The 72,089-nt window shown below is 43.2% G+C and overlaps 1 protein-coding gene and 1 pseudogene across 1 annotated transcript; both read left to right on the top strand.

Annotated features, from left to right (window-relative positions):
• Positions 1-40,535: 40,535 nt before the first annotated feature.
• LOC139535812 (ATP-dependent 6-phosphofructokinase, muscle type-like) lies at positions 40,536-58,668 on the top strand. The gene is made up of 23 exons (XM_071335631.1): positions 40,536-40,612; positions 40,719-40,823; positions 44,022-44,095; positions 44,819-44,896; positions 45,795-45,984; positions 48,224-48,389; positions 48,474-48,518; positions 48,767-48,875; positions 49,033-49,128; positions 49,595-49,687; positions 49,915-50,040; positions 50,202-50,266; positions 50,359-50,422; positions 50,587-50,733; positions 52,518-52,588; positions 52,786-52,873; positions 53,097-53,249; positions 53,781-53,945; positions 54,074-54,135; positions 54,270-54,381; positions 57,151-57,250; positions 57,566-57,671; positions 58,055-58,668. The coding sequence occupies exons 2-23, from the start codon at positions 40,733-40,735 to the stop codon at positions 58,206-58,208; spliced, it is 2,355 nt and encodes a 784-aa protein (XP_071191732.1). The 5' UTR covers positions 40,536-40,612; positions 40,719-40,732; the 3' UTR covers positions 58,209-58,668.
• Positions 58,669-62,080: 3,412 nt separating this feature from the next.
• On the top strand, positions 62,081-67,615 carry LOC139535272 (integrin beta-7-like; annotated as a pseudogene).
• The last annotated feature ends 4,474 nt before the right edge of the window (positions 67,616-72,089 follow it).

Here is a 72,089-nt window from a genome sequence, read left to right as displayed (position 1 = left end):
ACATATTACATTTAAAACATTTCTTACTAAGGAGTTGTTTAACCTAACTGCTTAACTATTTATCTGTAAATGGAATTGTATTTTATTTTATTTTTTAAAGAATTCTTCTTCTAATCTTTACAGGAAAATGCCACGGGCACTATCTGATGTGTGGAGACATTTCACTGCAGCTAATATAGAAATAAAAGCTGTGTACATTTGCAAATACTGTACCAAATCATATGTGAAGAATGCAACAAAGATGCATAATCATCTGGCCAAGTGCATAAAGTTCCCTCAGCGCTCACAACAAGCATCCTCTGACAAAAGTCCTACTTCTATTCAAGGTGAAAATGAAGAGTCAGACACCTTATCGATAGCAACAGCTCATGGTCCTCCTGGAATCATAAATGTTTTTGACTCAATGGAGGAACGTAATCAGAGACATGCTGATGAATGTCTTGCTCGAGCTGTGTATGCAACTGGTACACTGCTGATGCTCACAGGCAATGTGTATTGGTAGAGATTTCTGAATGTTTTTCGCCCAGCATACACCCCTCCAACCAGACATGCTTTATCTACTAATTTGCTGGATGCGGAGTTCAACCGAGTTCAAGTGAAGGTCAAGCAAATCATAGAGAAAGCAGACTGTATTGAAATCATCTCTGATGGTGGTCGATTGTTCGTGGGCAAGGAATAATTAGCTACATCATCTCCACCCCTCAACCAGTATTCTACAAGAGCACAGACACAAGGGACAACAGACACACCAGTCTCTACATTACAGATGAGCTGAAGGCAGTCATCAATGACCTTGGACCACAGAAGGTACAGTTGAAGTCGGAAGTTTACATACACCTTAGCCAAATACATTTAAACTCAGTTTTTCACAATTTCTGACATTTAATCCTAGTAAAAATTCCCTGTCTTAGGTCAGTTAGGATCACCACTTTTTTAAAGAATGTGAAATGTCAGAATAATAGTATAGAGAATGATTTATTTCAGCTTTTATTACTTTCATCACATTCCCAGTGGGTCAGAAGTTTACATATACTCAGTTAGTATTTGGTAGCATTGCCTTTAAATTGTTTAACTTGGGTCAAACGTGTCGGGTAGCCTTCCACAACCTTCCCACAATAAGTTGGGTGAATTTTGACCCATTCCTCCTGACAGAGCTGGTGTATCGGAGTCAGGTTTGTCGGCCTCCTTGCTCGCACACGCTTTTTCAGTTCTGCCCACAAATGTTCTATAGGATTAAGGTCAGGGCTTTGTGATGGATGCGATGAAAGAAATAAAAGCTGAATTAAATCATTCTCTCTACTATTATTCTGACATTTCACATTCTTAAAATAAAGTCGTGATCCTAACTGACCTAAGACAGGGAATTTTTACTTGGATTAAATGTCAGGAATTGTGAAAAACTGAGTTTAAATGTATTTGGCTGAGGTGTATGTAAACTTCCGACTTCAACTGTATATTCTTAATTCCATTCCTTTACTTAGATTTGTGTGTATTGGGTATAAGTTGTGAAATTGTTATATATTACTTGTTAAATATTACTGCACTGTCGGAGCTAGAAACACAAGCATTTCGCTACATCTGCAATAACATCTGCTCAACACGTGTATGTGACCAATACATTTTGATTTGATTTGAACATTTCATCTCCTCCCCTTCTTCTAACCTCCTCCCCTTTCTCCTCTTCCTGGTAGGCTATGTCATCTTAAAAGGCACTATTTTCTCCTGTGGGTTGAAGCTCAGTGTATCTAAGAAGGGTTTGAATGAAAACTATGAAGACGAGACACAGGATTTAAAAGATATATTGAATGCGCTTAGCAGATGACTTATCATTCCCTGCATTCACAGGCATGACAGTAAATCTCCAACAACACAAATTGCTTTCTCTCTCTCTCCTTTCTTTCTTTCTTTTAAATGTTTTTGTTTCTTTTTTTCTTTCCATCTATCTTTCCTGTGACATCCTTTCTCCATTCCTCCTAGTCTGCTAGCGTAACTCTTTTTGCAGAATAATGAGTTTGGTGTCACAGTAACTTTATTTTAGGATACCGCCGATGTCATCAACTGTTTTGACGTATTTACCTCTCTCTCACTCTCACACACACTCACACCACAGTATTTTTCTATCCTGATATACTGATCTGTGCATCTATCCTTGTATCTTTTTGCATATTCATTTGACCTAATCTCCATGTCAGATCTTTCTGAAGCTGCATTCCCCTTTTAGCATGTCAAGTAAACCCATACAACATATAGCAGCATTTCCCCTCAACTCTGTGTTCACCAGTATGTCACTAACTGTGCTAACAACTGTGAGGGAATATCCCATTTCGAGTGTAAAAAGAGTGAATAAATAATGCACACCTGGTCTGGCTATCCATATCCATGTCTATATGAGGCTGTTTTAAATACCTGACTGGCTTTAGACTTGGAGGCTATGAATCATTCATTGACTTTGATTAAAGTTTGCTTATAATTAACCCTCACCCTCTCACAGTAGTGGGAAGAAGGTCACCGACTACCTCACCCCATCACACCCTCATGTCTCTCCTCTTGTCCCAGTAATTATATTTTGATACACTCAATGATACACTGTGTGTGTGTGTGTGTGTGTGTGTGTGTGTGTGTACGTGTACGTGTACGTGATTGTGTGTGTTCAGTCAAACTGGATGTGTGTGTTCAGTCAAACATCTATGGAAAATATCCAGTTACATGTAACATGTATATTTTCATTCTAGTTCTCTAATCTCTTCAGAATTCTCTTCATATGTATGTAACTATACTGTACAATTGTATCTATTTGACGTGTGTGTGTGTGTAATTGGCGTGACGAGACAAGATGTTGAGGGCTCACTAGTGCATGGCGTTGGAGCGCTTGAACGCTCCACGGACGGCCCGGAGAGAGGAGGAACTAAGGAGAGACAGAAGGAGGGAGAGAAGATGAGAGAGGAGGATAAGGAAAAATTATGTTTAAACAAACAAAAAACAATAGGAAAGATCTAGAGCAAAGATGTGTATCGAGTGATGTGTGTTGTCCATATTGATTGGTTGTCTGTCTGGGTTTGGGAGAGCATGGGGTCCGCTTGGTACAGGGATCACAGGGTGGGATTGATTGTGTGTGTGTAGAAGTGACTAGAAGTCCCCACAAGAATAGTAAACAAACCAAAAATTTGACTAACTGGGGACATTTTGTTTGACCCCACATGGTCAAATGCTATTTCAAGGGTTTTTTTAGGGTTAAGGTTTGAATTAGGGTTAGGAGCTAGGGTTAGGGTTAGAGGTTAGGGTTAAGTTAAGGTTTTTGGGTTAAGGTTATGTTTAGAGTAAGAGTACGGGTTAGGAAAAATTTGATTTTGAATGGGACTGAAAGGTTAACTGTACAAGACTGTGTGTACAGTCGTGGCCAAAAGTTTTGAGAATGACACAAATATTAATTTTCACAAAGTTTGCTGCTTCAATGTCTTTAGATATTTTTGTCAGATTCTTACTATGGAATACTGAAGTATAATTACAAGCATTTCATAAGTGTCAAAGGCATTTATTGACAATTACATGAAGTTGATGCAAAGAGTCAATATTTGCAGTGCTGACCCTTCTTTTTCAAGACCTCTGCAATCTGCCCTGGCATGCTGTCAATTAACTTCTGGGCCACATCCTGATTGATGGCAGCCCATTCTTGCATAATCAATGCTTGGAGTTTGTCAGAATTTGGAGGGGGGGGTTCTTGAGGATTGACCACACATTCTCAATGAGATTAAGGTCTGGGGAATTTCCTGGCCATGGACCCAAAATATCGATGTTTTGTTCCCCGAGCCACTTAGTTATCACTTTTGCCTTATGGCAAGGTGCTCCATCATGCTGGAAAAGGCATTGTTCGTCACCAAACTGTTCCTGGATGGCTGGAAGAAGTTGCTCTCGGAGGATGTGTTGGTACCATTCTTTATTCATGGCTGTGTTCTTAGGCAAAATTGTGAGTGAGCCCAGTCCCTTGGCTGAGAAGCAACACCACACATGAATGGTCTCAGGATGCTTTACTGTTGGTATGACACAGGACTGATGGTAGCACTTACCTTGTCTTCTCCAGACAAGCTTTTTTCTGGATGCCCCAAACAATCGGAAAGGGGATTCATCAGAGAAAATGACTTTACCCCAGTCCGCAGCAGTCCAATCCCTGTACCTTTTGCAGAATATCAGTCTGTCCCTGATGTTTTTCCTGGAGAGAAGTGGCTTCTTTGCTGCCCTTCTTGACACCAGGCCATCCTCAAAAAGTCTTCGCCTCACTGTGCGTGCAGATGCACTCACACCTGCCTGCTTCCATTCCTGAGCAAGCTCTGCCCTGGTGGTGCCCCGATCCTGCAGCTGAATCAACTTTAGGAGACGGTCCAGGCGCTTGCTGGACTTTCTTGGGCGCCCTGAAGCCTTCTTCACAACAATTGAACCGCTCTCCTTGAAGTTCTTGATGATCCGATAAATAGTTGATTTAGGTGCAATCTTACTGGCAGCAATATCCTTGCCTGTGAAGCCCTTTTTGTGCAAAGCAATGATGACGGCACGTATTTCCTTGCAGGTAACCATGATTGACAGAGGAAGAACAATGATTCCAAGCGCCACCCTCCTTTTGAAGCTTCCAGTCTGTTATTCAAACTCAATCAGCATGACAGAGTGATCTCCAGCCTTGTTCTCGTCAACACTCACACCTGTGTTAACGAGAGAATCACTGATATGATGTCAGCTGGTCCCTTTGTGGCAGGGCTGAAATGCGTTGGAATTTAGTTCATTTGCATGGCAAGGAGGGACTTTGCAATTATTTGCAATTCATCTGATCACTCTTCATAACATTCTGGAGTATATTCAAATTGCCCACATAAAACTGAGGCAGCAGACTTTGTGAAAATTAATATTTGTATCATTCTCAAAACTTTTGGCTACGACTGTACAGTATACAGTGTTTTGACTGTGAATGGTAAAATGATCATATGTGCAGACTGAGCTTGTGTATGTAATATACACTGAGTGTACAAAACATTAAGGACACCTTCCTAACATTGAAGGTGGATTCACCTGGTCAATCTGTGTCATGGAATGAGCAGGTGTCCTTAATGTTTTGTCCACTCAGTGTATATGCATGCCTGTGCGTGCGTGTTTACTGTTGCACTATTATGTGTGCATGCATGTTTGTGTACGTTGCTGTGAGAGCCTTTAAAATGGGCCTGGGCCTCTAGTGGTTTTGTCTCATTCATTAGCCAGATAATATTCTCACAGTGAGCCCATGCTCTCATTGATTTTTGCCCTTTAACTGCTCTGCCCCCAATCAATTTATACACACTTTATATGGCCTAATTGAACTGAATCAGAGAGAGCGAGAGAGAGAGAACAGGAAATGGTCATTGGGGAAATGGGCAATAACATGTTGTTTTAGCTGAAGATACAGTGGAGAAATGGATATGTAGTAAAAAAAAAAATGTTTTGAGGAACTATTGATGCAAGGAGAGGGGAGATGGAGAGAGAGAGAGAGGAGAAGGAAGTGTAAAAAGGAGGGAGAGAGGAGAGAGTAAAGAATAACAATAGTGTAAACAATAAAAGGAGCATCCATTACTAAATACAAATCCTAACATAAAAACATGGTAGTAAAAAATAGGTTTACGAAATATGATAAGTGGATGCTAGAGAGGGAGAAGAAGATAAATAATCGTAAAAGAGAAGAAGTGTAGCGAGAAGCGTAAAAGAAGAGAGAGAGAGAGAGGAGGAGAATGAAGCGTAAAAGAGGAGAATCTCTGAGGCCTTCCCTGGTGTCTTGTCAAGTGAAACGCTTTTTATTCCATGTGCCGCTGCCAGAAAGAGCAAGACACCAATCCTCTGCAGTGATGGACACACACACACACACACGTATACACACGCACACACCCACATCCTAGCATGAAAACCTGATCCACAGACCTAGGCCCTGACTTGACCTGTATTCTTCTGACACTCCACCTACTGTAACACATGTATTTAACACTTAGCTATTACCTTAAACCCATTCTTCTCTCTCACTTCATTTCTCTCTCTTTTCTATCCCATTCTCCCCTCCACTCACTCTTCTCCTCTAACCTTCAAAGTTCAGTGGAGGAAGAGGAAAAAGAGGAAGCAGAGGCGAGAGGAGGATAAGGAGGTAGGCAGGGTACTACAGGGTCACAGTGGTGATTTGAGGTCAGGGGTATGAGATGGGCTGACAGGGGCCAGGGCTTGTTGAGGGAGGGAGGGAGGGCACACAGCGTAACCTTTAGACTGGAGCCACAGGAGCATGATGGCTAGACTCCAAGGTAACAGAGAGGTAGAAGGAAGGAGGGCGGGAGAGAGAGAGAAAGAGAGAGGGGGGATGTTACTGTGGGGGTACGCCTCCACACGCTTGTGTCACCTCTCTGTTTGTGTCCCTAGTGTGTTAACTAGCCAGAAAGCACAATATGGAGAGGAGGAGGAGGGATATACACTGAGTGTAAAAAACATTAGGAACATATTGAGTTGCCCCCCTCCCTTCCCCCCACCCCCGTTCTGCACTGAGAACAGCCTCAATTCGTTGGGGCATAGACTCTACAAGGTGTCAAAAGCATTCCACAGGGATGCTGGCCCATGTTGGCTCTAATGCTTCCCACCGTTATGTCAAGTTGGCTGGATGTCCTTTGGGTGGTGGACCATTCTTGATACAAACGGGGAAATGTTGAGCGTTAAAAAAAACAGCAGCGTTGCAATTCTTGACACACTCAAACCGGTGCGCCTGGCACCTACTACCATAGCCCGTTCAAAGGCACTTAAATATTTTGTCTAGCCCATTCACCCTCTGAATGTCACACATACATAATCTGTCTCAAATGGCTCAAGGCTTAAAAATACTTATTTAACCTGTCTACTCCCCTTCATCTGCACAGATTTGAAGTGGATTTAACAAGTGACATAAATAAGGGATCATACTGTAGCGTTCAACTGGTCAGTCTATGTCATGGAAAGAGCAAGTATTCGTAATGTTTTGTATACTCAGTGTATATATATAATGGTGTGTATGGACAGTATACTGTATATAGGATGAGCCATGACTAGAACAGTATATACATATAAAGAGGGTAAAATGTTTTGTACACTCCGTGTAGACTGTTCGTGCTGTCGCTCTCTGTCTAAATGAGAGCATTTATCTACAGAGCTGACATTTGTGTACATTTATTGCGTGTGTGTGTGTGTGTGTGTGTAATCAGTCCATCAGTGTAATATATGGCTGTAGTATCAGTGTCTGTGTGTCTTTTAACATCTCCATGGCTTAATTAATTAGGCAGAGTCTTAATGATTCCTCTTGTCCAGCGGCGCTGCTTGTAATTACAGTCTCTGTAGAAAAAACATGTGTCTGACATATCACACACACACACGTATAATTACTTTTAGCAACTATTTCCTAATTAGGATTTCCAGCCTGTCAGTCAAAGTTGTGTGAATAATTCATAGTTATTGGAGAAAAGCTGGACTGGGAGGAGGGTGTGTCCAGCTCAAGTCCCTGGTGTGAGTTTTTAAGCTTACAGAAGCCACAGAGGTCTCTCTGTCAATACTGTCAGCCTAACATCTCCTGTCCATTCTCATTGACAAAGCAAACACACTCACACACAGAGACGCACACACACATGCATGCACACAGACACACATGCATACAGATACCACACACACAAATGCCTGCTCACGCATGGGTGGTTTGGCCGTCTGCCAATTCTGGCAAATACCAGAAGGGCCACATCATATTTTATTGGGAAGCACTGGTGGAAATTGACAAAAAAATATTTGTAAAATATTTTTGTTATTTAAATGTAACTTTTTATTTCACTAGACAAGTTCAGTTAAGAACAAATTCTTATTGACAATGACGGCTCACCCCGGCCAAACCCTAACCCGGACGACGCTGGGCCAATTGTGCGCCGCCCTATGGGACTCCTAATTACAGCCGGTTGTGATACAGCTGGAATCGAACCAAGGTCTGTAGTGACACCTCTAGCACTGAGATGCAGTGCCTTAGACCTCTGCGCCACTCGGGAGCCCATGATTATATACAGTGCATTCGGAAAGTATTCAGACCCCTTGACTTTTTCCAAATTTTGTTATGTTTCCATGTCAATCTACACACAATACCCCATAACACACAATACCCCATAACATTTTTATTTTATTTTGGCACATTTATTAAAAATAAGAAACAGAAATACATTATTTACATAAGTATATAGACCCTTTGCTATGAGACTCGAAATTGAACTCAGGTCTATCCTGTTTCCATTGATCATCCTTGAGATGTTTCTACAACTTGATTGGAGTCCATCTGTGGTAAATTCAATTGATTGGGCATGATTTGGAAAGGCACACACCTGTCTATATAAGGTCCCACAGTTGACGGTGCATGTCAGAGCAAAAACCAAGCCATGAGGTCGAAGGAATTGTCCATAGAGCTCCGAGACAGGATTGTGTCGAGGCACAGATCTGGGGAAGGGTACCAAAACATTTATGCAGCATTGAAGGTCCCCAAGAACACAGTGGACTCCATCATTCTTAAATGGAAGAAGTTTAGGATCACTAAGACTCTTCCTAGAGCTGGCTGCCTGGCCAAACTGAGCAATCGGGGGAGAAAGGCCTTGGTAAGGGAGGTGACCAAGAACCCAATGGTCACTCTGACAGAGCGCCAGTGTTCCTCTGTGGAGATGGGAGAACCTTCCAGAAGGACAACCAGCTCTGCAGCACTCCAGCAATCAGGCCTTGATGATAGAGAGTACTTCCGTGTTGGAGCGAGTAGTCGCATTTCGCTTCGCTCCACAGGTAGTATTACATTTCATTTCATTACAGTACAACGGTTTGATTTGTTTGATCTTAGCAATTTTTTCTTAGCTAGCTACATAGCCGTCTTTGTATCAAAGATAATTGTGTAGTTTAGAGTAATTATCGAGGTTAGCTAGCCAGCTATTTTCGTCCTTCTAACGTAGTCAACACTGCTAGCTAGCCTACTTCACCAGCCAGCAGTACTGTATCATTTTAGTCAATAAGATTTTTTGCAACGTAAGCTTAACTTGCTGAACATTCGAGACGTGTAGTCCACTTGTCATTCCAATCTCCTTTGCATTAGCGTAGCCTCTTCTGTAGCCTGTCAACTATGTGTCTGTCTATCCCTCTTCTCTCCTCTCTGCACAGACCATACAAACGCTTCACACCGCGTGGCCGCTGCCACTCTAACCTGGTGGTCCCAGCGCGCACGACCCACGTGGAGTTCCAGGTCTCCGGCAGCCTCTGGAACTGCCGATCTGCGGCCAACAAGGCAGAGTTCATCTCAGCCTATGCTTCCCTCCAGTCCCTCGACTTCTTGGCACTGACGGAAACATGGATTACCACAGATATCACTGCTACTCCTACTGCTCTCTCCTCGTCTGCCCACGTGTTCTCGCACACCCCGAGAGCTTCTGGTCAGTGGGGTGGTGGCACTGGGATCCTCATCTCTCCCAAGTGGACATTCTCTCTTTCTCACCTGACCCATCTGTCTATCGCCTCCTTTGAATTCCATGCTGTCACAGTTACCAGCCCTTTCAAGCTTAACATCCTTATCATTTAACGCCCTCCAGGTTCCCTTGGAGAGTTCATCAATGAGCTTGACGCCTTGATAAGTTCCTTTCCTGAGGATGGCTCACCTCTCACAGTTCTGGGTGACTTTAACCTCCCCACGTCTACCTTTGACTCATTCCACTCCTCTCCTCTTTTGACCTCACCCTCTCACCTTCCCCCCCTACTCACAAGGCAGGCAATACGCTTGACCTCATCTTTACTAGATGCTGTTCTTCCACTAATCTCATTGCAACTCCCCTCCAAGTCTCCGACCACTACCTTGTATCCTTTTCCCTCTCGCTCTCATCCAACACTTCCCACACTGCTCCTACTCAAATGGTATCGCGCCGTCCCAACCTTCGCTCTCTCTCCCCCGCTACTCTCTCCTCTTCCATCCTATCATCTCTTCCCTCTGCTCAAACCTTCTCCAACCTATCTCCTGATTCTGCCTCCTCAACCCTCCTCTCCTCCCTTTCTGCATCCTTTGACTCTCTATGTCCCCTATCCTCCAGGCCGGCTCGGTCCTCCCCTCCTGCTCCGTGGCTCGACGACTCATTGCGAGCTCACAGAACAGGGCTCCGGGCAGCCGAGCGGAAATGGAGGAAAACTCGCCTCCCTGCGGACCTGGCATCCTTTCACTCCCTCCTCTCTACATTCTCCTCTTCTGTCTCTGCTGCTAAAGCCACTTTCTGCCACTCTAAATTCCAAGCATCTGCCTCTAACCCTAGGAAGCTCTTTGCCACCTTCTCCTCCCTCCTGAATCCTCCTCCCCCTCCTCCCCCCTCCTCCCTCTCTGCGGATGACTTCGTCAACCATTTTGGAAAGAAGGTCGACGACATCCGATCCTCGTTTGCTAAGTCAAACGACACCGCTGGTTCTGCTCACACTGCCCTACCCTGTGCTTTGACCTCTTTCTCCCCTCTCTCTCCAGATGAAATCTCGCGTCTTGTGACGGCCGGCCGCCCAACAACCTGCCCGCTTGACCCTATCCCCTCCTCTCTTCTCCAGACCATTTCCGGAGACCTTCTCCCTTACCTCACCTCGCTCATCAACTCATCCTTGACCGCTGGCTACGTCCCTTCCGTCTTCAAGAGAGCGAGAGTTGCACCCCTTCTGAAAAAACCTACACTCGATCCCTCCGATGTCAACAACTACAGACCAGTATCCCTTCTTTCTTTTCTCTCCAAAACTCTTGAACGTGCCGTCCTTGGCCAGCTCTCCTGCTATCTCTCTCAGAATGACCTTCTTGATCCAAATCAGTCAGGTTTCAAGACTAGTCATTCAACTGAGACTGCTCTTCTCTGTGTCACGGAGGCGCTCCGCACTGCTAAAGCTAACTCTCTCTCCTCTGCTCTCATCCTTCTAGACCTATCGGCTGCCTTTGATACTGTGAACCATCAGATCCTCCTCTCCACCCTCTCCGAGTTGGGCATCTCCGGCGCGGCCCACGCTTGGATTGCGTTCTACCTGACAGGTCGCTCCTACCAGGTGGCGTGGCGAGAATCTGTCTCCGCACCACGTGCTCTCACCACTGGTGTCCCCCAGGGCTCTGTTCTAGGCCCTCTCCTATTCTCGCTATACACCAAGTCACTTGGCTCTGTCATATCCTCACATGGTCTCTCCTATCATTGCTATGCAGACGACACACAATTAATCTTCTCCTTTCCCCCTTCTGATAACCAGGTGGCGAATCGCATCTCTGCATGTCTGGCAGACATATCAGTGTGGATGACGGATCACCACCTCAAGCTGAACCTCGGCAAGACGGAGCTGCTCTTCCTCCCGGGGAAGGACTGCCCGTTCCATGATCTCGCCATCACGGTTGACAACTCCATTGTGTCCTCCTCCCAGAGTGCTAAGAACCTTGGCGTGATCCTGGACAACACCCTGTCGTTCTCAACTAACATCAAGGCGGTGACCCGTTCCTGTAGGTTCATGCTCTACAACATTCGCAGAGTACGACCCTGCCTCACACAGGAAGCGGCGCAGGTCCTAATCCAGGCACTTGTCATCTCCCGTCTGGATTACTGCAACTCGCTGTTGGCTGGGCTCCCTGCCTGTGCCATTAAACCCCTACAACTCATCCAGAACGCCGCAGCCCGTCTGGTGTTCAACCTTCCCAAGTTCTCTCACGTCACCCCGCTCCTCCGCTCTCTCCACTGGCTTCCAGTTGAAGCTCGCATCCGCTACAAGACCATGGTGCTTGCCTACGGAGCTGTGAGGGGAACGGCACCTCCGTACCTTCAGGCTCTGATCAGGCCCTACACCCAAACAAGGGCACTGCGTTCATCCACCTCTGGCCTGCTCGCCTCCCTACCTCTGAGGAAGTACAGTTCCCGCTCAGCCCAGTCAAAACTGTTCGCTGCTCTGGCACCCCAATGGTGGAACAAACTCCCTCACGACGCCAGGTCAGCGGAGTCAATCACCACCTTCCGGAGACACCTGAAACCCCACCTCTTTAAGGAATACCTAGGATAGGATAAAGTAATCCTTCTAACCCCCCCCCCCCCCCCTTAAAAGAGTTAGATGCACTATTGTAAAGTGGTTGTTCCACTGGATATCATAAGGTGAATGCACCAATTTGTAAGTCGCTCTGGATAAGAGTGTCTGCTAAATGACTTAAATGTAAATGTAAAATAGTGGCCAGACGGAACCCACTCAGTTTTTTATGACTTTTGCGCAATTTCTCTGTTGTCATATTAATCCATATTGATCATGTGGCTGACCAGTGTGCAATGACCCGGCCCCCATACCAAAATGGGCCAGATATTAAATGTTTTTATGTGCTGAGCTGAGATGGCCAAATTTACATTCAAAGTCAAACCTGTATCATCAAGAGTGTGAGACCCACTGACTCTCTGTCAGTCAGAACAGAAACACGGAAAGGTGGTGCTGGAAAAGGCCAACGCTGCTAAATGTGTGAAAGTAACCGACTTTGCTAAAAGTTCTGGTTCTGCTGGTCCGAGTGCTGTGTCTGTGCGAAATGAGGACAGTGGTGCTATCAAGGTATGAAGAAAACAGACACACTCCCACACACTAATGAGGTCTTGTCTAGACTTGACAGTTCAGCTTTAGTATTCTGATTAAAGAGTTCTGATCATGGAATTCCGAGCACGTCATGCGTCTACACCTACATTTAAATGTGTCCATTGTGTCTGGATTCCCTTTTCCCACGCTGTATTCAAATGCCAGTATTTATTCTACAAATGGTGGAATAGGCTAAATATGATAGCACGACATCTGATGGCAGTAGCTAACTACTGTAGCTAACTAGCCAACTAGCCTCTGTAGCTAGCCGGCAAGCTAGCAAGCAACGCTAAAAGGATTGCAAACAGGTTATCATTACTCTAGCCAAACATTAAATATTAGCTAGCTGGCTAGCATTTGAGGCCAGCAAACACATTCCTCACACGCTAGGAATGTATTTCCTCTAATGTTATAATGAAGAAGTTTTCTGGAGACTTGTGGGAGGAGTGCTGATGACATCGCCGACTGTATGCGCTTTCGGTAGCCTGAATGCATCCAGACTGAGAAATCCACACACAATGCATCCCTGACTACCTCCTGAGGGGATCAGACAGATCTGATCACAATCAGACCACAAAGCAACTTTTGTGCGTCTTGACCCGTCTTTTCAATGCAATCTTTTTATTCTGACAGCGGAAGTCGCATGGAAGTGTCAAATGTAGACACAACAACACAGATCCTGTAGCCTTCTGTTGACAGGTAGGCCTAATATTTTGGCTGTATTTGTATGAAATATATTTCAATATTAGGCTAATTAGGAAGGGGGATTTTCGGGGGAACATTTATACACTAGGCTACTTGTATAGCCTAACAAGTCGTTAGATTGGCTTTTATAACACATAGGTAAGGTAATGGCCATCTACTAGACATGTATACATTGTTTTTTTAATTAAACACAAGTCATCATGTATTACAATAAAAGGTCAATCCGGGGACTGCCTGTGTATTTTAATAGTTTTGTCAATCTCTATTTGCTTCTGAATCTGTCTCCTCAGTCCAGTGAATGGGTTTATGAGTTGTAGTAATGAGTGACTCTGATGTTAGATTACATGACTTAGCCACAGCCACTGGAGGCTGGAAAGTCCCGCCTGTCTCACATGTATTTCATTCCCTGAAAGGCCGTCACAAAATATATGCTTATGCGCGCGACACTGTCAAACGAAGCACCACACTGTAAATCTATCTGCATCCACATATGCTAGTCCCAGCCTCATTTTATGACAAACAGTCATTATATTGAATTCAATAGAAGAAAACAGGAAGAGAGAGGGAAAGAGAGAGAGACTGCCCGTTCCTTAATATTAAAGTGGAACTGACAGTGTTTTAACTACTTTGCAGATATGAAACACACAATCATAATATCATTAAAAAATATAAAATTCCCAGTTTATGCTTCAAAACCAACTTGTAAGAGGTTTTAAAAATAGGTTATGTTTGACTCAAAATTATATGACGTACAGTAAGGCATTGTTTGCAGAATAGATGGATGCAGTCAATGCATGATTAATATAATTCATCAATACATTTCTTGGCAGTCCAAAAAATACTGCTATCAGGGTCTAAATCACAGCTGGCCTGGTACATTGTTTGCTGCCTCCACCAATTTGGGATGCACTTTCATTTTCAATGGCTCAATATTTTGGACAAAAACTGACAAATGTAACTAAGGCTGGAATATCAATAAAATCAAACCAGCAAGATCAGTCATAATGTGGCTAATAGGCTAACGCATCTATTTATGTAGCTATTTACTTAGCAAGCTAAAAACATGGAGCCTAACATTAGCTAGCTAGCTAGCTGCTGGGAGGATGTCATGTCATTGGAGGAGTGACCGACCAATTTTTTCCCCCTCATAGTTTCTCAGTGGCTAAAGCTAGAGATGCAGGTGTCATTTGGTTAGCTAGCAAGAAATGTGAATCGCTTCGCTAGCTAGCTAGCTATGCTGAACATGAACGACTGTTATCCAGTTAGCATGTCTCTTGCGTTAGTAAATTCACTCTGGCTATCTACTCCTCTATGAACTTACAAACACACAACACCCACTGAATATGACCGGTGTCTATAAACATTGGTAAAAAAAGTAATACATATTTCGCAAGCAGCACAGTTACTCACTAACGCTCTAGATAACATGTAAACAGCCTAACCAGCTCTGCTATAGCGAGTAAAATTGTCAGAGTGTGTAACGGCAGTCTAGCTCTTCCTCCTCCTCGGACGAGGAGAGGCGAGAAGGATCGGAGGACCAATGTGCAGCGTGGTAAGTTTCCATGATTTAATAACAAGAAAACTAGACAAAATACAAAACAACAAACGTACTAACCGTCACAGTCCCGTGTGGCACAAACACTGACACAGGAAACAACCACCCACAAAATCCCAACACAAAACAAGCCACCTATACAGTGGGGAGAACAAGTATTTGATACACTGCCGATTTTGCAGGTTTTCCTACTTACAAAGCATGTAGAGGTCTGTAATTTTTATCATAGGTACACTTCAACTGTGAGAGACGGAATTTAAAACAAAAATCCAGAAAATCACATTGTATGATTTTTAAGTAATTAATTTGCATTTTATTGCATGACATAAGTATTTGATACTTCAGAAAAGCAGAACTTAATATTTGGTACAGAAACCTTTGTTTGCAATTACAGAGATCATACGTTTCCTGTAGTTCTTGACTAGGTTTGCACACACTGCAGCAGGGATTTTGGCCCACTCCTCCCTACAGATCTTCTCCAGATCCTTCAGGTTTCGGGGCTGTCGCTGGGCAATACGGACTTTCAGCTCCCTCCAAAGATTTTCTATTGGGTTCAGGTCTGGAGACTGGCTAGGCCACTCCAGGACCTTGAGATGCTTCTTACGGAGCCACTCCTTAGTTGCCATGGCTGTGTGCTTCGTGTCGTTGTCATGCTGGAAGACCCAGCCACGACCCATCTTCAATGCTCTTACTGAGGGAAGGAGGTTGTTGGCCAAGATCTCGCGATACATGGCCCCATCCATCCTCCCCTCAATACGGTGCAGTCGTCCTGTCCCCTTTGCAGAAAAGCATCCCCAAAGAATGATGTTTCCACCTCCATGCTTCACGGTTGGGATGGTGTTCTTGGGGTTGTACTCATACTTCTTCTTCCTCCAAACACGGCGAGTGGAGTTAGACCAAAAAGCTCTATTTTTGTCTCATCAGACCACATGACCTTCTCCCATTCCTCCTCTGGATCATCCAGATGGTCATTGGCAAACTTCAGACAGGCCTGGACATGCACTGGCTTAAGCAGGGGGACCTTGCGTGCGCTGCAGGATTTTAATCCATGACGGCGTAGTGTGTTACTAATGGTTTTCTTTGAGACTGTGGTCCCAGCTCTCTTCAGGTCATTGACCAGGTCCTGCCGTGTAGTTCTGGGCTGATCCCTCACCTTCCTCATGATCATTGATGCCCCACGAGGTGAAATCTTGCATGGAGCCCCAGACCGAGGGTGATTGACCGTCATCTTGAACTTCTTCCATTTTCTAATAATTGCGCCAACAGTTGTTTCCTTCTCACCAAGCTGCTTGCCTATTGTCCTGTAGCCCATCCCAGCCTTGTGCAGGTCTACAATTTTATCCCTGATGTCCTTACACAGCTCTCTGGTCTTGGCCATTGTGGAGAGGTTGGAATCTGTTTGATTGTGTGTGGACAGGTGTCTTTTATACAGGTAACGAGTTCAAACAGGTGCAGTTAATACAGGTAATGAGTGGAGAACAGGAGGGCTTCTTAAAGAAAAACTAACAGGTCTGTGAGAGCCGGAATTCTTACTGGTTGGTAGGTGATCAAATACTTATGTCATGCAATAAAATGCAAATTAATTATTTAAAAATCATACAATGTGATTTTCTGGATTTTTGTTTTAGATTCCGTCTCTCACAGTTGAAGTGTACCTATGATAAAAATTACAGACCTCTACATGCTTTGTAAGTAGGAAAACCTGCGAAATCGGCAGTGTATCAAATACTTGTTCTCCCCACTGTATATGATTCTCAATCAGGGACAACGATTGACAGCTGCCTCTGATTGAGAACCATATTAGGCTGAACACAGAAACAAACAAACTAGACACACAACATAGAATGCCCACCCAGCTCACGTCCTGACCAACACTAAAACAAGCACAACACATAAGAACTCTGGTCAGGACGTGACAGAGTGAGATGTTCTCTCATTTGTTTCTGGAAGTAGCTAGCAAGCATAACTTAAGCCAGTTAGTTGGGTACTTGACTGCCATTGTGAGGAACGCTTGGCTCAAACTTACTCCTCGGCCAGAGCGTTCAGTGTCAATAGTGCAGTGTGCGCTCCGAAACACTTTGAATTTACGACAATCTGACAACGCTCTGAATTTATGAATGACCTAGAGAGCTTTTTTTTAACACACTGGAGGCAATTTACAGAGCACTCTTAGTTGTCAATCAAATGTATTTGGCATCGATCAAATGTGCGGGCACAAGCTGCAGAATGGAGGAGCAGGCTACTATTCCCCATTGTTTAGCAGTGCAATTTTTGAAGCCAACTAGCTGAAAGAGTTTGAAAGGGGTTATCTAATGTTCCTTCATTAGATTTTAGCTCAACTCACTCTGCTACCGTTAGTTGTTGATCTTGTTGTTGTTGACGTGCATAACTGAGGGGGAGAGACCTACATTTTCATCGTTGTTTGATCAATAGGACTGTAAAGTTCCCAAATGTAAGAGGACAATTGATTTTGTGGCTTTCAGCGAATGCGATCTAATGATTTAAAGTCGCGCTATTGCTACTGACTGTAAATACAAAGTCCAGTTCAAAGTGAATGATGGCAGGTCCATGTGGCTTATTTGCATAAAGGCCTATTGTTGCTTTGATTGGCTATTGCGCACCAGTCTGCGTAGACTCCGGTCCTGGACAGACAATATGTTTTTGTTAGGTTTTATTTACTGCACTGTCTATTAATTGTCCAAACGTATGGCTGCTTTCCACTTTATATTGCTATAGAATTTCCACAAATGCCTTACATTTTTTACATTTACATTTTAGTCATTTAGCAGACGCTCTTATCCAGAGCGACTTACAGTAGAGTGCATACATTTTTTATTACATTTTTTACATACTGAGACAAGGATATCCCTACCGGCCAAACCCTCCCTACCGGCCAAACCCTCCCTAACCACGCTATGCCAATTGTGTGTCGCCCCACGGATCTCGCGGTTGCGGCCGGCTGCGACAGAGCCTGGGCGCAAACCCAGCACAGCCTGGGCGCGAACCCAGAGACTCTGGTGGCGCAGCTAGCACTGCGATGCAGTGCCCTAGACCACTGCGCCACCCGGGAGACATACATACATACATAACAGAGTTACTCTACATAATTCCCGTACATTCTATACATTTATGAAAATGACCATATCTAAGTGCTCGCTTGTCAGAAAATGTGTAAAACGTGTCATATTCTTCCAGGGGGTGTATATGAACAGATTTGATTAAGATTTCATGTTGCTAAAACGCTGTCAGTTCCACTTTAATGTAGCCATTGGCTGTATTATAAAGCCAAAACATTAAGGAACTAGCAGCCTCTCTCTCTTCTTCTCTTTCTGTTTTCTTCTATTGAATTATATGTAGCGTAATATTTAAACACCTAGCTAAGTGGCCAGGGCGGAACACATTACATGCACTAATTTGAAATATGTAGTTAGGCTGTTATAAGGTATTATACTGTATAAGCCAATGGTGATGGCTAATACATATATTCAGTGATTTTCATCTTTGTGCAATATATTGTATGTGCTTATTCATTCACAACTAGGATAGGTAACACTTTATTTTAAGGGTCCATAATAAACCATATTTATAAATAGTGTGTTCAACATTTATTAATCATTACATTATAAATCCCACATTGTAAATGTTAGTAAGCTAGTTATTCACACATGTTATATATTTCCTTAAACATCCTGTGTTGTGTGCAGGGATGTCTACCAATGGCATTATCATCTTTCTGTGAGAAATTACACTGGTCACTCAAAACATTTATAAAGTATAAATAGCACTCACTTTAGATTAGGGACTGCAAAAATACTACTAATGATTATTAAGAGATTTATGCCCAAACTGTAATGTCTTTATAAATACCTTATAAATGGTTTATTATGGACCCTCAAAGTGTTAACCTAGGATGTTGCTGGGCCCAGCACAGGCATTGGGGTCCCTTGGTCATCTGTTCCCAGTGATGCTAGGCTTACAGCACAGACAGCTCAGCTGCTGCTGCGGCAGTCAAGTGTAGTTGACGTAGGGAAAACGGAGAGACAGAGAGAGACGCTGACATGTACTGCCAGTTTATTGGTATTTTGGCTCTATAATATATATGTAATAGTACTTAACCCTTAGGATAGGGTTATGTATGACAGCCAAGCACTTGCATTTGCAATATAAGTAGTTATGCTTTCACAAGGTATTATGAGCCAATGGTCATCTATTAGGCATTTATTCAGTAATTTTTCTTCTTTATCTTATAAATGTGTTTATTCATTCACAACTATGATATTGTTGGGCCCAGCACAGGCAGTGTGGTCTTCCGGTACCAGTTCTGTGGGAAATGATGCTTAGCAGAGACAGCTCAGATGTGAGTGCAGTGGAGGTAAGAAGAAAACAGAGAGACACAGATGTACTGCCAGTTCCTTAATATGTTGGCTCTATATGTCACTTAGGAGTGACAGACAGACAGACAGACAGACAGACAGACAGACAGACAGACAGACAGACAGACAGACAGACAGACAGACAGACAGACAGACAGACAGACAGACAGACAGACAGACAGACAGACAGACAGACAGACAGACAGACAGACAGACAGACAGACAGACAGACAGACAGACAGAGTGACAACAGAGGAGAACAAGGAGAAGCACAGACAGTGACAGAGAGACACAGACAGAGAGTCAGAGGAACAGCACGTGCGGTGATGTGGGCTTGTGTGGCTAAAATTCAAGTGCACACACACACACACACGTTGGACCTGGGCCTGTGACTATGACAGGCAGTGTTGTCTGCATCTCCTCTGAGTCAGGGGAAGGGAATGGAGAGGAATGCTAAGGATCCAAGAGAAGCCAAGCATACAATTTCATTCTGGGAGGGGGGAGGGAAAAGGAGGGGTACGTTTATAACATAAACTCTCTTTCTTTCCTTCTCTTCTTCCTTTCTCCTCACCATTCTCTCTGTCTGCAGAGACCTTGTGTGTGTCAGCCAGGCAGTAGAGCATCCCATCTGTTTCTTTCTTCCTTATCAAACCATCTTTATTTTTTCCCTTTCCACACCCCTGTCTTTCTCTCTCTCTCTCTGCTCTCTTCTGTCTCATTCTTTTTATTCTCTCTCTGAACCAGTTTTCTGTCTCTGGGCGTCCTTGGTTGCATTATTTGAGAGTTTAACAGCTCTGCATGCTTCCGTCCCCAAACATTGAGGGGGAGAGAAAGGCAGAGAGAAGTTATAGAGGTGTACAGTTTGGAAGAGAGCGAGAGAGAGAGGAGAAATGGAGTTAGGGCTGGTATAATTGGCTCAAAGAGATGGTCCTAATAAGGAAGAGAAAACGATGTGGAGAATTCCAATGAGAGGGAGAAGAGGGCTAGAGAAAGAGGGGGGGGTGAGGAAGTTGGAGAGAAAGGTGAAGGAAAAAGAGACAGTGAATGGCTACAAGTTAGATGGAAACAAAATGTCTGCGAGAGAGGGATGGCATAAGATTGAAGCAAAACTGGAGCCTAGAAGACTAGTGTGAAGGATAGAAATGGGAGGTGGATATAGAAGATTGGTGAGACAGAGAGAGAAATACGAAGAGAGAGAGAGAGATGAGTCAGTCCTGGTGAGTGTGTCCATTTGTTTACAAGTTCTCCTGCGGCAGGTGTCAGCAGAAGAAGAAAGAGGAAGAGAGAGAGAAAGAGGGAGAGAGAGACATGGAGGGAAAAGGCAATTACCCGGGCCGGTTTGGAGCGTTTTGTGTTGTTTGTGGAAGCAGCATTGTGTGGCTGGCCACTAACGAGGCCCACAGAGCTCGTTAATAATGAATTGGGGAGAAGGTGACGAAAAGAGGAGAGGAGGGGGGCAGGGTGCTGTCTCAATGGAGATTGTTGACATTCTCTCTGATATGCCCACAGACTGAATATGGTACCACAGTGTTGATTTTTGATATGAATCTGAGCATACACACACACATTCATACAAACATACAGTTGAAGTCGGTAGTTTAGATACACCTTAGCAGGCAGACACACACACAGCTTTTTGCAGAGCATATTGCACTCAGATTTTAGTTAACCTATTATAAAATGTATCTTACATTTAGGTGCCTATTCTTTTCACCCTCTGTCCCTTCATCTCATACTCCTCCCATCCCATCCCCCTGTCATTCCTTCCCTCATTCCATCTGTCTCATGCTGTGAGGCTGAGAGGAGAGAGGGGGAATTTGGGCTGGATTTGCTGCTCTGGATCTGATGAGACAGCTGACAGCTGTGATAAGGACATCCATTCCCACTCACTCTCCTATTCCATATCCTACAGTATATTATGATATAGGTACAGTTGAAGTCGGAAGTTTACATACACAAGGTTGGAGTCATTGAAACTCGTTTTTCAACCACTCCACAAATGTCTTGTTAACAAACTATAGTTTTGGCAAGTCGGTTAGGACATCTACTTCGTACATGACACAAGTAAGTTTTCCAACAATTGTTTACAGACATATTATTTCACTTATTATTCACTGTTTCACAATTCCAGTGGGTCGGAAGTTTACATACACTAAGTTGACTGTGCCTTTAAACAGCTTGGAAAATTCTAGAAAATGATGTCATGGCTTCAGAAGCTTGTGATAGGCTAATTGACATCATTTGAGTCAATTGGAGGTGTACCTGTGGACGTATTTCAAGGCCTACCTTCAAACTCAGTGCGTCTTTGCTTGACATCATGGGAAAATCAAAAGAAATCAGCCAAGACCAAATTGTAGACCTCCACATGTCTGGTTCATCCTTGGGAGCAATTTCCAAATGCCTGAAGGTACCACGTTCATCTGTACAAACAATAGTACGCAAGTATAAACACCATGGGACCACACAGCCGTCATACCGCTCAGGAAGGAGACGCGTTCTGTCTCCTAGAGATGAACATACTTTGGTGCGAAAAGTGCAAATCAATCCCAGAACAACAGCAAAGGTCCTCGTGAAGATGCTGGAGGAAACAGGTACAAAAGTATCTATATCCACAGTAAAACGAGTCCTATAATGACATAACCTGAAAGGCCGCTCAGCAAGGAAGAAGCCACTGCTCCAAAACCGCATAAAAAAGCCAGACTACGGTTTGCAACTGCACATGAGGAGAAAGATCGTACTTTTTGGAGAAATGTCCTCTGGTCTGATGAAACAAAAATAGAACTGTTTGGCCGTAATGACAATCGTTATGTTTGGAGGAAAAAGGGGGAGGCTTGCAAGCCGAAGAACACCATCCCAACTGTGAAGCACGGGGGTGGAAGCATCTTGCTGTGGGGGTGCTTTGCTGTAGGAGGGACTAGTGCACTTCACAAAATAGATGGCATCATGAGGAAAGGAAAATGATGTAGATATATTGGAGCAACATCTCAAGACATCAGTCAGGAAGTTAAAGCTTGGTTGCAATTGGGTCTTCCAAATGGTCAATGACCCTAAGCATACTTCCAAAGTTGTGGCAAAATGGCTTAAGGACAGCAAAGTCAAGGTATTGGAGTGGCCATCACAAAGCCCTGACCTCAATCCTATAGAAAATGCGTGGGCAGAACTGAAAAAGTGTGTGCAAGCAAGGAGGCCTACAAACCTGACTCAGTTACACCAGTTCTGTCAGGAGGAATGTGCCAAAATTCACCCAACTTATTGTGGGAAGCTTCTGGAATGCTACCTGAAACGTTTGACCCAAGTTAAACAATTTAAAGGCAATGCTACCAAATACTAATTGAGTGTATGTAAACTTCTGACCCACTGGGAATGTGATGAAAGAAATAAAAGCTGAAATAAATAATTCTCTCTACTATTATTCTGACATTTCACATTCTTAAAAAAAGTGGTGATCCTAGCTGACCTAAGACCGGGAATTTTTACTTGGATTAAATGTCAAGAATTGTGAAAAACTGAGTTTAAATGTATTTGGCTAAGGTGTATGTAAACTTCTGACTTCAACTGTATGTGTATGCTTGCACATGCGCCACCTATTACTTTGTGTATTGCTGATGGCCATCATTCATTCTTCCACATGGTAATGGAAATACATGGATACCTGGTAACGTCTACCATGCCGTACCCACCCATTTTTCATTATTTCAACTTATACAGTATGGAAGATCAATTTACAGTTTGAAAATACTTCACATGGACTCAACTTGTGTGGGCATGTGTATGTGTGTGTCAGAGAGAGAGAGAGAGAGAGATAATTATTACTCCTCTCACAGTGGTGTCCAAACGAAACCCCTCAGATTCCTCCAGACTAACACCCCCCTGAGGAGAGAGGGGATCAGACAGTCTGCCAGAACCATGGATCACTGTGTGTTGGTGTGCCTGTGGTTGTTTCTAGTTGATGGAGGAGGCTGTTTTCACCCTTCTTTCTTCTTTCAAACTCATCCTGCTCTCTTTCTTCTCCTTCTTTCAAACTCATCCTGCTCTCTTTCTTCTCCTTCTTTCAAACTCATCCTGCTCTCTTTCTTCTCCTTCTTTCAAACTCATCCTGCTCTCTTTCTTCTCCTTCTTTCAAACTCATCCTGCTCTCTTTCTTCTCCTTCTTTCAAACTCATCCTGCTCTCTTTCTTCTCCTTCTTTCAAACTCATCCTGCTCTCTTTCTTCTCCTTCTTTCCAACTCATCCTGCTCTCTCTCTTCTCCTTCTTTCTTCTTTCCAACTCTTCCATCTTCTTCATCGACTTTCACCTCTCTCTGTTTCCCTCCCCCTATTTTCTCCCTCCGTTAATACAGTTGAAGTCGGAAGTTTACATACAACTTAGCCAAATACATTTAAACTCAGTTTTTCACAATTCCTGACATTTAATCCTGGTAAAGATTCCCTGTCTTAGGTCAGTTAGGATCACCACTTTATTTTAAGAATGTGAAATGTCAGAATAATAGTAGCTTCCCACAATAAGCTTTCCACAATAAGTTGGGTGAATTTTGGCCCATTTCTCCTGACAGAGCTGGTGTAACTAAGTCAGGTTTGTAGGCCTCCTTGCTCGCACATGCTTTTTCAGTTCTGCCCACAAATTATCTATAGGATTGAGGTCAGGGATTTGTGATGGCCACTCCAATACCTTGACTTTGTTGTCTTTAAGCCATTTTGCCACAACTTTGGAAGTATGCTTGGGGTCATTGTCCATTTGGAAGACCCATTTGCGACCAAGCTTGAACTTCCTGACTGATGTCTTGAGATGTTGCTTCAATATATTCACATAATTTTTCTTTCCTCATGGTGCCATCTATTTTGTGAAGTGCACCAGTCCCTCCTACAGCAAAGCACCCCCACAACATGATGCTGCCATCCCCGTGCTTCACAGTTGGGATGGTGTTCTTCGGCTTGCAAGCCTCCCCCTTTTTCCTCCAAACATAACGATTGTCATTACGGCCAAACAGTTCTATTTTTGTTTCAACAAACCAGAGGACATTTCTCCAAAATGTACAAGATTTGTCCCCATGTGCAGTTGCAAACTGTAGTCTGGCTTTTGTATTGCGGTTTTGGAGCAATGGCTTCTTCTTTGCTGAGAAGCCTTTCAGATTATGTCGATATAGGACTCGTTTTCCTGTGGACATAGATACTTTTGTACCTGTTTCCTCCAGCATCTTCACAAGGTCCTTTGCTGTTGTTCTGGGATTGATTTGCACTTTTCGCACCAAAGTATGTTCATCTCTAGGAGACAGAAGGCGTCTCCTTCCTGAGCGGTATGACGACTGCGTGGTCCCATGGTTTTTATACTTGTGTACTATTGTTTGTACAGATGAATGTGGTACCATCAGGCGTTTGGAAATTGCTCCCAAGGATGAACCAGACATGTGGAGGTCTACAAATATTTTTCTGAGGTCTTGGCTGATTTCTTTTGATTTTCCCATGATGTTAAGCAAAGAGGCACTGAGTTTGAAGGTAGGCCTTGAAATACATCCACAGGTACACCTCCAATTGATTCAAATGATGTCAATTGGCCTATCAGAAGCTTCTAAAGCCATGACATAATTTTCTGGAATTTTCCAAGCTGTTTAAAGGCACAGTCAACTTAGTGTATTTAAACTTCTGACCCACTGGAATTGTGATACAGTGAATTATAAGTTAAATAATCTGTCTGTAAACAATTGTTGGAAAAATGACTTGTGTCATGCACAAAGTAGATGTCCTAACCGATTTTCCAAAACTATATGGTTGTTAACAAGAAATTTGTGGAGTGGTTGAAAAACTAGTTTTATTGACTCCAACCTAAGTGTATGTAAACTTCCTACTTCAACTATAGGTCCTGTCATAAGGAATGATCCTCTCTCTCTGTCAGTTTATCATACTCTAGTTAAAGGTGAATGTTTTCAGGAATTTGCCTGTTGTCTATGTAGTCTTTTTTGACACTTCCATCCCCACTGCTTCCTTCTTTTTCTCCCTTTTTATTCTCTCTTTATTAATTATCTTTACTCTCTCTACCTTCCTCTCTCTCTCATCCAGTCTTTCTGCCTGCCTTCCACATAGACTGGGACCAACCTCTGCAGTCTTATTTGGAAAAACAAACCTGTATTTCTCCCTCCAGCCATTTAGCCTCTCTTTTTTCATGTCTCCTTTAATTTCTCTCCTTTTCCTCCCTCGTTCCTGTCCACCCTGAGAGAGGACGTGAGATGCATTTTGCCCCTGGCCTGCTTAGTTGCTTATTTTTTTGCCTTGCACAAAAGGTCTTACTGTGTTTTAGCATACATCTCCCATCCTCAATCATTCTCTCTCTCCCTTCCTCTACTTCTCTCCTCTTCACTATCTGTCATGATTTGAGGTGTGGCTTTTCAAGCTGTCTGTCACTAACCAAATCAAATCCAACTTTATTTGTCACACCTGGCAAATACAACAAGTGTAGACTGATGGGGGTCACCTTGGGGTCATGATAGGGGCTGCACCAAATGATTGATGTATTATAATAATTGATTATGCTTATGTTGTATTAATAGAAGGGGAAGGGCTATAAGACCCCTCCCCCACTACATTTATAGGGTCCTAGACTACATATTAACAATATATATATGCATTATATGGTTTAATATTGTTCCACAGTTCTTTTCTAGTCTCTGCCTCTTATAAAGAAACGGTCTGAGAGATGTGTGAGTTATTGCAGTCAAAACAGGGTATCTGTGAGAAAGCGCCTCAAGGTTAAAAGAGATTCATAGACACAGAACCCTGCAGGGGGGGTGAAAGAGATAAGAGACTAGTCAAACATACCACTATAAAGCAACTTGGGGAGTGAAAAATTACTGCTGAGCCCTTAGAAAACACGAACTATTGTTCTCTCCTGCAAGTTTGTATAACTGTATATGCATGGGCTTGGTCTCATGAGTAGAAGGTGTTGACGTAGACAGCTACATCACTAGGGGTTGACTGCAAGCATATTAAAGCAACTTGGACCTTTCCTATTTTGCAGAACTCAGGAGAGACATAAGTTGTATGTTTGATCTTTGACTTCTGTCTACAGCTGTATTCTAATTAAAATATCTTACATTTTATATATGCACATTCAGAGTATTCATTATTTGTTAAGTAAATAACGGAGCCCAGTGTAATGGGTGTGTGCTGGTGGCAGGGAAGTCAGGCGCAGGAGAGTGAACTTGGTATAAACGGAGCAGTTTAATAAAAATTCAAAAACTCCGGAAACCAACATATACAAAATAAAATAAGAGGGTGCAAAACCCGTCGCACACCAGAACATAACTTGCACCAATACATACAACAAACAATCACCGACAAGGACATGAGGGGAAACAGAGGGTTAAATACACAACATGTAATTGATGGGATTAGAACCAGGTGTGATGGAAGACAAGACAAAACCAATGGAAAATGACAAATGGATCAGTGATGGCTAGAACACCGCCGAACACCGCCGGAACAAGGAGAGGGGCCGACTTCGGCGGAAGTCGTGACACACAGAAAAAGAAACCCAACAAGACCTTACCCTGAAATGCGTACTTACAAGCCCTTAACCAACAGTGCAGTTCAAGAAGAGTTAAGAAAATATTTACCAAATAAACTAAAGTAAAAAATAATGAAAGGTAACATAATAACAAGGCTATATACAGGGGGTCGGTACCGAGTCAATGTGTGGGGGTACAGGTTAGTCGAGGTAATTTGTACATGTAGGTAGGGGTGAAACCAGGTTTTCATCCAACCCTTTGATGCCAGTAAAGTACGTCAGAGAAAAACATTTTATGACAGGCATAATGGAAACGTTCCAAATGTCGACAAAACAAAATACGCTAGACAAGGTGGGATATTTTTGTGTGTGTAAAATTAATTATGAGAGAAATGGCGGTGGAAGCGGCTTTATGCGCAAATATTGATATAATAATGTTCAAGTAAACTTGCAGTCACACGATGATAGGGTGTGTGGTCCTCCCACTACAAGGACCACTACAACTCGGGAAATCATGCAGTTTTTTAGGCTACAGATGAAATAAATGATGAACTTCACAGGGTGGTGGAAGTGCACTGTGAATTGCGTGATGTTTCTTTCCAATATATATTGAGGGTCTTATTCTGGTGACATGATAATCGATGCTTGGCTGCTGTTTGACAAGTAAAAATGATCTCGCTCTTTTTCCATAATAATCTCATCATATACATGCATATACATATACATGCACTAAACATGCACTGTATCTACGAGTTGTTGGCTAGAGCCCACGTGCCAAGACCAGAGTGGGCACATTCCCTTTATAACGCAACATTTTACCATCAGTAGAGTTGAAAATACGATGGAAACCCATTTAACTTGTATTTTTTATTCGGAACATGGGAATTTAACCGCATAAGTTTTTTCATGTGCGCTACATCATCACACACAGCCTTTTATCTGCAACAAGTCAATTTGGTGAGAAAATGTGTTTTTTAATCACATGAAAATCTGTCCCAATTGGATGGAAACCTAGCTACTGAAGCAAATCATATTTTTGGTGGGGGAAGGGGTGGTGGGGCATTTAACAGACACAATTAGGGTTAAGTGCCTTGCTCAAGGGCACATCAACATATTTTTCACCTAGTTAGCTCTGGGATTTGAACTTTCTGGTTACTGCCCCAAAGCTCTTAACATCTAGGGTACCTGCCAGGCTAGGTTGAAGCGACATCCCGGACTCCCCTTCACCTTTCATTGTGTGTGGGTGTGTGTATGTGTGTGTTTGTCACAATTGTGTTTTTGTTTGGTGCATCTCTGTATTTGTCTTTGTTGCATCTGACTATGTGTATTTGTCTTTGTTGCATCTTTCTGTTTGTATTAGTCTTTGTTGCATCTGTCTCTGAGTGTTAGGCTCTGTCACAGCCTGGTGGAAGGAGGTGACCTGCTGGATACATGGTGGAGCCTGGAGGGCTTTTCCCTCTGTGCTCAATGCGATCCTCAGAAGAAAGTCTCTCCTCCAACCGCCCCCACCTAAACACACACTCACACAGAGCCACACAAACACACACAACATACACACACACACACACACACACACACACAACAGACACACACACACCCTGGGTTGGTAGATGAGAGCTGAGTAGATCAGGTCAAATCAGATGGTGTCTATTCCTGTCTCGTCCCCCCACCCCTCAGTATACCTCTACTCCCCTGTCCTTCTTTGATGACACTGACGTCCCCGCTGGTGCGTCGTCTGTCAATCACAGCTGTCAATCAAAGTCAAGTGTGAGGTGTGACGAGAAGGGCTGATGGATAGCCTGAACCCCCCTCCTGGTGTTTTTCTGTCTGAACTCTTGTTCTCATTGTTTCAATGTTCTTCTCTTTTTTGTTCTATTGTGTGGCTCTGGTACATTTAGCCCAAGAAAACTGTATAATGTTAGAGTAATAAGCAACAGTAAAACATACTGACATAATAGCTGTAAAATCAATTATTCTAAACCTTTTCCCTCCTGAATGCAGTACTGTTGCTTGTAACTATTGTTATTTTAACCAGCATTTAATATTACCAGCTAACAAACATAAATATTGCATAACATCAATCTAAGCCTGATTGTGTGACATAAGTGATCTCATTCTTCTCATGACTGTCAGTGAACATCAAAGGTTCACTGCCAATGAACATTTTCATAAACGTTGTAGGACGTCATTAATTAGGCCTTAATGGGACTTGACTGCCGTTAGTGTGTGGAGTGTGTTAACCACCTAGTCATTAACTATGGGAGACCCTGATTGGGATATTGTTGTGGTGTGTGCATATGCGTGTTTGTGTGTGTGTGTGTAATGTCAGATATAACACCAGGACCAGCACTGATCCACTGACTGGTTCTGCTTTGATCAATCAGGCCTGTGTGTGTGCATGTGTAGTTTGGTTGGAACCTCCTGCTGGTCCTGATGAAGACGAATGGGCTAACAAGACATGGCGGAATTGCTTTTTGGGAGGGGGGGTGAGTGCATTGTGAAAGGAAGGGGCGATTTGTCATTGATTTATCGTTCTAGCTAGTGCATAGCCACCGTCATCTGTAATTATGAAGTGCTTTGAAAGGCTGGTCATGACACATATCAATACCATCATCCCAGACACCCTAGACCAACAAATTAGCATACCGCCACAACAGATCCATAGATGACTCAATCTCTATTGCACTACACTCTCCCTCTTACACAAGAGGGGAAATAACTATGTGAGAATGCTGTTCATAGACTACAGCTCAGCGTTCAACACCATAGTCCCCTCCAAGTTTATCACCAAGCTAGGGACCCTGGGACTGAACCCCTCCCTCTGCAACTGGATCCTGGACTTCCTGACGGGCCGGCCCCAGGTGATGAGGGTAGACAATAACACCTCCGCCACACTGACCCTCAACACCCATCGGGTGTGTGCTTAGTCCTCTCCTGTACACCCTGTTCACTCACGACTGGTGGCCTTGCATGATTCCATCACCATCATCATCATTTTCTGATGACATGACGTGGCGATGAGACAGCCTACAGGGAGGAGGTCAGAGACTTAGCAGTGTGGTGCCAAGACAACAACCTGTCCCTCAATGTCAGTAAGACCAAGGAGCTGATCGTGGACTACAGGAGAAAGAGGGGAGAGCATGCCCTCATCCACATCGACAGGACTGATGTGGAGCTTGTCGAGAGCTTTAAGTTCCTTGGCATCCACATCACTAAGGACTTAACATGGTCCACACACACCGACACAGTTGTGAAGAGGGAACGGCCGCCTCTTCCCCCTCAGGAGGCTGATAAGATTTTGCATGGGCGCTCAGATCTCCAAGAAGTTCTACAGCTGTACCATCAAAAGCATCTTGAATTGCAGTGGTCTTGACCCGCAAAATGCTACAAAGGGTACATCGCTGGGGCCTAGCTCCCTGCCATCCAGGACCTCTATATCAGGCGGTCTCAGAGGAAGGCACGAAAAATTGGCAAAGACTCCAGCCACCCAAGCCATAGACTGTTCACTCTGCTACTGTAGCAGACTTTGCTACTGTAGCCGGAGCTTCGACTCTCGGACCAACAGGCTCTGAGACAGCTTCTACCCCCAAGCCATAAGACTGCTAAATAGCCAGACTGCTAAATAGTCAATTAATGGTATCTGAACTATCTGCACTGACTCCATCTTGCACTGACCCTAAGAACACTCACTAAACTTTATATACACAGTTGAAGGTGCATGTCAGAGCAAAAACCAAGCCATGAGGTCAAAGGAATTGTCCGTAGAGCTCCGAAACAGGATTGTGTTGAGGCACAGATCTGGGGAAATGTACCAAAAAATGCAGCATTGAAGGTCCCCAAGAACACAGTGGCCTCCAACATTCTTAAATAAAGAAGTTTGGAACCACCAAGACTCTTCCTAGAGCTGGCCGCACGGACAAACTGAGCAATCGGGGGAGAAGGGCCTTGGTGACCAAGAACCCAATGGTCACTCTGACAGAGCTCCACAGTTCCTCTGTGGAGATGGGAGAACCTTCCAGAAGGACAACCATCTCTGCAGCACTCTACCAATCAGGCCTTTATGGTAATGGCCAGACGGAAGCCACTCCTCAGTAAAAGGCACATGACAGCCCGCTTGAAGGTTGCTTAAAGGCACCTAAAGGACTCTCAGATCATAAGAAACAAGATTTTCTGGTCTGATGAAACCAAGATTGAACTCTTTGGCTTGAATGCCAAGCGTCACCATCTGGAGGAAACATGGCACCATCCCTACAGTGAAGCATGGTGCAGGCAGCATCATGCTGTGGGGATGTTTTTTCAGAGGCAGGGACTGGTCAGGATCGAGGGAAATACGCACAGAGCAAAGTACAGAGAGATCCTTGATGAAAACATGCTCCAGAGTGCTCAGGAACTCAGACTAGGGTGAAGGTTTACCTTCCAACAGGACAACTTTTTTAATTTATTTTTTATTTATCCAGGTAAGTTGACTGAGAACATGTTCTCATTTACAGCAACAACCTGGGGAATAGTTACAGGGGAGAAGAGGGGGATGAATGAGCCAATTGTAAACTGGGGATTATTAGGTGACCGTGATGGTTTGAGGGCCAGATTGGGAATTTAGCCAGGACACCAGGGTTAACACCCCTACTCTTACGATAAGTGCCATGGGATCTTTAATGACCTCAGAGAGTCAGGACACCCGTTTAACGTCCCATCCGAAAGACGGCACCCTACACAGAGCAAAGAGTGCCTCCTACTGGCCCTCCAACACCACTTCCAGCAGCATCTGGTCTCCCATCCAGGACCAACCCTGCTTAGCTTTAGAAGCAAGCCAGCAGTGGTATGCAGGGTGGTATGCTGCGGACAATGACCCTAAGCACACAGCCAAGACAATGCAGGATTGGCTTCAGGACAAGTCTCTAAATGTCCTTGAGTGGCCTAGCCATAGCCCGGACTTGAACCCAATCGAACATCTCTGAAGATACCTGAAAAAAGCTGTGCAGCGACGCACCCCATCCAACCTGACGGAGCTTGAGAGGATCTGCAGAGAATAATTGGAGAAACTCCCCAAATACAGGTTTGCCAAGCTTGTAGCGTCATACCCAAGAAGACTCAAGGCTGTAATTGCTGCCAAAGGTTCTTCAACAAAGTACTGAGCAAAGGGTCTGAATACTTATGTAAATGTAATATTATTTTTTTTTCTAAATTGCATAAATGTCTTAAAACCTGTCTGTTCTTTGTCATTATGGGGTATTGTATGTAGATTGATGAGGGGAAAAAACAACTTCATCAGTTATAGAATAAGGCTGTAACGCAACAAAATTTGTAAAATGTCAAGGGGTCTGAATACTTTCTGAATGCACTGTACATACTCACTCACACACACACACACACACACTACACTCTCACTCCCACGGAAATCCCTCACACATTCTAACACTACATAAGCACGCATAACACACACATGCATACCGATACAACACAAACAAAAAGTACATGCACACACATACACACTTTTACACATCATTTGCTGCTGCTATTCAGTTCGTTATTTTACTCTTATTATTATCTATCCGGATGCCTAGTCACTTTACCCTGCCTTTATGTACATATCCACCTCAAATACTTTGTACCTCTGCACATTGATCTGGTACTGATACTTTTTATTATTTATTTTATTTTATTCCTCTTGTGTTAGTTACTATTATTTTTGTATATATATTTTTTTAAACTGCATCGTTGGGAAAGATTTGTAAGCAAGCATTTCATTATAAAGTCCACACCAGTTGAATTCGGCGCATGTGATAAATAAAATGTTATTTGATCTCCCTTCCCCAGTTCCTCCCAGGACCCTTGTTCTTTAATTACATCCCCCTACCCCCCCCCCCCCCCCACCCACCACTTCACCCAAGTCCTTATTAGAATCATCATACCAACCATCATACATCATTGCTACTAGGGGGTGGGGGGTTGGGGTGCAATGGTGGGGTCTAATGGGGGGAGGGGGAGGTGGGGGGCCCAAAATGTCACAGGAATGTTGATTTTGCATTCCATTACTCCTTCACTCTGCCTGGGAGAGGGAGGGAGTATATGGGGGGGGGGGGGGGGCGGAGGAGGACAGACAAGGAGAGAGTGATGAAGAAGGTTGGGTGAAGGTCAAAGGAAAATTAGGAAAGAAAGCGGGTGACGGGGAGGAGAAGAGGGATAAGTAGGCGATTAAGGTGTGTAGATGATGGGAGCAAGGGATCAGGAATGACAAATGGAGAGACCCACAAAAAGAGAGAGAAGGGGAGAGGGTAAAGAGACATTAAACGCTGTGGGAGACCCAGAGGTCCAGTGTTTAAACATGATGCAGGAGAAAGACTGGAGAAGAGGAGAGCAGAGCAGACGAAAAGGAGAATACGAGAGGAGGGGGAGAAAACAGTGACAAGAAAGGAGAAGGGACAAATGTATGGCATGACTGAGAATTAAGAAGGAGAGAATGATAGAGCAAAGGAGTGGAGTGTGAGAAAGGGATGACTGACTGTTATTATGCAGCAACATGTATTTGTCCTGTTAACATTAAAAACACAATGACATTAAACCCCAGGTACACACATTAACTCTAAACTCTGCTGTGAGAGAAATAGAGACCAAGAGAAAAGAGGGGCCACGCTCCTCAAACACGATTTATCACTGCATTGCCATTCCCACTCTGAAATATTGGCCTATTAAAACATTAATTGAGCTGATTAAACTGCAATAAAATCTAACATAACTTGTACCGACAGTTTCAGCGCCTGATTTATTAGTCCAGCGCTTTGCATCCTCAAGTATCCTCCTCCATCAGAGACCAGACAGACTGAGGATTGTAGTGGGGAAACAGCAGATGTTGCTGCCACCTATTGGTGGCTTTAGAGTGCTGCAACTGCGTGCATTGGAACCCAAAAGAGAGCAATAGTTATGGTGTCTTCTTGTAGGCACTAACAGAGACTAATTGCGCCATGGCACGTTGGCCAAAGCTTATGGGGAATGTTTTAATGTTTTTTGGGATAATCGCCAAAAATAATATATATGGTAAACACAGGCTTATACATTTTGTTCTATGAGATCATCATCAGCAGCTAACGTCACTTTTTGTGAATTTTGAAGCATTTATGTAATCAATAATAAGCACATAAAAGCTTCATAATTCATGAAGGTCATGATAACTGACTGATATTATCTCATAGAACCAAATGTAAGATATCCTAAACCTGTGTTAACATCAGACCTTATTTTTGTTGTTTTCCCCCCCAAAAAAACCCGCCTTATCTCAGCTCACTGGTCACCATAGCAGCACCCACCCGTAGCACGCGCTCCAGCAGGTATATCTCACTGGTCACCCCCAAAGCCAATTCTTCCTTTGGCCGCCTCTCCTTCCAGTTCTCTGCTGCCAATGACTGGAACGAACTGCAAAAATCACTGAAGCTGGAGACTCTTACCTCCCTCACTAGCTTTAAGCACCAGCTGTCAGAGCAGCTCACAGATCACTGCACCTGTACATAGCTCATCTGTAAATAGCCCATCAAATCTATCTCATCCCCATACTGTATTTATTTATGTATCTTGCTCCTTTGCACCCCAGTATCTCTACTTGCACATTCATCTTCTGCACATTCTACCATTCCAGTGTTTAATTGCTATTTTGTAATTACTTCGCCACCATGGCCTATTTATTGCCTTACCTCTCTTATCCTACCTCATTTGCACATGCTGTATATAGATTTTTCTACTGTATTATTGATTGTATGTCTGTTTATTCCATGTGTAACTCTGTGTTGTTGTATGTGTCGAACTGCTTTGCTTTATTTTGGCCAGGTCGCAGTTGCAAATGAGAACTTGTTCTCAACTAGCCTACAGAGGCTAAATAAAGGTGAAATAACATTTTTTTTTAAATAAAAATGTTATCTGGGAAGCATTACCAGTGTATATTTGGCCTTTGTGTTTTAGGTTGTTGTCCTGCTGAAAGGTGAGTTTGTCTCCCAGTGTCTGTTGGAAAGCAGACTGAACCAGCTTTTCCTCTAGGATTTTTCCTGTGCTGAGCTCCATTCCGTTTCTTTTTGTCGTAAAAAAGAAATCCCTCATCCTTGCCGATGACAAGCATACTGTTACGGCTCTCGTCGAAAGGAGTGGACCAAAGCGCAGCGTGGAAAGTGTTCATGATTTTTATTTTCAAAAACACTCAAACAAAATAACCAAAGTGAAAACGAAAGTGCACAGTTCTGTCAGGTACAGACACGAAACAGAAAACAAGATCCCACAACTGAAGGTGGGAAAAAGGGCTGCCTAAGTATGATCCCCAATCAGAGACACCGATAGACAGCTGCCTCTGATTGGGAACTACACTTGGCCAAAAACAAAGAAACAGAAAACATAGAATGCCCACCCAAATCACACCCTGACCTAACCAAATAGAGAAATAAAAAGGCTCTCTAAGGTCAGGGCATGACACATACCCATAAAATCATGCAGCCACCACCATGCTTGAAAATATGAGGAGTGGTACTCAGTGATGTGTTGTGTTGGATTTGCCCCAAACATAACGCTTTGTATTCACAAAAATAAAGTTCATATTTTTGCCACATTCTTTTTCAGTTTTGCTTGAGTCCCTTATTCCAAACAGGATGAATATTTTAGAATATTTTTGTAACTGTTTTAAGACCCATAAAAGAATGCACAACTCGTTGGGACCTTGACACGAAGGAGCTATAGCAGCCGACAACCTTACAGAGATCCTCTTCTTTCATCAAAAAACAAGAAACTGATGTTGCAGTGGGCTAAGGAACGAAAACACTGGACACTGGAAAATTTGAAAAACATTTCCTGGTCTGATGAATCCCGGTTTCTGCTGTTTCACGCTGATGGGAGGACTATGGTATGGAGAAAACCACATGAGTACATGCATCCATCATGCCGCGTGCAGTGGTGTAAAGTACCTAAGTAAAAATTATTTTAAGTAAGTAAGTATCTGTACTTTACTATTTATATTTTTTTACTCCACTACATTCCTAAAAAAGAAAAGTTATTTTTACTCCTTACATTTTCCCTGACACCCAAAAGTACTCATTACATTTTGAATGCTTAGCAGGACAGGAAAATTGTCTAATTCACGTACTTATCAAGAGAACATCCCTGGTCATCCCTACTGCATCTGGTCTGGAGGACTCACTAAACACAAATGCTTAATTTGTAAATGATGTCTGAGTGTTGAACTGTGACCCTGGCTATCCATACATTTTTAAAACAAGAAAATCGTGTTGTCTGGTTTGCTTAATATAAGCAAAGCAGACGACACTATGATTTATACTTGTACTTTTGATACTTAAGTACATTTAAAACAAAATACTTTTAGATTTTTACTCAAGTAGTTTTTTACTGGGTGACTTTTAATTTTACTTGAGTAATTTTCTTTTAAGGTATCTTTTACTTAAGTATGAAAATTGGGTACTTTTCCCACCACTGGCTGTGTGTCAACATTGCAGGCTGGTGGTGGTGGTGGTGTGATGGTGTGGGGTGTGTTTTCATGGCCCACATTGGGCCCCTTGATAAATGTGGAGCAACATTTGAATGCCACAGGATATCTGAACATCATTGCCAGTCAGGTGCATCCTTTCATGGCAGCAGTGTACGTACAGTACCCTGCCTATGTACCCTGATTAGCTGTGTTTGTTTCAACTGAGCTATCATGTCAACACATTTAGACATTGATCAGCTTCCATACTATTTGCATAGACTACCTAAATAATATTGAATAGTTGAAAGCAGTGGAGGCTGGTGGGAGGAGCTATAGGAGGAAAGGCTCATTTTAATGGCTGGAATGGAATTAATGGAACTGTATCAAACATATGGAAACCACACCCACCCACCACCCTCCTAATTGAAAGTAACTCCTCTAACTTTTCTTACACAAGCTGTATGTGAAAGTAAAAGTGAGGTTGGGTTTATGTAGACTACATTGACATCTGATTTGCCCAAAGGCACCCTAATTTCAACGTGAAGCTAGGTATACTATTATTTATCTATGGTTGAATGGATCTTTGGACATTTAGAAGTAGTTTCCATTAACTCTATAAATAGGATGTCAAATTTATATTATCAATAATAAACTTTTACCTTTGGATAATATATTATATATATATATATATATATATATATATATATATATATATATACAGTACACACAGTGCCTTCAGAAAGTATTCACACCCCTTTACTTTTTACACATTTCGTTGTGTTACAGCCTGAATTTAAAAATTATTAAATTGAGATTCAGTGTCACTGGCCTACACACAATACCCCATAATGTCAAAGTGGAATTATGTTTTTAGAAATGTGTACAAATTATAAAAAAATTAAAAGCTGAAATGTGAGTATAAGTATTACAATAAGTATTCAACCCCTTTGTTATTGCAAGCCTAAATAAGTTCAGGAGTAAAAATGTGCATAACAAGTCACATACAAGTTGCATGGACTCACTCTGTGTGCAATAATAGTATTTAACATGATTTTTGAATAACTACCTCATCTCTGTACCCCACACATACAATTATCTGTAAGGTCCCTCAGTCGAGCAGTGAATTTCAAACACAGATTTTCTCTAACCACAAAGACCAGGGGGGTTTTCCAATGCCTCGCATAGAAGGACACATATTGGTAGATGGTTAAAAAATAAAAAAGCAGACATTGAATATTCCTATGAGCATGGTGAAATGATTAATTACACTTTGGATGGTGTATCAGTACACCCAGTCACTACAAAGATACAGATGTGCATCCTAACTCAGTTGCCGGAGAGGAAGGAAACCGCTCAGGGATTTCACCATTAGGCCAATGGTGACATTAAGGCACCAATGTTGTACTGGACTGTCATTCAGTCTGTTGCACTGCACAGTTTGTGTCAGCCTACTTCTTCCTCTTTCATCAATGACCCGTTTTTGACCACTGGCCTGCCGTTGGCTGGATGTCCTTTGGGTGGTACACCATTCTTGATACACATGGGAAACTGTTGAGCGTTAAAAAAAAACAGCAGAGTTGCAGTTCTTGACACACTCAAACCGGTGTGCCTAGCACCTACTACAATACCCTGTTCAAAGGCACTTAAATATTTTGTCTTGCCCATTCACCATCTGAATGGCACATATACACAATCCATGTCTCAATTGTCTCAAGGCTTTAACATCCTTCTTTAACCAGTCTCCTCCCCTTCATCTACACTGATTGAAGGTGACATCAATAAATGGTCATAGCTTTCACCTGGATTCACCTGGTCAGTGTATGTCATGGAAAGAGCAGGTGTTCCTGGTGTTTTGTACACTCAGGATGAATATAGGCTGAAAAATATATCAGCAGGACGCAATTTCAACATATACATAGTTCTGATGATTATTGGATTGATGTAACAACCTGTTAGTCAGGTTAAGTCATTGCATTTAAGTTGAAGTTTTACCCTAATTTCAATGTTTACAACGCGGATTGAAATTAGATGAAAACAGTACTGGTTGATTACTTTTTGCAAATCCAAATGTGTATTCCACATAGATTCCACATCACAATAGGTTGACTAATGACGTTGAAACAATTCAACCAGTGTGTGCCCAGTGGGTTTATTCTTCCGGGGGATTGCAACATTCAGCAGGCTATCTGATTCAAACCATTACTCATGGCATTAGCTAGTTAGTTAACAATTAGGAAAAATAGATAACTTAATTATGACTATTATTGGAGATGTATATTTATGCATGCATTTAGAATATTTAAATCATTTTATTGCTAGCTGCTTTAATGTTTTAATCACGTATTATAAAAGTCAATTTTACAATCATGGATCAGAGATAGAACATTTGAAAAAGTCAGACAGATCAACATCAGAGTGGTATTTCTGGTCATCTGTTGTTCTTAATCACTGCAGGTGGAAAGAAGTTTTCATATTCTGATGGAACAGCAGATGAGGTGTCCACTAACCATGGCCTGCTATCAACACAGGAGGATTGTGAGTTCCACATTTATCAAAGACATTCATTTATGCTTCAATTGATAGTAGTTTGATATGAGGGTAACCATACACTTTCAATACAGTACACTCTCAAGTTAATTCTCAATGAAGATCTTTATTCCAACAAACTCACTCTAACTTCCCAAACCACTGTTGTCCATGGTATGTTGTTGATAGGCTCAGTGTAGTCTTGGAGAACCTATTCTGTGATTGCTGCTTACCAAGCTTTTTTGATTGTATGAAGGCACAGGCTGCGACGGTGGTTGGTTTTATATTTAGTTTAGAGTCGAGAGTGGTGTGTGTTGCATGTGTGTATATGTATTTGCTTGTATGAGTACTACCACTGCTCTGTGTGTGTTTTTGGTTTTACCATCCTTGTAGGGACCAAACAAGGAACATTGCCTTAGGGATTAGGGCTCGCACACATCGCACCGAATGTGGATCCAGTGTTCATCTCCCTATCATTCAGCGCACTGTGTTTTCATTAGATTCTACTTGTAAAATTGGTGCTCACTCGGTTTCGCAAGTTATGTTCAGAGGTGCTAACGCTATTGTGTGTCTGAGCCCTTAAGGTTAGGAGTTAGGGTTAGGGGTTTGGGATTAGGGTTAAGGTTAGAGTTAGGGTTAGGGGATAGGGAAAATAGGATTTTGAAATTAAATCAATTGCTTGGTCCCCACAAGGATAGTAAAAAAAACATGTTTTTGTATGTGTGTGTGTGCGCGTGTGTGCGCGTGCATACAAGTGTATGTGTGTGTGTGGTGTGTGAATGCACAAGTGGGCGTGAGAAGTTGTGTGTGTTCACACGCTCTCATCAGTGGTGGAAAAAGTACCCAACCGTCATACTTGAGTAAAAGTAAAGATACCTTAATAGAAAATGACTCAAGTAAAATTGAAAGTCACCCAGGTTTAAAATATACTTAAGTATCAAAAGTAAATGTAATTGCTAAAATATACTATCAAAAGCAAAAGTAAAAGTATAAATCATTTCAAATTCCTTATATTAATTTTTGTAAAGCCAGGGGCAGACTCCAAAATTCAGACATCATTTACAAACGAAGCATGTGTGTTTAGTGAGTCTTCCAAATCAGAGGCGGTAGGGATGACCAGGGATGTTTGGTTGATAAGTGTGTGAATTTGACTATTTTCCTGACCTCAAAATGTAACAAGTACCTGAGCGCCAAGTCTAGGTCTAAAGGGCTCCTTAATAGCTTCGGCCCCAAGCCGTAAGACTGCTGAACTATTAATCAAATGGCGGACTATTTGCATTGACTCCCCACCCCCAACCCTTTTGTTTTTACACTGCTGTTACTCGCTGTTTATTATCTATGCATAGTCACTTTACCCCTACCTACATGTACGAATTACCTCGACTAACCTGTACCCCCGCACACTGACTCAGTACCGGTACCCCCTGTATATAGCCTCATTGTTATTTTATTGTGTTACTTTTTTAATTTTTTACTTTAGTTTATTTAGTAAATACTCTATTTTCTTTAAACTGCATTGATGGTTAAGCACTTGTAAATTAGCATTTCACGGTAAGGTCTACACCTGTTGTATTCGGCACATGTGACAAATAAAATGTGATTTTAAGTACTTTTGGGTGTCAGGGAAAATGTATGGAGTAAAAAGTATAATATTTTCTTAAGGAATGTAGTGAAGTAAAAGGTGTCAAAAATAGAAATAGTCAAGTACAGAAACCCCCAAAACGCCGTAAGTATTTTTACTTAAGTACTTTACACCACTGGCTCTCATCACGCGCGTGCCTCAGATTCCTGTCAAGCAGAGGCGGGGTTAAACTGCGTCCCCCCTGTCCCATTCAGTCACTTTCCTAGTCAGGCAGGCAGAGAGAGTGAGAGGAGAGAAAGAGGTGAGAGGAGAGAGACACTCTACTGCATTAAACCACACACTATAGCGGCAGGGCTAGGCTAATCCTTCTCTGCCATCTTGTCTTTCTTTCCCTTCTCCATTCACAGGCAGATCCAGGACCATGGCACACCATGAAGCACCCCATAAAGACCCCAGAAAGATGGGCATCGGCCGCTCCATCGCCGTGCTGACCTCCGGAGGCGATGCCCAGGGTGAGTGGGACGGTCGAGGGCAGGGGAGTTCCAGGGGACTGGTAGGGGGAAGCTACAGCTCCAGCTCCAAGGGCACGGGAAATATGAGGGAGGACAGACAGCCCAGAGGCTTGTTGTTAATCTGCAGGTGGCTGAGTCGGGCCAGAGTAATATCAGTCTTTGGGAACAGTTCCCATTTGCATGTGGCAGCAGCAAACTGTGAGACGTTTTACTTCAAGTCAACAATTCCCATAATTCACGCTCAGAGCTCTCAGTGGCTCTCATGGAATTTGGAGTAGGAAAACAATAGAGTTTAGGGAGTTAAAGTAAGAAGTGATTTGTAAATATAATTTGTGTTGTTCAAAGTCATGGCTGTACTTCAGGGTGATGCATAGACTGACTATACTACAGAAATGCATAGATTTTTTTTCACACTGAAATGTGTCACAGCACATATGTACTGTATCAACTAATAGAAAGCATGCCTCTTATTCTTGTGGTTTGAAGTCCAACTGTTGACAGGGTGGTTCAGTCACAGTTACAGTCACACAGTTTGCCACACCCACTACCAAATAAACTGTAATGATTGTAGAATGAGGAGTTCTGATATTAAAATGATATGTTGTCACACTGTTGAACATATGAGATGTATTACATGTATTACATGGCACGTAAAAACCCCTCCTCTCGGTTGTCACCAAGATATCTTATCACATGGAAAGGGCAACGTGAAATTTTCCATCCAAGGTTTCCAGGGTCACCGGAGCATTCGCACTCGTTCACTACTCCCCACAAATTAAAAATCATTGGATTGGTGTAGGCATGGCTAGAGGGACTTTCCATAAACCAGTCATTTTGTTTTAAATCAATCAATGGAAGAGAACTAGTACACACATCAGGAGAAAGGAAAGATTATTAGGACATCCCGAAGCCTTCCCCCTGACCTTTAGCTGGATGATAAATACCTCCCCTTGGAACTTTGGGATGTCTGCCGCTGACCACATATGACCATATGTCAGGGAGCTGTCTGTCTGTCTGAACTTTACATCGTTATGGAGCTGGGTGGCTCGTGTCGGCTTGACGTTAATCCAAGGTTCTCTCTCTCTCTGTTTTTTATTCTATTTCTATACACCCTGGCTGCTCTGTTCTTTAAATATTCACCCGTATCTTTATCTTTCCTCCATTTCCCTCTTTCCCTCGCAATCTCTCAGTGTCTGGAGGGGGGTAATTTTAGAGGGGTGACCTTTCTGTCATATGACATGGAGAGGTGGAGGAGGAGGAATAGTGAAGTGTGCCACCCTATCCCTCCTCTATCCTCTCCCTCTTCCACCTATCTTTTTACTCCATGCATGTTGAAAGGGGAGACACTCTTGCCACCTCAACAGACACACTATCCACATGTGTTGCCCTTTAGACTGGAGCTGGTGTATTGAGACAATGAGCTGGTAAAATGCACCTCTCTCCCCTGTCTCCCCTGTCTGCCCTGTCTCTCCTGTCTGTCCTGTCTGCCTTACTCTCCCTGTCTGCCTTGTCTGCCCTGCCAGTTCAGTGACACAGAGACATAGGCAGTTACATTCCAACTACATGCCCAGGAGAGCTTAAAAGTGCATTGTCATTCCAATTATGTGAATGTGACAGGAGAGCTCTTCAGTGTTCCACTGTGCTATGGTTCCTCTCAGCCATACATGACGATCAGGGGCCCAAGTTATTCCTGACCATGTGAACTCACAGTCAAGCCCTACACGGGCATGCATTTTAAGCCTGAACCCTACCCTCTGGACCCTAGTACACGATTATCATCATGATCGGGTACATGTACATGCTTATTTGATGTTCAGTAAAATCACAAAAATTAGACGAGTCTGTTAAGAATGAAATGATAGAGTAAAGAGATACCAGCTGTTGTGAGGGTTTAACCTTGTCTGGGGTCCTGAACTGTTATTTAGCCCATTTAGCTTCCATATAAACCAGTCACTCTGGTACTAATGTGGCTGGCCCCTGGTGTTTCCTATAGACACTGAACAAAAATATAAACACAACATGTAAAGTGTTGGTCCTATGTTTCATGAGCTGAAATAAAAAATCCCAGAAATTGTCTCTAGGCACAAAAATAGTATTTCTCTCAAATGTTGTGCACAAATTTGTTTACATCCCTGTTAGTGAGCATTTCTCCTTTGCAAAGATAATCCATCCATCTGACAGGTGTGGCACATCAAGAAGGTGATTAACATCATGATCATTACACAGGTGCATCTTGTGCTGGGGACAATGAAAGGCCACTCTAAAATGTGCAGTTTAGTCACACAACACAATGCCGCAGATCTCTTGAGGGAGCATGCAATTGGCATGCTGACTGCAGGAATGTCCACCAGAGCTGTTGCCAAAGAACTCAATGTTCATTTCTCTACCATAAGCTGTTTTAGAGAATTTGGTAGTACGTCGAACCGGCCTCACAACCGCAGACCACGTGTATGGCGTTGTGAGGGCGATGATTTTCTGAGTCAATGTTGTGAACTGAGTGCCCCATGTTGGCGTTGGGGTTACAGTATGGTATGGACAGGCATTAGCCAGGGACAACGAATACAATTACATTTTATCAATGGCAATTTCAATGCACAGAGATACTGTACCATGACAAGATCCTGAGGCCCAAGGATCTGTACACAATTCCTGGAAGCTGAAAATGTCCCAATTCTTCCATGGCCCGCATACTCACCAGACATGTCAGCCATTGAACATGTTTGGGATGCTCTGGATTTACGTATACAACAGTGTATTCCAGTTCCCGCCAATATCCAGCAACATCGCACAGCCATTGAAGAGGAAAGGGACAACATTCCACAGGCCACAATCAACAGCCTGATCAATTATATGCATGAGGCAAATGGTGGTCACACCAGATACTGACTGGTTTTCTGATTCATGCCCCTACCTTTATTTTAAGGTAACTTTGACCAACATATGCATATCTGTATTCCCAGTCATGTGAAATCCATAGATTAGAATTTATTTCAATTGACCAATTTTCTGTAACTCAGTAAAATCTTTGAAATTGTTGCATGTTGCGTTTATATTTTTGTTCAGTATAATTATGCATATGTCAAATTTGTAGCACACAGCATGAAAGCTTAATCACACTATGTTGTGCGTCATAGTTCAAAACCACCTGTGCAGGTGGGACTGTGTCAGTGATGTTTAAACAACCATTCTGTGCTACAGGTATGAATGCTGCTGTGAGGGCCACAGTCAGAATGGGCATCTACACTGGGGCCAAGGTCTACTTCGTTCATGAAGTTAGTACCTGACTTGTATCCACCCCATCTCATCTACTATTTCATGTTACCCATACTCTATAACTGTTAAAGGTCCAATGCAGCCATTTTTATCTCAATATCAAATAATTTCTGGGTATCAATTAAGTACCTCACTGTGACTGTTTTCGATTAAAATTGGGAAATAAACAAAAATTACTTTTTAGCAAAGAGCAATTTCTCAAGCAAGAATTTTGCTGGGACTGTCTGGGAGTGGTGTCTTCACTATTATTCTACAATGTAGAAAAATAGTAAAAATAAAGAAAGACCCTTGAATGAGTAGGTGTGTCCAAACCTTTGACTGTACTGTATATAAAACACTGGAAATGTCACGTTTTTGACTGCACTGGGCCTTTAAATAATACAGATTACAATGGGGGTACTTCAACCTGAGCCTCAAACTCCACAGCACTGCAGGATTTACTACTCCATGGTACTTAATTGACTGATTAATGTTATTGCCCAGAGATTCCACCTACCTGGTGTCTCAAGTTTGAATCAATCCCTGATTAGAGGGGATAGGATGTAAACCAGCAGCGCTAAGGCCCCCAAGAACTGGATTTGAGAAAGGGCGATGTTACTTTGAATTTTCCATGCCTGTTACCTTAACGTAAAGGTCTGTCAGATAAGCCACCTCAGTTACCCTGGGTTTCACCTTAGATACTCCCACGACTGTGAGTGACAAGTTTGTGTCTTCGTCTCCAGGGTTACCAGGGTCTGGTGGATGGAGGTGACAACATCAAACTTGCCACCTGGGAGAGTGTGTCTATGATGCTGCATCTGGTGAGCACACATATTGTATACAGTATACACACACACTCACCCACACAAAATCACATGCATAGACAAAAAGCATGCTTGCACACACTCACACACATTCACCACATGCATTCATAGACACACATGCATATAGACACACAGACACTCCCAGAAACATGCAAGCACATGCATGACACATACATACACATGTGCACACACACACAAACACAGACACACACACACACACTCACTCACTCTCCAATTACCTCCACCCTCCCACTGTCTTGAGCTCTCCTTAGTTCCTGACCAAATGTAACCTTTCAGTGAAGGACGTGGAATCTGTCCTCTGTAACTCAAGCTGGTCCTAGACCAGTGACCCTCTTGCCAGGAGGAACTAATCAAATGTCAGAGTTCATTGGATTTAATGGGCTTCAGAAGGAGAGGTTGGGGTTTCATCTTCCTCCTTTCCTTTCTCTCTCTCCATTCTCTCTCTCTTCTCTCTCTCGCGCTCTCTCTATTTCTCTCTCTCCTTCCTTCTCTCTCTCATTCCCTCTCTCTCTCTCTCTCTCTCTCTCTCTCTCTCTCTCTCTCTCTCTCTCTCTCTCTCTCTCTCTCTCTCTCTCTCTCTCTCTCTCTCTCTCTCTCTCCTGCTCTTTTTGTGGTGTTTTTAGTGTAATGAGGATGGCTCATTAAAGTAAGACAAAAAGTATCTCCCTCTCTCTCACACGTACACACACACACTATATTCATGAACCACAATCTCTCTCATCGCTCTCTGCCTATAACCCACATTATTTCCTTCTCTACTTCCTCCTCCATCTCTCCCTCTTTTTTAGCCCAACTGAATGTGTTCTGTTGGCAGACTATGTGGGTTCTGTTTGTGTCATTCACTGATCCCGCCCCCTCTACTGTCTCTTCTCAGGGTGGAACTGTGATTGGCAGTGCCCGCTGTATGGACTTCAAAGAGAAGTGGGGGCGTCTGAAGGCCGCCTGCAACTTGGTCAAACTGGGCATCACCAATCTGTGTGTGATCGGCGGCGATGGTAGCTTGACTGGTGCCAACCAGTTCCGTACAGAGTGGAGCGAGCTGCTGGCTGACCTGACAAAAGGGGGTGAGATACCTGGGCCACCAACAAGACTACATTACCCAGCAACCTTCACTCAAAAGCACCCAATAATATAAAACATCATGTAACCCACTACTACAACCAGTCACGTTTTAGATTATCAAATCAAATTTCAAATCAAATCAAATTTATATAGCCCTTCTTAGATCAGCTGATATCTCAAAGTGCTGTACAGAAACCCAGCCTAAAAACCCAAACAGCAAGCAATGCAGGTGTAGAAGCATGGTGGCTAGGAAAAACTCCCTAGAAAGGCCAAAACCTAGGAAGAAACCTAGAGAGGAACCAGGCTATGAGGGGTGGCCAGTCCTCTTCTGGCTGTGCCAGGTGGAGATTATAACAGAACATGGCCAAGATGTTCAAATGTTCATAAATGACCAGCATGGTCAAATAATAATAATCACAGTAGTTGTCAAGGGTGCAACAGGTCAGCACCTCAGGAGTAAATTCCATAGCCGCAGGCAGAACAGTTGAAACTGGAGCAGCAGCACGGCCAGGTGGATTGGGGACAGCAAGGAGTTATCATGCCAGGTAGTCCTGAGGCATGGTCCTAGGGCTCAGACTACACTCAATCATAGGACCTACTGAAGAGATGAGTCTTCAATAAAGACTTAAAGGTTGAGACCGAGTCTGCGTCTCTCACATGGGTAGGCAGACCATTCCATAAAAATGGAGCTCTATAGGAGAAAGCCCTGCCTCCAGATGTTTGCTTAGAAATTCTAGGGACAATTAGGAGGCCTGCGTCTTGTGACCGTAGCGTACGTGTAGGTATGTACGGCAGGACCAAATCAGAAAGATAGGTAGGAGCAAGCCCATGTAATGCTTTGTAGGTTAGCAGTAAAACCTTGAAATCAGCCCTTTCCCTTAACAGGAAGCCAGTGTAAGGAGGCTAGCACTGGAGTAATATGATCAAATTCTTTGGTTCTAGTCAGGATTCTAGCAGCCGTATTTAGCACTAACTGAAGTTTATTTCGTGCTTTATCCGGGTAGCCGGAAAGTAGAGCATTGCAGTAGTCTAACCTAGAAGTAACAAAAGCATGGATAAATTTTCCTGCATCCTTTTTGGACAGAAAATGTCTGATTTTTGCAATGTTACGTAGATGGAAAAAAGCTGTCCTTGAAACAGTCTTGATATGTTCGTCAAAAGAGAGATCAGGGTCCAGAGTAACGCCGAGGTCCTTCACAGTTTTATTTGAGACGGCTGTACAACCATCAAAATTAATTGTCAGATTCAACAGAAGATCTCTTTGTTTCTTGGGACCTAGGACAAGCATCTCTGTTTTGTCCGAGTTTAAAAGTAAAAAGTTTGCAGCCATCCCCTTCCTTATGTCTGAAACACAGGCTTCCAGCGAGAGCAATTTTGGGGCTTCACCATGTTTCATTGAAATGTACAGCTGTGTGTCATCCGCATAGCAGTGAAAGTTAACATTATGTTTTTGAATGACATCCCCAAGAGGTAAAATATATAGTGAAAACAATAGTGGTCCTAAAACGGAACCTTGAGGAACACCGAAATTTACAGTTGATTTGTCAGAGGACAAACCATCCACAGAGACAAACTGATATCTTTCCGACAGATAAGATCTAAACCAGGTCAGAACTTGTCCGTGTAGACCAATTTGGGTTTCCAATCTCTCCAAAAGAATGTGGTGATTGATGGTATCAAAAGCAGCACTAAGGTCTAGGAGCACGAGGACAGATGCAGAGCCTCGGTATGACGCCATTTAAAGGTCATTTACCACCTTCACAAGTACAGTCTCAGTGCTATGATGGGGTCTAAAACCAGACTGAAGCATTTCGTATACATTGTTTGTCTTCAGGAAGGCAGTGAGTTGCTGCGCAACAGCTTTTTCTAACATTTTTGAGAGGAATGGGAGATTCGATATAGGCCGATAGTTTTTTATATTTTCTGGGTCAAGGTTTGGCTTTTTCAAGAGAGGCTCGTTTTAGGAGGGGATTAGGTTATCATTCCTTATCATCTAAAAGCCAAACTGATCCATATGTGGCTCCTTATAGTGTACTTTAATGCCTCCTTGTGGACCCAAGTAATTTATCCAAAGTGACTTACAGTAGTTCTTGCATTTATTTTCAAATGGGTGGCCCCAGCTGGCATCAAGCCCACGACCTGGGTGTTGCAAGGGCTATGTTCTACCAACTGAGCCACACAGGACCACAAGTAGTGTATTAAATGTGAGAGTTGACTGCTAGTTTGTGTGTCTACCACCAGGAAAGATCTCAGCGGAGGAGGCTAAGCGTTCTTCTCATCTCAACATCGTGGGCATGGTGGGCTCTATCGACAACGACTTCTGTGGCACTGACATGACCATCGGCACCGACTCTGCACTGCACCGCATCATAGAGGTGGTGGACGCCATCACGACTACTGCACAGAGGTACACACATAACACACACACACACACCAATATTAAGTCATTTGTGAACATGAGTAAATCTCTTTCACTTATTTCTGTTGACAGTCACCAGAGGACCTTTATCCTGGAGGTGATGGGCAGACACTGCGGGTGCGTGCCTGACTGTGTGTGTGTGTGTGTGTGTGTGTGTGTGTGTGTGTGTGTGTGTGTGTGTGTGTGTGTGTGTGTGTGTGTGTGTGTGTGTGTGTGTGTGTGTGTGTGTGTGTGTGTGTGTGTGTGTGTGTGTGTGTGTGTGTGTGTGTGTGTGTGTGTGTGTGTGTGTGTGTGTGTGTGTGTGTGTGTGTGTGTGCATCTGTGCGTGCCTGTGTGTGTATTAACATTGCTCTCTGTCTCCACAGTTACCTGGCCCTGGTGACTGCTTTGGCCTGTGGTGCTGACTGGGTGTTCATCCCAGAAATGCCCCCAGAGGAAAACTGGGAGGAACATTTGTGCAAAAGATTGATTGCGGTACCACACCTCCTGTCCTTCTCCCGCTATCCCTCTATTCTTCTATCCCTCAATCCTTTCTCCACCTCTTCTGATTGAGCCTCTCTTTATCTATTTGACCCTCTCTCTTCCTTATATACTAACACACAAAACAACGCTCTCTCCGTCTCTCTCTCAGCAAAGGGGGCGTGGTTCTCGTCTGAACGTCATCATTCTGGCAGAGGGAGCCCAGGACCGTAACCAGAAACCCATCACCTGTGACCAAGTCAAAAATGTGAGATATGACATCCCCCAGTCAGTAGAAGCTGGCCCTAACCTCTGAAACAGGCTGAGATGGCGGTGATGAAGAGGGCTCGCTAGTTCCTGCTCTACTCTTCTTTTTTATGGCCCAATTTAAAAATTATTACTTTGCTTGCTATACTTATGCAAAAACATTAATTCTATTCTACTGAGCCATTTACTTTATGTTTGTATTATTTTATTATTTATTATTGTTGTTGCATTGTCCAGAAGGAACCTGCAAGTAAGCATTTTGTTGGATACCATGTGCATCCCGTATATACATTATGACTAATAAAACTTGAAACGTGGCCCAAATGGCATTTTATTCCCAATATAGAGAATAGGGTGCCATTTGGGACGCAGACACAGATTCCCTAATGGTTAAGGTTATAACGGGCTAGCGTAATGTGATCTGACAGAGGACTGATGCTGTAATCTCTCTGTGTCACTCTATACAGCTGGTATCCAAGAAACTTGGCTTCGACACCCGTTCCACTATCCTGGGACACGTACAGAGAGGTGGCACCCCCTCTGCTTTTGACAGAATCCTGGTAATCCATCTGTCTGTCACCACTTTGTGTCTGTCAATCAGTCTGTCTGTGCCTGTATTATTTTCACTCTGTTGTCTAATCTTTCTTGACCTTCAGGGTCATTATATAGTGCCTGTAATGTTCCTGTAATGATAATCAATCATTTATTAATTAATTAATGAATTAATTAATTCTCTCTCTCTCTCTCACTCTCTCTCTCTCTCTCTCTCTCTCTCTCTGTCCCCCAGGGTAGCAGGATGGGTGTGGAGGCTGTGATGGCTCTGTTGGAGGCCACCCCAGAAACCCCAGCCTGTGTTGTCAGTCTTTCTGGGAACATGGCCGTCAGGCTGCCTCTCATGGAGTGTGTCCAAGTGGTGAGCTATACACCTATGCCACATCAAACTGTTATATTTCCTCTCTTATTGTTGATAAATCACCTTTATTATCTACAGAGAGTTCTATTTCCTTTAACTCTAACATTTTCATTCTCTCCTCACTCCATTACCCCCTCCCTCCCTCTCTCTCTTTCTCTCAGACTAAAGATGTGACCGTAGCCATGACTGAGGGGAGATTTGAAGATGCTGTAAAGCTCAGGGGAAAGTGAGCCTTTTACTTGGCTTCTTTTATTCCTTCTTTATTTGCGCTTTGAGAAAAAAACCGTTGGTCATTTTCTTTTCACTGTCTGTTTGTAGGAGCTTTCAGAATAACTGGGACACATACAAAATGCTGGCTCACGTAACCCCACCAGAAATGAAGGTGAGTAACAGCAGCATTTTCTTTTTCTTGCTGTCTTGGTCACGTGTTTGGGCAACTGGTTGCACATTTGAAGGCGTTATAGGACTTTTTTCCAACAGTGTAGTTCTTATAATCATGTTGCGCCCAAAATACATCCTCTCTCTCTCCTGTTCTCCCACTCTCAGAGCAACATCAACATTGCCATTATAAATGTTGGCGCCCCCTGTGCTGGGATGAATGCAGCAGTGCGTGCAGCTGTCAGGGTCGGTATCATCCAGGGACACCAGATGCTAGCTGTACATGACGGCTTTGACGGCCTGGCTAACGGACAGGTGGGTCATTCCACCTGAGGATTTCCTGTAGTGGACAACTTGTTAGGAGATATCTCCTATCTCTTGAAGGGTGCACTCCGTCACTACTTCCCACAAATTGTAGGGCCCGATTCCAATTTAGGAAATTATGTTTTTCTTACACACACCTTTCCTATGCACTTCTCAGTGAATGAGTGTAATGGGCTTTGCAGGCGTGGTTCCCTTGCAAACGCTGAATACATTTAATTCAAGTGCTGAAATCCCTTCCACTTGCTGGCAAACAGATTTTCTTGTTGAGTTTCCATTCAATAACATTTTCAGTACATTTATCTTAAGCCATCCCTTTAAATACGGTGTACCTTTTAGTTATATTTTTGTCAACAGACTCACTAGAATATATCGAGAGAACGGGTTCAGAATATTACGGCTCAATGAAAGAAAGCCATCTAAATATATGCAGATTCATCTCCGTTTCAGCAATAATTGGTAGGGAAACATTTTCGTAGATTATTTAGGGGTAGGAAAGTATTTATGAATCATAAACGCACGAAAGAATAGTGTACAATATTAGGCTATACTCTCGTTTGTTGCCTGCGCTAACTAAGGAACTGTGCTGTGTCATGACACGGCCAAGTTTTGCGCCATGTGTCAGGTTCAAACTGTTACGGCTTGGTCTGCGCTCCGAACGATTTAATTAGCCTACATGTCATGTTTATATTATCAACCGTTACTAATGATCCTCAGCAACAACCACACGGCCGTGGCGGCGTTTACAGAGGAAGCAAATGAAGGTAAACGAAACAATGGAATTAAATGGAATGATAATGTAGTCTATACCAACTGAAGAGAACTAACAGTAAATTAGCAGTGTAATATGTGTTGTTATTAGGCCTACTGACAGTCAACACTGATACTGGCTAATATTCAACATGATAGAAATAGGAAGCAGAGAAAGTCAGGGGAGCCTATAATTAAGACAATCCAGAGTACACATTCCTCCAACTTAAAAGGCCATACAATTCAAATGATGCGTAATGGCACAGCATTTCAACTTCACTGGGGGAAGGTTGATATGTTGATATGCTTTAGTTTGCTGCCATATGACTGGTTTCATATTTGTCTCCAGCCATTAGAAGGTAAAATATATCTATAACAAGTGTCATTTATATTTACAATTCCCTTATCCAAACAGATTACTCATTTACCCATCTCTTTTCAATAGCTCTTATCAAGTTGTAAATTACAGAGCATGAAGAATGGTGTTATTTATATTGTAAAAAAATTAAGTAGATGCTTTTTCCACTTGGAACCGGTAGGTTCACTAGACCTTATTCATGGTTTCCTGGCACATAAAGGGGGTGGAATTATTATGGAATTAAGTCAAGGTCAGAATACGGTGTATCTGTACACACACCTCCACCACATCTTCATTTTTTTGATGCCAACCAAAATGAATAGCAGGTGAATAGCACGCTATTCTCGTGCTTAAGTTCAAGGTCAGAAAAGGCATAGAGAGAAAAGTGCATAAAAAGGGAATTCCATTCCATTTACACACGCTTAACTCGGGTCAGAATCGGGGACTTAAAGCATTGGATTGGTGGAGGCCTGGGCTAGTGGAGGTTTCCACCATTTCTTATACTAATCATTTCCTTTAAATTCAGCGAAGGGAAGTGAACAAGTGACATCATCAGGAACATCAGTTCATTGCCAAGTTGTTGCACAGCTCAACACAAATGACACACACGCATGTGCACACGCACGCACGCACAAACATACCATACTCATCTCTCTTTCCTCTTCTCCAGATTGAGCCTATCATCTGGGCTCAAGTGGGTGGATGGACTGGGAAGGGAGGGTCCAATCTCGGTACCAAGAGGTGAGACATCTCCACAGAGCCCACACACCAGTATGTAGTGCCTCGAGGTCTTCCTGACCATGTGACCTGTCCAGGAAAAGCTAAAAGTCACGTGTTTAGGATGAACCCAGGGCCCTAATTATAGGAATAGAAGCTTCTGTTGACAGATTAACCAGATGGTCACATTTAACTCTCTGTTTCTCCTCTCTGGTGTGAAGACACCTGCCAGGTAAAAACATTGAGCAAATCAGCCTGAACATTACCAAGTTCAACATCCATTCTCTGATCATCATCGGAGGCTTTGAGGTGAGGATCGAGGGGTAGGATTGGAGAGAGTGTTATGATGGTTCACTGGCCCACCGTCATGACACTTCATAGAATCGGTCCTTAAAGTATAAGTGTACAAATATTATTGATTGAAGATATTCATTAAGTATAAGCACTATAGTTGACGAACTATTAGTATCATGAATATTGTCATGTCTGTTGATGCCTAATCCAGATGTTGATGCCGTTGTCTCCTTGTCAGGCGTATCTGGGTGGTCTGGAGCTGGTGACAGCCAGGGAGATGTACGAGGAGCTGTGTATCCCCATGGTGGTCATTCCCGCCACCGTCTCCAACAATGTTCCCGGATCGGACTTCAGCATCGGAGCTGATACCGCCCTTAACACCATCACCATGGTCAGACATATCCTGATGCTTCGTCACTTTACCCTGCCTTTATGTACATATCTACCTCAAATACTTCATACCTCTGCACATTGATCTGGTACTTATACTCCCTGTATATAGATTCATTCTTGTGTATTTTACATACTCTGCACCGTTGGGAAGGACTCCTAACAAGCATTTCACGGTAAAGTCTACACCCATTTAATTCAGCGCATCTGACAAATAACATTTGATTTGACACACACACACGCTGTACCCCAGATAAACACACACACACACACACACACACACACACACACACACACACACACACACACACACACACACACACACACACACACACACACACACACACACACACACACACACACACACACACACACTGTACCCCAAATACACACATGCAGGCAAACACACACTCACACACACACTGTACCCCATACACACAAAGGTTTAAATACACATATGACAATACCCAGACACACATCCCTCCTCATACTTGCCCCTCTCTCTCTCTCTTTCTCTTCTTTCCTCTGTCAGACTTGCGACAGGATAAAGCAGTCTGCTGCTGGCACTAAGAGGAGAGTGTTCATCATTGAGACCATGGGGGGATACTGCGGCTACTTAGCAACCATGGCTGGCTTGTCATCTGGGGCTGATGATGCCTACATCTATGAAGAGCCTTTCCATATCCGTGACCTAGAGGTCAGAGGCCATACGCAGAATAACAAAGATGGATGGATAGATTATGTGGTATATTTCAGACATATCCCCAAAAATGGGGACCTTGGGCTGTTGAATCATGGTTTTACTGTTGTATTGTTTTATTGCAGCTGAACGTGGAGCATCTGATAGAAAAGATGAAGACCTCAGTGAAGAGAGGCCTCATTCTCAGGTGGGTGTGCTCTCCTCAAAATCACATCCTTGCCTGATATCCCTCAGACATTATCATTCTCTTGTTTCTCTTGTTACTACAACTAACAAATTATGTATTGTCTTATAATAATACTGCCCTCCTCCTGCCCACAGGAACTCTAATGCCAATGAGAACTACACCACACAGTTCCTCTACAACCTGTACTCAGAGGAGGGAAAGGGCACGTTCGACTGCAGGATGAATGTCCTAGGACACATGCAGCAGGTCTGATGGACGCTTCTTCTAGCTGTTTCATGGACTCAACTCTAAACCTGTAGCTAATATTTCTGAAGTAATATAAGGATTCCAGGGTTTTTCTGGATCAAAAAGGGGCTTAGGTGGTGGGTGTGGCGGGGTGTGTGGCAGGGGGTGTGGCAGGGGGCGTGGCAGGGAATGTGGCAGGGGGTGTGGCAGGGGGCGTTGCCGGTGGGTGAGGCAGGGGGTGTGGCAGGGGGTGAGGCAGGGGGTGTGGCAGGGAGTGTGGCAGGGGGTGTTGCAGTGGGTACTGTTGGCCCTTGGTTGCATTTTAAAGATCAAAATATATACTGTTAAATGTATTGTTGTTGTTTTTTTATTATTTTCCCTGACTGTCAAATTTTTATTTTGGTGATTGTTAGTTCTCAAAGATAAATATATATATATACAGTATATATTAGGTCCATTATCTTTTCCACATACTTTATATCTGGTTTTAGTTGTTTTAGTTAATACCGAAAGCGTTTTTTCCCATCCCTAAAAGGTTTTGTACACTGAGTTCCTAATATTGAGTTGCACCACCTTTTGCCCTCAGAACAGCTTCCTTTCGTCTGGCATGGACTACACAAGGTGTCGAAAGCGTTCCACAGGGATGCTGGCCCATGTTGATTCCATTGCTTCCCACAGTTATGTCAAGTTGGCTGGATGTCCTTTGTTTGGTGGACCATTCTTGATACACACGAAAACTGTTGAGTGTGAAATCCCAGGCAACGTTGTAGTTCTTGACACACTCAACCTGTTTTTTCCTGGCACCTACTACCATACCCTGTTCAAAGGCACTTAAATCTCTTGTCTTGCCCATCCACTCTTTGGTGCTCTTTGGTGCATTCAACTGTGTCAAGGCTTAAAAATTCTTCTTTAACCTTTCTCCTCCCCTTCATCTACACTGATTGAAATTACATCAATAAGGGATCATAGCTTTCACCTGGATTCACCTGGTCAGTCTATGTCATGGAAAGAGCAGGTGTTCTTATGTTTTGTACACTCAGTGTATATATACACTGCTCAAAAAAATAAAGGGAACACTTAAACAACACAATGTAACTCCAAGTCAATCACACTTCTGTGAAATCAAACTGTCCACTTAGGAAGCAACACTGATTGACAATAAATTTCACATGCTGTTGTGCAAATGGAATAGACAACAGGTGGAAATTATAGGCAATTAGCAAGACACCCCCAATAAAGGAGTGGTACTGCAGGTGGTGACCACAGACCACTTCTCAGTTCCTATGCTTCCTGGCTGATGTTTTGGTCACTTTTGAATGCTGGCGGTGCTTTCACTCTAGTGGTAGCATGAGACGTAGAGTCTACAACCCACACAAGTGGCTCAGGTAGTGCAGCTCATCCAGGATGGCACATCAATGCGAGCTGTGGCAAGAAGGTTTGCTGTGTCTGTCAGCGTAGTGTCCAGAGCATGGAGGCGCTACCAGGAGACAGGCCAGTACATCAGGAGAGGTGGAGGAGGCCGTAGGAGGGCAACAACCCAGCAGCAGGACCGCTACCTCCACCTTTGTGCAAGGAGGATTAGGAGGAGCACTGCCAGAGCCCTGCAAAATGACCTCCAGCCGGCCACAAATGTGCATGTGTCTGCTCAAACGGTCAGAAACAGACTCCATGAGGGTGGTATGAGGGCCCGACTTCCACAGGTGGGGGTTGTGCTTACAGCCCAACACCGTGCAGGACGTTTGGCATTTGCCAGAGAACACCAAGATTGGCAAATTCGCCACTGGCGCCCTGTGCTCTTCACAGATGAAAGCAGGTTCACACTGAGCACGTGACAGACGTGACAGAGTCTGGAGACGCCGTGGAGAACGTTCTGCTGCCTGCAACATCCTCCAGCATGACCGGTTTGGCGGTGGGTCAGTCATGGTGTGGGGTGGCATTTCTTTGGGGGGCAGCACAGCCCTCCATGTGCTCGCCAGAGGTAGCCTGACTGCCATTAGGTACCGAGATGAGATCCTCAGACTCCTTGTGAGACCATATGCTGGTGCGGTTGGCCCTGGGTTCCTCCTAATGCAAGACAATGCTAGACCTCATGTGGCTGGAGTGTGTCAGCAGTTCCTGCAAGAGGAAGGCATTGATGCTATGGACTGGCCCGCCCGTTCCCCAGACCTGAATCCAATTGAGCACATCTGGGACATCATGTCCTGCTCCATCCACCAACGCCACGTTGCACCACAGACTGTCCAGGAGTTGGCGGATGCTTTAGTCCAGGTCTGGGAGGAGATCCCTCAGGAGACCATCCGCCACCTCATCAGGAGCATGCCCAGGCGTTGTAGGGAGGTCATACAGGCACGTGGAGGCCACACACACTACTGAGCCTCATTTTGACTTGTTTTAAGGACATTACATCAAAGTTGGATCAGCCTGTAGTGTGGTTTTCCACTTTAATTTTGAGTGTGACTCCAAATCCAGACCTCCATGGGTTGATAAATTTGATTTCCATTGATCATTTTTGTGTGATTTTGTTGTCAGCACATTCAACTATGTAAAGAAAAAAGTATTTAATAAGAATATTTCATTCATTCAGATCTAGGATGTGTTATTTTAGTGTTCCCTTTATTTTTTTGAGCAGTGTATATAATTTTTTCCCTGGAATCAATTTATGTATATGCTCATATGGGAATAACTCTCTCTCATGATCTATCTATCTTTCTCTCTCCCTCTCTCTCTCTCTCTTGCTCTCATGCTCTCTCTCTCAATGTCTCTCTCTCTTTCTCTGTGTCTCACCACCAGGGTGGAACCCCCAGTCCCTTTGACAGGAATTTTGGTACCAAGATGGGATCCAAGTCTGTCCTGTGGCTGACTGACAAGCTGAAGGAGTGCTACAGACACGGTGAGGATCATTGACACACAGGACCAAATGTCTTCATCAGATGGAATTGACTTCATTTCTTCGATCACCTCAATACTTTTCCCATCAAGAAGCACAATGTCTTCATAACTTGCTCTCTATAATGCATTTACATAGATTCATGACCTTCTGTGCCCACTACCCCCATCCTGGTCCTAGGTAGGTGTTTAATCCAACTCCTCTGACTACTATTGTCCTGCCATGAGAGAGGAGCTGGATAAATCCCATATAAACAGGTCTGGGATCAGCCAGGCTACTGCCCTCCTATACTGATGCTGGCCCTCTTTGTGTCCCCAGGTCGTATCTTTGCCAACATGCCAGACTCTGCCTGTGTGCTGGGCATGAAGAAGAGATCCCTGGTCTTCCAGCCCCTGGCTTCCCTCAAGGACGACACTGACTTTGAGTAAGTCCTAGTCATCCCTCTGTTTCCACACTTCCTTCTCTTTCTCTCCTCCTTCTCCCTCCTGATTGTGACTATTCTTTATGTGTTCCACATTGAGTTCAATTGGGTTTTACTGACGACCAATGGTAGTTAAGTTGAAAGTGCTGTTGTCTGGAAGTCTGTGCCAATCCATTTAGAACCATTAAATGTTTCTTTGAACAGATTGCTCACAGAAAGCCAGCCCAGGTTCCTTCTAGCATTGCCCTTGTTATTTTTCCTCTATATCCTGTTTTCTTCCTCTCATCCCTTTGTCCTCCTCCTCCTCGCTCCCCTCTTCCACCACCCTGTCTTCTCTCTCCTCCCCCTCTTCTCCCTCACTCCACCCTTCCCTCCTCCCTCCATAGGCACCGTATCCCAAAGACAGAGTGGTGGCTGAGGCTAAGGCCCATCCTGAAAATCCTGGCCAAATATGACACTGTGGAAATGGACACCTCTGAGGTGGCTGCCATGGAGCACGTCATCAAGAAGACAGGCCTAGTCAAGGGGGGCAAAATGTAAACAAACAAATAAACACACACACATAAACACAACCTCACATAAACAAACACATACCGACCCTTGGTATTGCATCTCGGCCCACCCACTCCTATGAAGAGAAAGGGATGGTAACAGTCAACCATTCAGTCAACAGATGTGTGTAGCATCTCAGTGTAGTCCTAGTGGTTATGAGGAAGAGACTGTACATACAGTTTGTTGTGTGGAGCTTTGAACTGTTCTACATCACAGAAGTCATTCTACACCATTCTGCAGAATCCCTGCAACAATACTGTGCAGATCTCTCAGTGGAGTCAGTCTAACACTTTTATCTCAAAGCCACAAAAACACTCTCTGTGTGCTGTTTCCTGTGTCTGGCTCACTGCTTTCTCCCCTGTTTGTATGGCAGAACAGTTTACAAAATGAAGACTTATTTCTTGCATTGAAACTGAACTAGGATATGTAATAAAACTGCTTCATTTTTTGAGGTTTTATTTGTTTTTTTGCTACACACATGACATGATGAAAGATAATGTCAAATTTACTATGTTTAATGAATATCGAATATTTAGTGATAAAAGGGTAACAATGTATTGCATGGAAAATGTGACTCATTTTGTGGGGCTTTTTACCACAATAACTTACATTGTCTTTTATTAAAATATTCCTAATAGGCTGACTAAGTACAGCCAACCCCAATAATAAAATTGTTATGCATTTAGTAATTGAACAAATACCAAATGTAAGGTATGGGTTCGAAAAGGCTAAATGGCTGATTGGTAACAATGATGATGATGATGACTGACAGAAGAGATGAAGACCGTGGCACCTGCTAGTGCAAGGTCTCCTGGTTTCTATGAGTCATGAAGCTTAACCATTACCATTTCCCTCTTTACTCTTTCTCCTTCAGTTACAAATGTTATAAAGTGTACCAAACGTGTGTGTAAAGTGTGTGTGTGTGTGTACACAATATGATGACCTCTATGTAACTACAGGTATTCTCCCAGCCAGTCAGAAAAGATGCACTAAGTAATCTGCAGTCTGTGGTTTGTGCTAGTCAACGTCTGCTCCATTTCAGAGCCAGACAGGTCAACTTCCTTCCCAGAACATCTGCTGTGTGTGTATGTGTGAGAGAGAGAGAGAAAGAGAGCATATCTTGGATGAGGCCCATAGATATGGGGCTGTAATGCCCAAAAGCCAAGTTCAAAGCAGGCCTTGAAATGTATGAGTGTAATGTATGTAAAGTAGGTGGATGAGCAGCTTTTTTTTAAACGTTGGGTATAGTTGTGGATGAGTAAGTACACTGAACAAAAATATAAATGCAACATGCAACAATTTCAAAGATTTTACTGAGTTATATAAGGAAATCAGTCAATTTAAATAAATAAATTAGGACCTAATCTATGGATTTCACATGACTGGGAATACAGATATGCATCTGTTGGTCAAAGATACCTTACAAAAAAAATGTAAGGGGGCCTCCCGAGTGGCACAGCGTTCTAAGACCCTGCATCTCAGTGCTAGAGGCGTCACTACAGACCTGGGTTTGATCCCAGGCTGTATCACAATCGGCCGTGATCGAGAGTCCCATAGGGCGGCGCACAATTGGCCCAGGGTTGTCCGGATTAGGGGATGGCTTGGCCGTGGGGCTTTACTTGGCTCATTGCGCTTTAGCGACTCCTTGTGGCGGGCCGGGCGCCTGTAGGTTGACCTCGGTTGTCAGTTAAACAATGTTTCCTCCGACACATTGGTGCGGCTGGCTTCCGGATACATTTTTAGGGCCTTCCTCTGACACCGTCTGGTGTAAAGGTCCTGAATGGCAGGCAGCTTAGCCCCAGTGATGTACTGGGCCGTACACACTACCCTCTGTAGTGCCTTGCGGTCAGAGGCCGAGCAATTGCCGTACCAGGCAGTGATGCAACCAGTCAGGATGCTCTCAATGTTGCAGCTGTAGACCTTTTGAGGACCTCAGAACCCATGCCAAATCTTTTTAGTTTCCTGAGGGGGAATAGGCTTTGTCGTGCCCTCTTCACGACTGTCTTGGTGTGTTTGGACTATTCTAGTTTGTTGTTGATGTGGACACCAAGGAACTTGAAGCTCTCAACCTGCTCCACTACAGCCCCGTCGAGGAGAATGGGGGCGTGCTCGGTTTTCCTTTTCTTGTAGTCCACAATAATCTCTTTAGTCTTGGTTACGTTGAGGGATAGGTTGTTATTCTGGCACCACCCGGCCAGGTCTCTGACTTCCTTAATGATGGTGTTGGAGTCATGCCTGGCCATACAGTCGTGGGTGAACAGGGAGTACAGGAGGGGACTGAGCACGCACCCCTGGGGAGCTCCAGTATTGAGGATCAGCGTGGCAGATGTGTTGCTGCCTACCCTCACCACCTGGGGGTGGCCCGTCAGGAAGTCCAGGATCCAGTTGCAGAAGGAGTCCCAGGATCCTTAGCTTAGTGATGAGCTTTGAGGGCACTATGGTGTTGAACGCTGAGCTGTAGTCAATGAATAGCATTCTCACATAAGTGTTCCTTTTTGTCCAGGTGGGAAAGGGCAGTGTGGAGTGCAATAGAGATTGCATCATCTGTGGATCTGTTTGGGCGGTATGCAAATTGGAGTGGGTCTAGGGTTTCTGGGATAATGGTGTTGATGTGAGCCATTACCAACCTTTCAAAGCACTTCATGGCTACGGACGTGAGTGCTACGAGTCTGTAGTCATTTAGGCAGGTTGCAGCTCCTTCGCATAGAGTTGATCAGGCTGTTGATTGTGGCCTGTGGAATGTTGTTCCACTCCTCTTCAAAGGCTGTGCGAAGTTGCTGGATATTTGTGGGAACTGAAACACGCTGTCATACACGTCGATCTAGAGAATCCCAAACATGTTCAATGGGTGACATGTCTGGTGAGTATGCAGGCTATGGAAGAAATGGGACATTTTCAGCTTCCAGGAATTGTGTACAGATCTTTTCGACATGGGGCCATGCATTATCATGCTGAAATATGACGTGTTGGCGGTGGATGAATGGCACAACAATGGGCCTCAGGATCTCATTACGGTATCTCTGTGCATTCAAATTTCCATCAATAAAATAGAATTGTGTTTGTTGTCCGTAGCTTATGCCTGCCCCTACCATAACCCCACCCCCACTATGGGGCACTCTGTTCCCAACGTTGACATCAGCAAACCGCTCGCTCACACACCATACCTGCTGTCTGCCATCTGCCCGGTACAGTTGAAACTGGGATTCATCCACGAAGAGCACAGTTCTCCAGCATGCCAGTTGCCATCGAAGGTGAGCATTTTCCCATTGAAGTCGTTTCTGATGCCGAACTGTAGTCAGGTCAAAACCCTGGGGAGGATGATGGGCACACAGATGAGCTTCCCTGAGACGGTTTCTGACAGTTTGTGCAGAAGTTCTTCGGTTGTGCAAACCCACAGTTTCATCAGCTGTCCGGGTCGCTGGTCTCAAACGATCCCACAGGTGAAGAAGATGGATGTAGAGGTCCTGGGTTGGCATGGTTACAAGTGGTCTGCGGTTGTGAGGCTGGTTGGACGTACAGCCAAATTCTCTAAAACGACGTTGGAGGCGTTTTATGGTAGAGAAATTAACATTAAATTATCTGGCAACAGCTTTGGTGGACATTCCTGCAATCGGCATGGCAATTGCATGCCCCCTCAACACTTGAGACATCTGTGGCATTGTGTTGTGTGACAAAACTGTATATTTTAGAGTGGCCTTTTATTGTTCCCAGCACAAGGTGCACCTGTGTAGTGATCATGCTGTTTAATCAGCTTCTTGATATGCCACCCCTTTCAGGTGGATGGATTATCTTGGCAAAGAAGAAATGCTCACTAACAGGAATGTAAACAAATTTGTGCAACAAATGGTGGACTCCCCCAAATGGTGGACTCCCCCGAGTCTGGCTTTGACGCCATCATGCAGGCAGCTGTCTGCCAGGTAGGACTGTCATACATGACCAAACACAGTTACCTCTGTATAGAGGCTAGGATGTCTACAACCAATGCGGTCCCAGAGCATTTAGTAGTAAATACGAGACACTCCATTTTGTATGATATGTTACGAATTGCAATTCATACGATATCTTACGAATTTGCAAAATGTACGATATGCTACGAATTTTCAAAACGTATCATATGTTACAAATTCCATTTTGTTGTGGCTAATGTTAGCTAGGGGTGGCTAGGTGGCTAACGCTAACATTAGTTAGGTGGCTAACGTTAGCTAGGTTAGGGGTTAAGGTTAGGGTTAGGATTTAGATTAAATGGTTAGGGGAAGGGTTAGCTGAAATGATTAGGGGAAGGGTTAGCTAACATGCTAAGTAGTTGCAAAGTCTAAAAAGTAGGAAGTAGTTGCAAAGTTGCTAAAATGCTAAAATTGTCCGTAATGAGATTCAAACAAATTATATACGGCCACCCATTTTTATTTATTTTTTATTTCACCTTTATTTAACCAGGTAGGCTAGTTGAGAACAAGTTCTCATTTGCAACTGCGACCTGGCCAAGATAAAGCATAGCAGTGTGAACAGACAACACAGAGTTACACATGGAGTAAACAATAAACAAGTCAATAACATGGTAGAAAAGAAAAAAAAGAGAATCTATATACAATGTGTGCAAAAGGCATGAGGTAGGCAATAAATCGAATAATTACAATTTAGCAGATTAACACTGGAGTGATAAATCATCAGATGATCATGTGCAAGAAGAGATACTGGTGTGCAAAAGAGCAGAAAAGTAAATAAATAAAAGCAGTATGGGGGGTGAGGTAGGTAAATTGGGTGGGTAGTTTACAGATGGACTATGTACAGCTGCAGCGATCGGTTAGCTGCTCGGATAGCAGATTTTTAAAGTTGTTGAGGGAGATAAAAGTCTCCAACTTCAGAGATTTTTGCAATTCGTTCCAGTCGCAGGCAGCAGAGAACTGGAAGGAAAGGCGTCCAAATGAGGTTTTGGCTTTAGGGATGATCAGTGAGATACACCTGCTGGAGCGCGTGTTGCGGGTGGGTGTAGCCATCGTGACCAGTGAACTGAGATAAGGCGGCACTTTACCTAGCATAGCCTTGTAGATGACCTGGAGCCAGTGGGTCTGACGACGAACATGTAGCGAGGGCCAGCCGACTAGGGCATACAGGTCGCAGTGGTAGGTCGTATAAGGTGCTTTAGTAACAAAACGAATGGCACTGTGATAAACTGCATCCAGTTTGCTGAGTAGAGTATTGGAAGCTATTTTGTAGATGACATCGCCGAAGTCGAGGATCGGTAGGATAGTCAGTTTTACTAGGGTAAGTTTGGCGGCCCATCCAATCCGACCAACCACCCTCCTTTCGTTTTTGCCTTAAGTAACCTTCCGTCTTATGAAACCATACCAAACGTTACATATCATATTAATGTGAATGCCCCAGATTTACATTTACTATGTTACGTTTAGTCTAGGAGACCAGTCTGCTACAACGTATGTCTACAATGTCCATTTCTATTTCTCTCCCTTTCTCTCTCTCCCTCCCTCCCTCCAGGGTGTGATTGGTTGGAACAATGTCACCCGGATCCTGGTTTACACGTCAGATGACACCTTCCACATTGCCGGGGACGGCAGGCTGGCTGGGATATTCAAACCTAATGATGGGAAGTGTCATCTCAATGGCAGCGGCTTCTACGATGGCACTAAATATGTGAGTTATCAACAGAGGGGTGGGATGATCAACACTTAGAAGACGTGAGCTTGTTTCAGTGACATTTGTTGTGGAAGAGCTGGGTAACTACGACGCCTTTCTGTGGTTATTTAATCCACTTCCTATGTGTCTAAGGACTACCCATCGGTTGGCCAGCTCGCCAGGGTCCTGGCAGCCAATAACATCCAGCTCATCTTTGCTGTCACTGAGGACAGTGTTGCTGCCTACAAGGTCAGGACTGACAGGAGAGATAGTTTGTTAAAGCAAATTACAAAAGTTCACAAAATGTTTAACCTCTGTATTTCTACCTTCGCCCGTCTCTCTCTATTGTGCCCATACCTAAACAAACACACATACTGTATACACACACACACTTCTCTAGGCATTGAGTAAACTAATCCCTCAGTCAGTGCTGGGAGTCCTGAAGAACGACTCCAGCAACGTGGTCCAGCTCATCTTAGAGGCCTACAATGTGAGTATCTAAACGGTCTCAAGCCTAGAACACAGTTGACAATAATTAGTGCCAAGCTACTGCAAAATCGTGAAATACTTCAATGGCAAAAGGCTGCAATGACCAATAAAATGCGTATTCAAAAGAGGACATAAAACCATGTCTGTGGTTATGCCATGACTCACACAGCAGACTAAAAATGTAGAACCAGCTCCCATATGTATTTTCACTGGAATCCCTGGCCTCATGGTTAGCTAGTGACGGATATAGTGTGTGCTATGCTCTCACGGGTAGAAAAATATACTGGCAAATGATGTGTCAATCTTCCTAGTGGTAAAGGTAAGGTTTCATACATGATAGACCTACATTTCTCTAGGAATTTAAGACATTTAGGCCTAGAGAAATATAAACTACTTTTGAAATGTATTACTTACAAACAAACGTATTACTGTGGCTTTGCAATGAAATTCCATTTATTGGACACATAGACAAAAATGTAACATCATCAACTCTCCTATCTATAGTAATGCATATCTGTTCACAGAACCTGTCCTCCGCTATCTTATTGGAGCACCATGGAGCCCCCTCAGGTCTGGACGTGACCTACAGATCCCACTGCACCACTGCAGAAGGGGACAACACCCCGTGGCAGAGGGGCGCGTGCATGAACGTCAAGCTCAACAAGCAGGTCTGGCACAAAGAAGGGGTGGAGGGCAAAAACAAGATGTGAACAAGGAGAGCAAGGCTCATGTCTTTAATGGATTTAGTCATGTAATATATGTAGTTATGTAATAGTTGTTCACTTGAAGTCAATGGCTGAAAACAACAAAAAACAGCATACACTGGGTTTATTTAATGGTATACTGTATAGGACTTGTGTTACAGACCTATTTATTGTATACAGACCTATTTACTCTCCCTTGCGCCCAGGTTGACTTCACAGTGAGTCTGAATATTTCAACGTCTGAAGGAGAATGTCTGAAGGAGAAGAAGCAGTTTTTCCTCAAACTTCAGGGCATCAGCGAGACCCTGAAGGTCTCCGTGGAAACCCTGTGTGACTGTGACTGCCATGACAGAGAACAGCAGTCCACACACTGCAGTGAAAAGGGAACGCTCAACTGCGGAATCTGCAGGCAAGTCCTCAAATTAAGACGAGAACTCACATCACCTCCTGGTTGGTGAGATAGAGAACTGTGCTTACAAATTGCACACAGTAAGGGAAACAGCTGCAGACTGCAGTTTGACTGTTACCACATAGCAGTAAACAAGTTTCTATAGTTAAAGAAATGTATCAAATATAAAAGTTCTCACAATCAAAACTTGAGGGGATTCAAGTTAATAGTTTTCCATTGTTACAGTGATTAAAGTGTTTTTGAGGTACTGATGAGTAGGGCTAGAAGTCTTCCCTGATTACGTGACCTGACCAGAAAAAACTCCTAGCCCAAATTAAGTCCCAGAATGTTCTGTTTTTTGTTGTATTACCCAATTATTTTCATTGTTTTTGTAAAATGCTGTGCCCTTTAGCTGTGACGAGGATCACCTGGGTCAGAGGTGTGAGTGTAAACGGCCTAAGGACATGATCTCTGCCGACTCTATGGACGCAACATGTCCCCAAGACAGCTCCTCGCTGCTATGCAGCGGGCATGGGAGCTGTGAGTGTGGCATATGTGTGTGCCAGGGCACCCACCGTGGTGATTTCTGCCAATGTGATGACAACAGCTGTGACCGCCACAACAACATGCTCTGCGGTGGTGAGTAAACTAAAACAGTTAGTTCAGGCCATGCATTTTGATTGGTTAAGAATGTGTTCCTTATAGCTGCACCTTATTGCAGACCATTTTTCAGCTGTGTTTGACAACATTTGCCGCGTGACTGTGGCAGTGTGGAACATGTAAGTGTCATGACAACTACACAGGCTCTGCGTGTGACTGTTACCACCCTCACCGACCAGTGCAGGACTGCTGGGAAGCTGTGCAATGGCCAGGGAACATGCCAGTGTAACCAGTGCCAGTGCAACAAAGACTGCTTTGGTATGAACTGCTCAAAGATTGCTAATGCATGCGCAAAATTCCTGTGAGTACAAGACAATAACTTAGTCATTTTGGATTGAGTTTCCAGGTTGCCAAAGTTTAGTACTTCAATTGTGACCTTACAGGAACACTTTACATTACAATAATGCAGTGTCTGTGTGTGTGCTTGTGTGTGTGCCTGTGTACCTTCAGTATGTCTGTTAACCTGTCTTTGTGTAACATTTCCAGGGCCTGTGTGACGTGTGAATTGTCCAATAAGGAAAGTGACGGCCTAAAGAGTAACTGTAGCCGACCATGTGGCTCAGTCAAGCCCACTTGGGTTGAGGGACCCCAGGAGTTCCCATGCAGAGAAGACACCATCTCCTACAAAGTGGAGCTGTTCCCTGACGGCAACATCCTGGTCCTCTACACAGATCTACCCCGTGAGACCTTAAGTTCATCTCTAATCATTATCCTTTATTTTCAAGATTTTAACATGGCTATGTATCCAACTGGCTTACTGTTTTTACCATTTCTATTCTCACTGCTCATTGGAGCAATTCATAATATTGCTAGCTCTTAGGCACACCTAAAAAAGATCACTCCTATGACATCCTTATTCTGCATATATGGACCTATTCTGCTATAGTTGTTTGATCAAAGATGCTTTGCATTAGACAAAAAGTCAGGACTCATGTTCTACTACAAACTCTTCCTCTTCACATCCCTGGCAGGCTCTGTTGACAAGACTTATGTGATCATTGGCAGCTCGGTGTCCAGCATCATCTTCATCGGCATCGCAGTGATCCTTATCAGCTGGCTGATGCTGGAGTTCCACTACCGGAGAGAGTACGCCAGATTCTTCAAAGCAACAGAGACTGTAGTCTGGAAAAATGTGAGAGAAAGAACAGTATACACCTGACAATGAATCACCATGATATGTCAAATAGGCTAGATGTCTCTGCGTTAACTGGTCGTTTCTCATAACCAAATATCTGTCTATTGTTCTCAGTCTCATAGTTTATTGTATGAATAGTGGATTTCTCTATTATTTGTGAATGTGTTTGGTCTTCTTATTGTTGTTTTGTAATTTTTTGGGGCAAATAATCAACTTAAGGAGTCTTTAATGCAAGATTTATAATGTTAAGTGTTGGTTGTTGATAACATGATGCTCGCTCTGTACTAAACTTATCTCTTGTTGGTCCTTTGTGTTTCAGATCGAAAATCCTTTGTTCCAGGACGCCACAACCATAGTTATGAACCCCATACACATTCAAGAGGACTGATCAAAACTAGAGGTCGACCGATTAATCGGAATGGCCGATTATCGGGGCCGATTTCAAGTTTTCGTAACAATCGGAAATCGGTATTTTTGGGCGCCGATTTGCAGTTTATTTTTTTTTTACATATTTTTTAATCACCTTTATTTAATCTTTATTTAACTAGGCAAGTCAGTTAAGAACACATTCTTATTTTCAATGACGGCCTAGGAAAAACGAGGCAGAACGACCTTGTCGGCTCGGGGGATCCAATCTTGCATTGATTACATTGCACTCCACGAGGAGCCTGCCTGTTAGCGAATGCAGTAAGCTAAGGTAAGTTGCTAGCTAGCATTAAACTTATCTTATAAAAAACAATCAATCAATGACTGTCATTGCTCTAATGTGTACTTAACCATAAACATCAATGCCTTTCTTAAAATCAATACACAAGTATATATTTTTAAACCTGCATATTTAGCTAAAAGAAATCCAGGTTAGCAGGCAATATTAACCAGGTGAAATTGTGTCATTTCTCTTGCGTTCATTGCACGCAGAGTCAGGGTATATGCAACAGTTTGGGCCGCCTGGCTCTTTGCGAACTAATTTGCCAGAACTTTACGTAATTATGACAACATTGAAGGTTGTGCAATGTAACAGGAATATTTAGACTCATGGATGCCACCCGTTAGATAAAATACGGAACGGAATAAACGTTTTGTTTTCGAGGTGATAGTTTCCGGATTAGTCAAAGGTATATGGTTTAGAGAGAAATAGTCGACGCGTTATAATTCCTGTAATAACTTGCGGCTGAATTTGAAAGGGGTTACTTCGTTATTTTACCGTTCATGTCTTCCATAGAGAATGTCTTGATCTACTTCAAATAAGGTCTGTGTTTCGTGCAGGCTTAAACCGCCTCGACGTTTTGATACCCGTGTAAATCTCACTAGGATAAGGTAATGTTTGTCAACATATTTTCATAAATTCACTCTACAATTTTTTTTTAATCTTCGCTTATATTTAGCCAATATTGATCAGAGTTACCTTGTCCTATGGATATCTACACAGTTATAAAATTGGCACGGTGATGTAAGCCTACACGAAACACAGACCTTATTTTAAGTTAATCTAAAAATATCCTATGGAATAAATGAAGGAACCGCTTTTCAGATTTTGCTAGGTGTCATGGGAATTATGACTCGCACTTTGGTTGTCAAATCTTACCATGCCCATTATTAAAATAGGATTTCCTGCATATAGAAATTAAAGTTTTTGTTTTTGACATTCATCCCAGGTAACTTAAACTCTATTTTTATTCAAACAGTTGAGAGTATTTGTCTACTAACCAGACTCTTCAGTATCATTGTCACTTCAGAGCTGTGTGCGTGTGTGTATTTATGTATTATATTAAATTAAAATAAGTGTTCATTGTTCATTCAGTATTGTTGCAATTGTCATTATTACAAAAATGTGTGTGTGTTGTCATTATTACAAAAATGTGTGTGTGTATGATATATATATATATAATAAAAAAAATGTTTTTAATAAATCGGCGATTAATCGGTATCGGCTTTTTTTGTCCTCCAATAATCGGTATCGGTATCGGCATTGAAAAATCATAATCGGTCGACCTCTAATCCAAACCCATTAAACTCTGAAACCAACCAACACTTTACTTTAGGAAAATCTGTTCTATACAGTAATAAGCGAATGCGGGACCATATACTGATGTTAACGTCTAGAAGAGGAACCGCTTGTTCCTTTATCCACTTCAATCGGAATAATTCAATGGGCTTATTTATATAATAAATATGAATTTGAAGGGCTAAAATTATAAATTATTAGAATATTGAATCTCTCTAAAGGCAAATCGGAACTGGTTCTCCAGCAGATTAGTAAGAATGGCTCACCCCTTGTTCAAAAATGGCCTTTTTCCCTTTGTCCAGATTATAACCTCTCACTTTCGGTTATTTTAAAATGAAAACCTCTCCAAAATATCCCTATTTTTTAAACAAGCCATAGAAAGATGGTTACAATTTCAGTTTCATTTTTCCTACCGAACCACATGACCTTTGGAGGTGTTCAGAACAAGGTTAAGGGCAGAGAAAGCTTGTTGGACACTAAGAAAGCTTTGTTGTAGAGCGTTTAACACATAATCCAGGGAGGGGCCAGTTTAGAATAAGACTGCTTCCTACTGCCTGAGCTATGTTGTTGATGTAAATTGTATATGGGGAATACAACCATCCCAGCTCTACAGATTTTGCTGCGAAGAGACAGAAGCATTAGATAAATTGTTTTGGTACTGCTCATATGTATGTAGCTTGTTTTTGGTTACAAGTTCAGGAATGGCTGAAAAATCACACCATTTACCTAGAACTAACTCTGCAAATAGCACTGCTGGTTGACTTGAAAAGCCATAGTCAATCAATCAATATAATAATAAAAATGTAATCTTTAATTTACCATCTGTAGAAACCAATGGCGGTCGGTACCGTTTAAGATTAGGGAGGACAATATTTTTTTACGAGCATGGTCTTATTTCTATTTAAGCAATAAGGAATGAGGGTGGTGTGGTATATGCCTTGCAAAAGTGTTCATCACTCCTTGAGGTTTTGGTTCAATTTGTAATTTAAATTGATTTTTATTTGGATTTCATGTAATGGACATACACAAAATTGTCCAAATTGGTGAAGTGAAATGAAAAAAATTACTTAAAATAATGAAAAGTGGTGCGTGCATATGCATTCACCCCCTTTACTATGAAGCCCCTACATAAGATCTGGTGCAACCAATTACCTTCAGAAGTCACATAATTAGTTAAATAAAGTTCACCTGTGTGCAATCTGTGTCACATGATCTGTCACATGATCACAGTGTGTATATATATATATACACGAAAGGCCCCTTAGTCTGCAACACCACTAAGCAAGCGGCACCACCAAGCAAGCGGCACCATGAAGACCGAGGAGCTCTCCAAACAGGTCAGGGACAAAGTTGTATAGAAGTACAGATCAGTGTTGGGTTATAAAATAATATACGAAACTTTGAACATCCTATGGAGCACCATTAAATCCATTAGTAAAAAATTGAAAGAATATGGCATCACAACAAACCTGCCAAGAAAGGGCCGCCCACCAAAATTCATGGACCAGGCAAGGAGGGAATTAATCTGAGAGGCAACAAAGAGACCAAAGATAACCCTGAAGGAGCTGCAAAGCTCCACAGCGGACATTGGAGTATCTGTCCATAGGACCACTTTAAGCCGTACACTCCACAGAGCTGGGCTTTACGGAAGAGTGGCCAGAAAAAAACATTGCTTAAAGAAAGAAATAGGCAAAGACGTTTGGTGTTCGCTAAAAGGCATGTGGGAGACTCCCCAAGCATATGGAAGAAGGTACTCTGGTCAGATGTGACAAAAATGTAGCTTTTTGGTCATCAAGGAAAACGCTATGTCTGGCGCAAACCCAACACCTCTCATCACCCCGAGAACAACATCCCCAGCATGGTGGTGGCAGCATCATGCTGTGGGGATGTTTTTCATCGGCAGGGACTGGGAAACTGGTCAGAATTGAAGGAATGATGGATGACGCTAAATACAGGGAAATATTTGAGGGAAACCTGTTTGTCTTCCAAAGATTTGAGACTGGGACAGAGGTTCATCTTCCAGCAGGACAATAACCCTAAGCATACTGCTAAAGCAACACTCGAGTGGTTTAAGGGGAAACATTTAAATGTCTTGGAATGGCTTAGTCAAAGCCCTGACCTCAATCCAATTAAGAATCTGTGGTATGACTTAAATATTGCTGTACACCAGCAGAACCCATCCAACTTGAAGGAGCTGGAGCAGTTTTGCCTTGAAGATTGGGCAAAAATCCCAGTGGCTAGATGTGCCAAGTTTATAGAGACCTACCCCAAGAGACTTGCAGCTGTAATTGCTGCAAAAGGTGGCTCTACAAAGTATTGACTTTGGGGGGTGAATAGTTAAGCATGCTCAAGTTTTCTGTTTTGTTGTCTTATTTCTTGTCGTTCTTCTTTTTAAACTGGTAGGCATGTTGTGTAAATCAAATGATACAACCTCCCCCCCAAAAAATCAATTTTAATTCCAGGTTGTAAGGCAATAAATATGAAAAATGCCAAGGGGGTGAATACTTTCGCAAGCAACTGTACCACGGCAAAGGGCTGTTCTTTTGTACGACGCAACTAGGAGTGCCTGGATACAGCCCTTAGCCATGGTATATTGGCCATATACCACAACCTCCCGAGGTGCCTTACTGCTATTATAAATTGGTTACCAATGTATTTAGAGCAGTAAAAATAAATGTTTCAACATACCCCTGGTATACGGTCTGATATACTACGGCTTTCAGCCAATCAGCATTCAGGGCTCGAACCACCCAGTTTATAATACATCTTATACCGTGGCATTGTTGAATACTCGTTTCTGATGTGTTTGAAGGGCATTCTAGAGCGTGCATTATTTCCCTATAACTCGCACGGTATA

Source organism: Salvelinus alpinus, chromosome 12 (genome assembly GCF_045679555.1).
Source record: "Salvelinus alpinus chromosome 12, SLU_Salpinus.1, whole genome shotgun sequence".
In the NCBI taxonomy this organism is placed as follows: domain Eukaryota; kingdom Metazoa; phylum Chordata; class Actinopteri; order Salmoniformes; family Salmonidae; genus Salvelinus; species Salvelinus alpinus.
The sequence above is the reverse complement of the archived record's forward strand: the minus strand, read 5'-3'. Positions and strand labels throughout refer to the sequence as shown.

Coding starts and splice junctions, on each gene's coding strand:
- LOC139535812 (XM_071335631.1), top strand. CDS start 40,733: ATGGCACACCATGAAGCACCCCATAAAGACCCCAGAAAGATGGGCATC. Junction 53,250..53,780: donor CCCTTAACACCATCACCATG/GTCAGACATATC, acceptor TTCCTCTGTCAG/ACTTGCGACAGGATAAAGCA. Junction 57,672..58,054: donor AAGGACGACACTGACTTTGA/GTAAGTCCTAGT, acceptor CTCCCTCCATAG/GCACCGTATCCCAAAGACAG.